Raw genomic sequence first — 72,089 nt, 5'->3', positions numbered from 1 at the left:
AAGTAGCATGCACCAGATTCATTAATAGTCGGTATTTTTTTTCCTAGGGACGAAAAACACAACGTCAAGAATTTCTCTTTATTTCGTACTGTGTAACTTTGCAAAGAACGAGTTGGAGAAATGCGTTCATTAATATTGTTACATACTCGTAGAAGTGCTTTTGCTTTTTGAAGACAGCTTATTGTAAATATTAAGATTTGTTGCCAAAATGCCAAACACGATATTTCGGAAATTGGTATATGATAAAATTTTGCATATTCCAAGAGTATTTCCTATTTCTTATTTGGTAGAGCAAGCGGTCACTAAATATAGATTAATAATTTATAGGCATATAATTATACCACAAATTATGAGTCATAGTCTCTTATAGCGATTACAAAACAAGAAGATTAAACTTGAATCACAACTATTGGTAAAGTAAAAAGAGGATATTATGCATAAAATTAAATTAGCTTAATTAAAATTGAAAGTTTGCACTGCGAACCACATTTATTATGGTAATTGTTAAAGTAAATGTTGCTTAAAATTGTCACTTCTTACCAAAATTAATTTCAAACATTAAGATTATAAGATAATTCAATAAATATGTAATACTTGTATAAATAACCCAAGAATCAAACCTCTTCTTCATCAAAAAAAGAAACACTTTAGTTACTTGTGCTTAGAAATGCGATGTGGAACATTTTTGTATCGTTCCTAACTTCGAAATGCATAAGTTTCTAAAGTATTATGATCTTAAAATTTTTCGATTTCCACGCAACAGTACGAAAATATGTAGAAAAATTATGAAAATGATGTGACGAAAAATAAAGTTTAGATTTACTGAAATGCGCATCTTGACTTGATATACAGTGCTTTCATTTCAAAACAAACCACCTTTAATAACTTCTTATATACAGGGGGACGTTTAATTTTATATTTGACAAAGTTCTGTCAATTAACCTCCAGCTAACGTCACTTTGAGATTTCAAATGGGAACCTCCATCGTGTGACGTATCATTGTAAATGGCATTAAAATGTCTATTCAACAGTACCAAAAAAAATTAAATTGGTTGACGTAGCTGTGAATAGTAATCAAAAATGTCTAGGAATAATGGATATTTTATCGACCTCAAACTTTTGTATTTGAAATGGCTTTGAAATCTTAAGTATGATACATCATTTTAAAAGGCATTCGATCTCTTATCTAACCAAACCAGAAAAAAAAACAAAAACGGTTGACGTATAAGCGAATAGTAGAAAATAATGTGTGGTAATATAACACATGTTATCAACTCAAACTTTGGTAGGTCAAATAATTGCCTCATAGTGTCACACATTATGTTAAACGGTAAATAACTTCGCCAAAAAAATTGATGCGCGTTGAAGCGATTTTCCAGTAAAAATGTATGATAATAAATAGTTGATTCCAAATATTTTTTAAGGTACAAAAATAATACTGCAATAACTAACATTTTTAATACGTTTAAAAACCAGTTGATTATTATACTCAGTTAAAAATTCAGAAATGAGAATAATTTAAAATCGTGTATACGCTAGCCGAAAAAATTAAAATTATTGTTCTTTATGGCGCTAAAGATCGGTGCGCTTATAGAACCGCCAGGGCATTTAATGACAGACATTCAGACAAGAATGTAGGCCATAAATATGTACTACAATTGGTAAGTATTAATTTTTTCGGTAAGGAAGTTTGAGAAGATGGGATCTGTTTGCAATAAAAAGTGTCGAAAGGGTTGTTAATGAAGCATGGCAAATTGAGGTATTGAGATAATTCAGTATGGATCCAACATTATCTATCCCCAAAGTCACAGAAATAATTAATATTTTAACAGGTTCTGTAGACAAAATTTCGAAAAAGTTTTATCCCTACAAAATTCCAATCCAACAACTAGGACGATTTTGATAGGAGAACTGATGTGTCAGTGAATTCACGAGGATCCCCATTTACTAAGGAACATCTGCTTTAGAGACAAGTCAACTTTTTTTCTAAATGGACTGGCGTAAGAAATGGTGGTAAACCGCCACAACTGTAGATACTGGGATAATGAAAATCCACATCTTTTTGGAGAGGATCATACTCAGTATACTGAAAAAATAATTAATGCTATCGAAATCATCGGGCCATTTTTCTAGAAGAACATTTAACTGAACAAATTTATTTAGACCTACTCGAAAATACAATATATCATATATATGTGGTGCAATTGAATGGCCCACACGGTCGTCGGGCTTAACACTACTAGATTATTTCTTTTGGGAGTAAAAGCAAAGTTTACAAAACCCCACCAGAAAATATTAATCATTTAAAGGATCGAATTTTTTGCGAATGTAGAGATATTATCAGACAGCCAATGTTTATGAGGAATTTCAAAACAGACTTCATTATTATCTCCCAAATAATGGAGCACATTTTGAGCACTTATGCATCGTAGGATGGTAGATTATATGCCCTTTAAAATGATGTATCACACTATAGAAAGTATGACGTCGATAAGATATTCAATATTACCAGAGATCTTAGCTCACTATTCGCTGGTACATCAACCGATTTAACTTCACTCATTTCATAGTACACTTTTTTAATAAAGCTTCTCTAAAGCATATATTAAAGTGAACCAGAACATTTTTCTTTATGAGATGTATCTGGAATATTGTACTTTATTCTGAATTCGCCCATATTTTCTATACAGGGTGTCCGAGACAAACAAAGTCCAACCTGAAAATCTTGAAAAATAAATTGTTTAGCCAAAAACGGCCGAACACGTCAAATTGAATGTTGAAGGGGATATTTATTGACAGAAATTGCGTTTCTCTGACGTCATTCTCTCACCCAGCCAGAGCCCCGATGTCAATTTTTTTAAATGGAAATAGGAGTCGAGTGATTCCTTGAATTGAAGGTAATTTCATTCTCTACGTAGACCTACATTTATTTTTTATTTTATTAATTCTTATTAAATTATTAACTTATTAATTTTTTTAAAATATCGAATATATTGAAAATGATCTCCGTTGACCTCCATACAAAAATACAATTCTTGTTCAAAACGTCTGCGCATATTAGAACATTTCGGGCGTTATTAACTGGCTTTTGTTATTAATTATATTTCTTAAACTCAGTTATTCTGAAATTAATGGCGTCCTGCAAAAGTTCCAAGTAATTTTCAGCATTAAGATTTGTATTAATAAAAAAAGGTCCATATTGTTGCACCTTGTTGGATCTCCCAGGATACCAGCCCATAAATTAAGTTTTTAAGGTCGCTGCGTATGTGTTTCTCGAAATAAATTAGGGTTGTGTCACTCTAGTATCGACAGTTATGTTTATTGACTTCACCACGTAAATAAAAGGAGAATTTGGCCGAAAAACAGACATTGTACAGCAAATTTCTCTTACGATTTAACCTAATCACTAACGTTCTTACCGAATTGTACACGACGAAAATATTTAGGATCAAAAACTTTTCTTTAAAAAAAAACTCCTTTATCTCTATTGAGCATTTTTCTGTCAGAAAATGTTTTAAATTTATTTTGTTACTAAAAAATACAAGAATACCACATCCTTATGCTCTGCAGACCCAGGTATTATTGTCGATGTACATATCCTAAGGACCTTTTATTCAAAGAAGCAGAGCTTTTGGACATTTTGAGAGTTTATTATACACAAAATATCTCTAAGGCAATATAGTAAAAAGGCACGTATTATATACAACACTGTTATAATACCAGAACATACACATAAACATTTAACAGAACTGTTCTGAAACTGACAACATTATTAGCTTAAAGTTTCCTTCTCTAAATCAGTCCATACATTCAGTTTGTTATACCAAAAAGAATTAAAAAGTTGAACTTTTTTTATATTTGAAATATGTAAAGTGGCTGTTGCATCAAGAATACACTAAACTTAAGTCATAGTTTTGGTTAATTCCCGATTTAGACAACAAATTCCTATTTACTACCCACAATTTAACACTACATACTCCTATTTTGATATACAAATCTTTAAAATTAACAACTTATTTTGTCATTCCATATCGACGTCTAATTTATTTTTATAATATTTATTGTGTCTTTCTATTATTTTTATTTTTGTTGTATATTTTCCTTTATTTCTGTTAGTATAATGCTTCTATTAAGTAGTCCTATAATTCCACCGACAAGGATTTACTTCAGTGGATATTTGCTGTTTAGAACACCCGATATATACTAAAATATAGTAAAACTAAACTTAATTTCAAGCTAAAAGATTTTACACTCAAATTTTATTTAAAGATCCTGTAGATTCTGGGAAAAAGTATAGGCCTCTAATATAATGTCCACCCTGTACATTATAACTAGCCGTAACATCAGTTTAACTATTCTTGTTAATACTATAGAAACTAACGCTAAATCAGATATAAGACCTAAAAGAAAAACAAACATCATGTTGCCTAATGAAATTTATAAAGAGTTTTTAGTAAGTCACTTAAAATGGGTCGCCCCGATGTCGAACCGTCGATAAATTAATGGTTTTCTCTACCATAACAAACATTACACTGCAGTTTATCAGCTATTAACTATAGACGGCGGTTATTGAATATTCTTATGAGGTGCCAACTCGATTAAGTCCAATACAAATTAAGTTATAATATTAACGTCGAGAATAATAATTATTAATAAACACAACAAAAAATTAATTTAATTTTTGATCGAACTGGTATGGATTGACGGGAGACCTACCGGCTTGGACTTCCTCGGTAATAATTAAATTGTTGCAACGATGCCTTTATTATAAATTGGTAGAAACATGAAAAAAAAATTAAGAAAACTTTTGACTAAATTAGGCAAATATTTTTTAAGTGAAATTGAGGAATATAATCTATTAGCTTATATAATGTTATAAATTTTTGCAATAAAAAGTTTTCCCAGGCCAAAGATCTTAAGGCCTATACCTCAAAGCAATGACACCTTAATTTATGCCTTTTGATCCCATCGAATCATTACGAATGTATCTCATCGATCTGACAATAAATCTAAATCGAAAATTTTGTGTTTTGATTCCGGGGTGATGATAAGTTCTTTAATCGGAGCATTTTGTATGGTAATGATGTAAGTCAAGAATTGTGGCAATTTGTACCGACTCGAGTGTTTATATAAATATTAATGAATAAGAGTTGTAAGCCGTAAAGAATGAGGCGAGCTCTTCTTGGAAGCTGTAAATCTATTATCGTTATCAATAGTTTAGTACTTTGCAATTTAACTCGGCAATTAAACTTCATTATCTGATTGTTAATATATTTTTTTGCTTTAAACGATCTTAGTTAATTATTTAGTTAATTTATTTAGAGTTATCACCAACAACATGACAAGTCTTATGTACATTCGAATTTTTATCTCATATTTTGCGTATACATTCATTGCTATAAAATGTACGAACTTCTGGATATGTAAAAATTACGTACATTAGATAAACACAAACAATTTAAGAGATAAGGTATAGAATTTTGTCGTTGAATATACAGATCGGAGAATCCATCGTTACGCATAGAGAGGTACTTAGCAAAATATGCCAACGCGCACACGTGCGTTTCAAGCGCTCTGCTATGTCATTGTTTTTCAGTCCGAGGCTAGAAAGCGTCCGACTTTAAGGGAGGGTAACTGTATTCCTTGCAATAAAAATTTGCAAAATATTACGCGAAAGTTCAGGCATTCCTCCAATATTTTTCTAATGCAGGCTCTACATACTGAGTATACAAACCACATATAATCATAATTTTAAAATGTTTATTATGCTGTTTATTGATTGCATAATGAAAAATAAAGCATTATTCTAATAAAAATAAAATATAAACTTTAATAAAAGTAGAAAACAGTAAACAGTGAACAAAAATAAAATTAAAACTCTTAAAAATTAACTTAACACAAATTAATCTTTCAAATAAAAGACTTAAACAGACTTCCTTCTTTGGCTAAACAATAAGCTAACCTATATTAAAAGCAATTTCATACTTACGAAAAGAGTGCCTGGTGAAATGGAATTGGCATATTTAACAATTTTCTCTTGTAAGTCCTCAAATTTTGTTTGCCTAAAATTTTGTTTGTACATGGTCTCCTTGAGATAACCCCAAAAATAAATGTCATTTGTGGACAAATCTAGATCTTGAGTCCATTTAATGATGCCAGTTCCTCCAATAAGACAGTTAGGAAAAGTATTTGTTAAACAAATTTAACTCAAGTTATTTTAATCTATTACAAAAAATGGCTCTATAATATTACCGCCCAAAATACCAAACATTAAATTTTTCAGGATACTGAGTACGGAATTCAAAACTTCTTTGCTCATTTTTCCGAGACTAGTTTCAAACAACGACAGGATTGTTTTTCCCATATAATGGAAATGATTCATCAGAAAATAGAATATTTCGTAAAAAATTTTGTTTTTCATTTGGTTTTTCCAACATAGTTTCACAATATTTCATTCTTCGCCACGTCAGACAGCGAAATGAAGCATGCCGATTGTTATTCTGTAAAAAATAAAACAGCAAATACCTGTTGAGAGGAGGCGGACTTGCCATTATTATTATTTATTATGCCTTTATCTTTAATTCCTCAACTTGTATGCATTTGTGTATTAGGTATAGAATGTTATAGAATACCAAATAAAAAGGTCATGAAAATATTTTTTGAAGAATTTCCAAAATTTTTTAAATTTTGAAAAAACACAATTTTTTTACTCGCTACGTCAGATTATAAAATTTTTATCTGACTCGCGTTGATTGTCTACGTTTTAATTGTTTCCAAGATAAACAAGAAAACTTATTAAAATGTCATGAAACGCGATCCCATATAAAAACCCATGGAAAAATTTTAACTTGCTCAGAAATTTCTACATAATTTTTTCCGATGGAGACTAATAATTTCAAGGGAATATTGACAGTCAAAACAAGTTACTTGCTTGTTCATAAGAACAAGTCGAGAAAATTTAAACTACCAGAATTTACAATAAATTAATATAAGTTGAGAGCCAAACTATAATAAACTATATAAATGAGAATTTTAAACTGAAAGTAAGTAGAACATTTAAAACCAATAAAAATTAAACTTTTAATTTTCACTCATTATCTCAGAAACAAAAGAAGGTACCTCATTTTTTTTGCGGTATTAAGAGTTTGGCACAGGTTTGTGAAAACTGAAAGATTCTATTGTTACTAATAAAAAATACTCTGAGATTATAGTCAAAATGGGACACAGTGTACTTTATACCAGTAAACTGCGTGCATAATTCGTTTTTATTATATTTTTATATTTATCCAGATGCACAATCGTCTACCTTTTTTGCAAGGCTTTGAAATCACACTTGCTGGAAAAAGCATTCTAAAGTAAACCACTTATTTATTTAATCACTTTACTAAACGTTATAAATATTCCTTTATTTAAGTTTTTGACTCTTTCCTATTACTATTTACTACAACTATGTGCTATAAATATATTTTGTACTTTGTTGTAAAAAGATTTATGGAATGTATTTATGCTTATTTTATTTATTTTTTATTACTCTACTAGCTTTGTCTACAAAATTGATAAAAATTTTGTTTGATAATAAAGCAAATTATTATTATCACATAATTTTTTTTGTGTTAATTTAGTTAGAAGTCTAAAATAAACTCTTTTTTTTTGCTACCGTGCCTAACGTACTGACTTTACAGACTTTCCAGGGTCTATTGTTAAAATACATAGTGGAATAGGAAGACCGGCGAAAATAAAACACGCTTGTCATAGCTTCTGATGATTAACAACGACTGTTTATTCAACCAAATAGTAGAAACTACAAAACTCGCTAAGCCGACGTTGTCACTTTGCTTTAGAAATATATATAGGCATTAATAATAGAGGGCGTTATATTTAAATATTTTGAACTTATCTTTAGACCCTCACTAGTTAAAAATATTTAACAAACAATAGTCCGAAAACATTGAGAACTAACTACTAACATAATTTTGGTACTAAACCTAACAAAACTAAAAACTTGTAATGTTTGTTAGAACCCAAAGCTTTCGTCAAAACATCTGCGGGCATATCGTCCGTTTTAATATACTCAAGACTCACCAATCCATTCTGAATTACTTCCCTGACAAAATGGTGACGGACGTCAATATGTTTAGTCTTTTTATGGAACACCGGGTTTGAAGATAGCTTTAAGGCACTCTGACTATCGCTAAATAACATAACAGGATTAAAAGAATTTGTCAATTCACCTAACAAATTTCTCAAATTAATTGCCTCTTTTGAAGCCTCCGAGAGCGCCATATACTCGGCTTCTGTGCTTAACAAAGCAACAATCTTTTGCTTGATGCTTTCCCATCAAATTACAGAATTTGCATACACAAAACAAAAACCGGTATAGGACCTTCTGTCTACTATATTACTACCCCAATCGGCGTCTACATAGCCTACTAACTCTTTACAATCTTTCTGATATTTCAAACAATAATACTTTGTTTTCTGAAGATATCTAAGAAGTCTTTTAACACTTTGTCAATGAGTCTCATTAAAGCAATTATTGAACTGGCTTAAATAGCTAACACTATAGGAAATATCTGGCCTAGTCGTTATAGCTAAATACATAAGTCCGCCAATAACTTGACGGTATGGCACTGATAAAACACTATTATCACCCTTAATTAAATTTAAATTCTTCTCCATTGGAGTTTCAACCATCTTACAATCTTTCATTTAAAACTTTTGTAATAAAGAATCTATATAATAGGTCTGGTCTAATGTTATAACATTCTTTAAATTATCTATAGAAAAATTCATACCTCAAATTTGTTTAGCTTGTCCTAGATCTTTCAACTTAAATCTTGAAGCCAATTCTGCTTTTAATCCACTCATTTCAACATCATTATTCGAGAAAATAAAAAAATCATCCACGTAAAGTGCAATGACAGTCATAGAACCACTCTCTGACTTAATAAAAACACAAGGCTCAAATTTAGACTTACTGTAACCCAACTCGATAAAAACAATCTCAACCTTTTGCTACCAAACACGAGAGGATTTTTTAAGACCATATATCGCCTTATTTAACTTCAGAACTTTGTTTTCATGACCTGGCTCTACAAAACACTCCGGCTGCCCCATGAAAACTGTTTCACTTAGCTCACCATGTAAAAAGCCTGTTGTTATATCTAGGTGTACAATATCTAGACCTAAATTTACACTTAAACCTATTAACAATCTGAGGGTAGAGTGCCTGACTACAGGCGAAAAAGTCTCTGAGTAATCTACTCCTTCTCTCTGTGTAAACCGGCTACTAGACGTGCACGATATGTTTTTTTATTGTCACTATCAGATTTTAACTTAAAAACCCACTTACATTCGACAACTGGAAACTCACTTGACCGCTCCACCAACTCCCATGTCTCTTTTTCCTCCAAACATTTGATCTCCTCTTGCATCGCCGCTCTCCACTGATTACCATCAGGTCTAGACAGCATCTGCGACACTTCTGGTGTACAGACTGGGTATCCAGTTGTTGGACAGAAAAATACAACATAATCATCGTACTTCTTAGCTGACCTCTCTCTAGTTGATTTCCTTGGAGTTGCTGCCTCTAAGCTTCCATTATTGTCAAAACTTGTATCTGATAATTTAGGTACATAGTCTGCATCACTTGGGTTATCCTGAAAAACATAATTTTCAATACCGTACTCTACTGAACCATATTCACTACTGAAGGAATCACTCTCATCATTCTGCTCTGGAATGCTTTTCCTCCTATCCCCCACTGAAACTACAGTTTCCTTTGAGAACACTGGCTCCATGGATTTCATATCTTCATGAATTTGAACATCTCTGCTAGTTGTGACGTCATCTATTTTTGGATCATAAATTCTATACCCTTTAATATTCTCTGCATATCCAACCATGATACACATATTAGACTTTTTATCCAGCTTAAGTCTCTTTTCTTTCGGAACATGTACCATAACGCTGCTCCCAAAGATCTTAAAATATGACAAATCTGGCTTAGAACCATGCCACACTTCATAGGGTGTCTTTCCATCCAAACCACTTGAAATACATCGATTCCTGATGTAGCTAGCAGTATTTACCGCCTCTGCCCAAAACTTCTTACCTAAACCAGCGTCAAACATAAGGCACTTTGCCTTCTCCAGTAAACACCTGTTTAGCCTTTCTGCAAGACCGTTTTGTTCTGGTGTGTAAGCATTAGTAGTTTGGTGAATTATATAAATTTAGTGAAGAATAAAAATTATTACCACAGAATTCACCACCCTGGTCACTTCGAAAATTTTTTATCTTTTGGTCTAGCAGGTTAGCCATAGTCTTAAAAGTTTTAAAATTATTGAATACTTGACTCTTAGCATTTAGAAAATAAACAAAGGACATTCTACTATAATCATCGACAAACAACAAAAAATACCTTGCACCTCCAATTTAATTTACCTCCATTGGCCCGCAGCGGCACACGTCTACATGGATAACTTCCAATAGGCCACCGCTCTTCGAACCCTTATTTGGAAAAGGCAACCTTATTTGTTTTCCCTCACAACAAACAATGCAGTTACTCTTGACAATGGTACATACATTCCTTAGTGTTATACCCAACACACAGTTTCTCATCTTGTTTAAATCTTGACTATTAATGTGGCCTAGCCTTCAGTGCCACACTTCTGGATCACTACAGACAGTCAACAGTTCTAAATTACTTTCTGGGCTAAAACTTAGATTTAATTTATAAAGACCATTACATAAATCAGCTGTAGCTAACAACTTATTATTATTACTAAAAATAGAATAGCCACTATTACTAAAGGATACTCTGTTACCTTTTGAAATCAACTGACTTACTGATATGAGGTTGGTTGTCAAACCAGGAACACAAAGAACATCTTCAATGGTCACCTTACAAATCTCTCCCTTAACCTTGGTCTCAATATCTATATTCCCAATGCACTTGACCTTAAGTTTCTCTTCATTTGCAACCACAATGTCACTTAATTTGGTTTCTGCAATCCTGCATTTCTTAATCGGAGACATATCTCATTCGGAGACATATGTTTACTTGCTCCTGAGTCCAAGTAAAAATCATCCTTGCTGTATTTCCCGTTTTAAAATACCGCACTAAACGCATATCTTGACGAATTTGCTGAGGAAACATTCGAATTTGGACACTTCGGCATGCAATGACCGGGTTGTTTACATTTAAAACAAATAAGTTTGTTTTTATCCCTTCTGTCAAAATCATCTGGTCTGCCTGACGTTGATGCACCTGCGTTGACATTTTCGACCGGAACTGCTGCCACCTTTGTGAACCGGCCGCTTCACAAAGCTTCCGCCACTGTTGCCGGCCTTCACTGTAAAGGCTCCTTTTCTGTCACTGCCTTTCATACCTGCGCCATCGACATCCATGTCCATTAACTTGCGCTTAATGGAATCTGCACTGATAGAAATTCCCGCATGCTCTATCGCCATTAACATTGGTGCATACCTTTCTGGTAATCCGGCCAATAATAACGATCCGACCCATTCGTCGTCGATGCTAAACCCCGTCTTTCTGAGTTTCTGAGAAGTTTCAGTCACCTGGTTGATGTAACTTTCCATTGAATTACAACTTTCTAACCTCAATGATAGAAAGCCTCAATGATAGATGCCTAAGCAAACTAATTTTTCTTGTAAAACCTACATCAGCATAAAGTTTTCCTAACTTTTCCCAAACTTCCTGGCATGTTGTCGCACTCTTTATGTGCAAATATAAAGAAGGGTCTATAGTTAAAATCAATTTGGCTTTTGCTTTCGCAATGGTGACAGAATCCGTTTCTGTGTCATCCAAACATTTACCTAAACCTTCGAGTACAAAATAATTCTCCAGGGCAAAAGACCACTCTTCAAAGTTCTCGCGCCCGACAAGTTTTTGCACACTGCTAAGATAATTTATCGCCATCTTGGAACAAACACTGTGTTTTCGTTTTCGACTGACTGCTCGGTTTTCGCGACACGTTAAACTGACACTGAATAGACTAACTGAGTTTTAAGGCTCTAATCTATCCTAGGCACATGCCTGGGTCCATAACTGTTAAAATAAATAGTAGAATAGGAAGACCGGCGAAAATAAAACACGCTTGTCATGCTTGTCATAGCACTGCTTCATTGCGTCTACCGGATCCCATGTGAGTGCGGTGACTCATACATAGGTGAAACGAAGCGCCCCCTAGAAATCAGAGCGAAGGAACATCGCAGCTGGACCCAAAGAGGAGAGGTTTCCAAATCCGGAATAGCAGAGCACGCGTGGCATAATGGACGCAATATCCACTGGTCAGAAGCCAAGATTCTGCATAAGGAACAGCACTGGCGGAAGAGGAAGTTCGTAGAGGCAGCTTTCATTTCACAGAATCAGGGGATCTTCAGCCAGCCAAGCGTCGATATACCCAACATCTGGAAACCTCTACTCTCAGGACAGTGTAGGATCTAGAGAGAGGCGTGTCCTCCTCCCCCCCAACTCTTTTCACGATGACTTTCCTTTCCACATCGCTGCACACATCTAGTATATAAGCCTATAGAATAGTAGTTTGCTGTCAGTTTACACTTGATAACGGTTGGAGATACTTACCAACCGAAACGTCGTGTTACATTAAATAAATAAGACAATGCAAGTCCGACAAGATGTTTTCACTGTACCATTGTCTACCACCTTCAAAAACATATTTTAATATTTATTGTTTTATCTAAAGAAGACTCATAAAATTTTTAAAGGATTTCTATTATAGATGCATCAAACAAATGCATCTAACAAGCAAAAGGCGAGTTAGTCAATAATAAACGATATTCGTAACAAAAACCAATTTTCCTCAAGCATTAATAAAAGTGAATTATCTCGGAACTTAATGAATAGAACTTAAATGAATTCTATTGTTGTAGAGCTGAAAATCTGAGTAAAAACATAACCCAACCTTCTGATCCTCTTAGCCTTCTATTGAATTTTACAAGAGTTAAAAATTAATTTTGCTTCAGTCCCACAGACTTGACAGAACTAAAACAAGCCATATTGGGCATTAAAAACAAACACAGCTCAGAGGATGATAGCCTCTCTATAAAAATGTTTACAGGTTTGTCTGACCACATTTTGAATATTTTAGCCCAAGCAATTAGTATTGCTTAAGGTATTTTTTCTACATGTTTAATGTTTAAAAAATACCAGAATCCCTTAACACTTCCGAGAGTAGCGCTGTACCAACGACGTTATTTTTCAATTTTTGGAAGGATTTCATTCAGGCATTAATGGTGGTAGAGTGAACGCAGCAGCTTTCTGGGACCTTTCGAAAGCTTTTGACTGTGAAAATCATCAAATGTTAATGCAATAACTCCACCACTAGGGCTTTAGAGGGGTGTCGCATTCTTGGTTCGAGTCGTATTTGTGTGGCCGTTGCCAAAGAGTTTTAATTGGGTCTTCTACATCCGAAATATCAGAGAATCATTAGGGTGTTCCTCAGGGGTCAGTTTTGGGCCCCGTACTATGTTTACTTTTTATAAATGATATTAAATCCCTTGATGTAATTGTGAAGTTTACTTTACTCGCAGACGACACCACAATTTTATGGCTTTGCTCTGACCAAGTAAGCCTTAAAGAAGCTATTCTCACAGATCTTCAAAAGCTCAAGTCCTGGTGTGATTCCAACCTTCTATTGCTAAACTTCTCCAAAACAAATATTTTATTGTTCAAGTGTCAGGTGAAGCTCCCCAGTGTTCATAGTGTTTCTGTTGAATCTCAGCCTGAGATTCAACAGAAACACTATTCTTAGGAGTTATGGTGGATACTGAATTAAGTTTTAAATATCAAATTTTAAAGAAGATATCATATGGATGTTTCTCTGTTAGAATTGCAGCCATTGAGTTGGGATGTGTAATGGCAGAATCAGAGTACTATCCCTTAATAGACTCAAGGTTGAGATATGGTCTTTGTTTTTGGGAGTTTTCTAATCAGGGTTTCATGAAGTAACTTTTGGTGTTGCAGAAGAGAGCTATAAGATACATTTGTGGCACAGCAAGTAGGAAACACTGTAAGCCCTGGTTTAAAAACCAAGGCATTTATAACTCTATATGGATTAAGTGTTCTCAAAACCGCTATAATTATCCATAAATATCGACACGTTTCAGCCTAACAATGTCATTCATATGACTAGAAATGCCTCAAAACTACAATTAGCCATACCTTATCCAACATTGGTGAAATAGTCAATTGTTTCTGAGAGCATTAAGATCTACAATCATCTACCAAATAATTTGTCGGCTGTTCCTCCCCTTAAAATGTTTAGAAGTAAAGTTCAGTTAAAAGGAGATGGTAGACCCTATTATAGTTTAAATGAATTTTAGTGTGATAGTTTTTAATAATAATATAACATATTCTTATTATTCTTTATTCTAAGTTTTTAAACATTTTAATAAGTTCTATTTGCAATGGTGTGATAATATGTTATGTTCACAGTTTATATACTTATATTTATGTTTTTTATTATATATTATATTATTTTTGTTTAGTTATTTTATATCTTGTATTTATATCTGATGCATGTATGTATGTTAAGTATACTTTTATAATTTGTAAGTAGTGCTATTTTTGTAAAATGAAGCTTTTGAACTAGGATAATTTATATTGAATCATATATTGAATTAATTTATATTAAATCAATTTCCTATTTTGGCTTGCTGTGTTAATGGCTTTGCTGCTAAACTATCGCCTAATTACCTAGTTTAAAAGAAGTATTAAGATCAAGATATAGCTTATATGTAAATCTTTCAGAACTTTAGGGGAACAGATGTTAGAATTTCTACAATTTTGACAAAATCTTCAGTTAAAATATATTTTCTTGTTTTTGCCAATTTAAGGCAGAACCTGCATATTATATAGAAAGTATCTTCTTTTAGGTCTTTTTCACCGTTTGACTTTTTTTGCCTTTTTTTATGAATATTATTATCTATCTATACAGGGTGTTACTTAAAGGTATGTCATAATTTAAAAGGGACATTCTTGGACCGATTTTAAGTCAAAAAGTTCATATAAATATGGGTCCTAAAATGATTAGTTTTTAAGATACAGGGTGTTAAAGTTTTTTTTTTTCGTTTTTAATAAATTTTTCAAATACGGTTTAAAATATTGAACTGAATTTTGGCACAAGATATTATGGCATAAAAACACATTTTTTAGATGTTTACCTACTTTTTTTTAGCAACCAGTGGCGTAGCTATATGATGAATTTTTAATACAATTTTACAAAAAAAAAATACTACGCCATTGACTTACGAAAAAAATTATGATTTTATCTTAATTATCAATCAATTATAAACAAAAAATTCCTCAATGACTTTTGCTGTAAATCTTACCGTTTGTGTGTAATCGTTAATTAAAAAAACGTCTTTTATGCATAAAATGCATCTTTAAAAATTATGGAAATAAATCAAGTTAGCTTTCCAGAAAGCTCATTGCCAGAAATTGTTTTTATTGTTCCAAACATTATGACACTTGCGTTAATGATTATTGTTGACAGTTTATTTTTAGTACCCTTTGGATCTTAAAACGTGAATTGTACTAGTTAAAAAATTGTAGTTTATTCTAATTTGGAAATGACGCAAATGCATTTCCTTTATGGACTTGCCAATGGTAATGCTATGGAGGCGCGGCATTTGTATCAAGAAAGGTATCCTAATCACGCTGTCCCAGATAGAAGAATATTTATAAACATTCATCGTCGTCTGGCTGAATCTGGGAGTTTTAAGGCTAATTCTGCCGAGGGAAGGCCCCGTACAGTTAGGACACCGGCAGTTGAAGAGGCTGTCCTACATGCAGTCGAAGAGTATCCGACCACAAGTACACGAAAAATTGGTATGGTATTGAACATCTGCTACAAGACGGTATGGGAAATTTTAAGAGATTCTTTGTTATATCCTTTTCACATACAAAGGGTTCAGGCATCGCTTCTTAGAGATTATGAACCGCGTACGCAATTTTGTAAATGGTATCTCCAAAAAGGAACACAAAATCCTCAATTTGGTGCGAACATCTTGTTTACGGACGAAGCTAATTTCTTCAGAAATGCAATAATCATTTTCCATAACAATCATTACTGGGCTCAAGAAAACCCTCATGCGATTACAGAGACACATTTTCAGGAACAATTTTCAATAAACGTTTGGATCGGTATCGTATCCGATCATTTAATTGGACCATCTTTTTTACCAGGACGGCTTAACGGACAGAATGATTGTAATTTTCTCCAAAATGATTTGCCTTTGCTTCTCGAAGATGTTCCTCTTCAGTTACGGCAACAACTTTGGTTTATGCATGATGGTGCACCAGCCCACTTTAGCATATTGGCTCGTGAGCATTTAAATAGAGTCTACCGAAATAAATGGATAGGCCGTGGAGGACCACAGTTTTGGCCACCTAGATCACCTGACTTAAATAGCCTAGATTTTTTTTGTGGGGACACCTAAAAACATTGGTTTATCAGACACCAATTGTGACATTAGAAGAACTAAGAAATAGAATTATTGACGGATGTGAAACTATACGAAACACGCCTGGAATTTTCGAAAGAGTTCGTGATTCTATGAGAAGAAGAGCAGAAGCCTGCATAGAGGCAAGAGGTGGTCATTTCCAACATTTGTTGTAAATTATGTATGTATGTATGTTATTGTTGTTGCTTTTTGTTCACCAGCTTGTAAAAAATAGCTTGAAAATAAATATTTGAAAAATGTACCTAATAAAAACTGAAAATAAAATCAAACTTAACACAATCAAAAATAATCATTAATGTCAGTGTCATAATGTTTACATAATTTTTCAACTTGATTTATTTCCATAATTTCTAAAGCATTTTATGCATAAAAGACGTTTTTTTAAATAAAGATTACACCCAAACGGTAAGATTTATAGCAAAAGTCATGGAGGAATTTTTTGTTTATAATTGATTGATAATTAAGAAAAAATCATAATTTTTTTCGTAAGTCAATGGCGTAGTATTTTTTTTGTAAAATTGTATTAAAAATTCATCATAGCTACGCCGCTGGTTGCTAAAAAAAAGTAGGTGAACATCTAAAAAATGTGTTTTTATGCCATAATATCTTGTGCCAAAATTCAGTTCAATATTTTAAACCGTATTTGAAAAATTTATTAAAAACGAAAAAAAAAATAAAACTTTAGCACCCTGTATCTTAAAAACTAATCATTTTAGGACCCATGTTTATATGAACTTTTTGACTTAAAGTCGGTCCAGGAATATCCCTTTTAAATTATGACATACCTTTAAGTAATACCCTGTATATTAGGGCATATGTTTATTTTGAAAACTCTCATTGTTTACCCCTTCATTATTATAGGTTTCAAATTATAGGTTTAATTCTTTGTCGTGTAAAACCACTACAGTGTTCTGCTGCTTAGCGTTCAGAAATAGATTTTTTAAAACTATACAACACATGAGCTATGGAAAACAAAAATACGACTTTTCTTCTCGGCGTAGCAAACTAAACAGAACAAATTTGTATTAGCTACGGAAAGAAATTAAGAATGATTATAATGTCATATAAATGGTAAGTTTTTATCCTTGGCTTGGCTTTACCAACCGTTTAGCTGTTCTAGTTTTATTAGATTGCACAAAAGCTTTCGATTTTGTAAAGGAAAAAAAACCCTTAAATATAAGATGAAATTTCCGAGCGTTTAGAAGTAAAGTGTTTGCCACGAGGTAGGATATTGAGTCCACTGCTTTTTAAAATATACCTAGCGAAATTTTACTTACAACTAAAATATTGTTCCTATCACTTGTAGGCAGATGACACCCAGTTGCATCTTTCTTTTAATCCAAATAGAACAGACTTGGACCATATATTAAAAATACTATCCAGTCACTGTCTAAACAATTATATATGCTTAATGCTTTTAAATCAACTATCATGTTTTTTTGAAATAAAAATAAAATCTTAACTTTAAACAATAATATAATTCTAAAAATAAGGGGTGCAAACATTCCATCAATTGTCCAAAATTGTAAAAGTATGGGCTTTATAATAGATAGAGCTTTTCGTTTCAAGAGGCATATTTCTTTAATCCTAAAGAAGGCGTATTCGGCTCATAACATATGTCTAATATATTTAGACAAGCATTATCTGGGGCAAGAAACAAAAAAATTATTGTGTGAAATACACTGGTACTGTCGGAATGTAACTATTGCGATATCATGATTACGTGGGGCTTAGATTGCAATAACAAAGCTAGATTACAAAAACTTTGAAATGCTTGCATTCGTCTTATTTTTGGCATTTGTCGATGAAATCGTGTTTCTTTTAAGCTTAAAGAATTGACATGGTTAAATATACAAAATCAGAAAACTCTACATTCCTTAGTTTTTTATTTACAAATTTTAAAACATTGTTCTCATCATCAAAAAATCACATTTTGCACTGACGTGCATCACCTTAATTTATGATAAAGAGATATTCAAATTCCAAGGCATAATAAGGAATGATATAAATGATAATTTTCGTATAACAGTGTAAATGAAATAAACTCTGTTAAAATGAATCAATCTAACAAAAGATGCTTTCTGTGTCAACTTTTCGTGTGGAAATAATAAAAAAATGTATGAATGAATGAGTAACCGAACTTATATTCAACATGCTCAAGATGAAGGCCAGTACAGGGATCTTCGTACTTCTTCTTTTTAAGCATTATTAAATATCTTTGACGTCTCAGAAGAAAGTAAGCTTTGGAAACAAAACGAAAACAGGATTTTCTGTGGCCCAATAATGGTGATTTCTTCTACTGAAAATACAATTTTTTGTTACCATACAATTCTTTTTCTCTCATCAGACCAGATGATCTGGTTAGGAAAATCTTTATTGTCTTGACATTTTCTCGTATACCACTCGCAAAATGTTCGACGCCTCTCTGCATCACCATCGTTTTCTTTGTTTTTATTCGGAATGCACAGGTTGTTTAACTGCACCGTATTCTTTAAGATTGCGTTCTAACTTACGGAAGGTTTTTCTATTTGGCTGCCGTCTTTCCGAATATTTATTCAAACACAGCTGATCAGCGTTATAACAATTTCGATTTAAAATGTAACAAGCTAGAATATCAAACTTTTCTTCATTCAAAAACATTTATGAAAATAAATTAAAGTATGTAAAGTGTACAGTGAAATAATTATAATATAAAAAATAACAGTTTTCAAAGCCTACTTTCTTTTGAGACATCGAAAATATTTAATAATGCTTAAAAAAGGTCTACAACATGATTGAACTACAACTTGTGATAAACCGATGAAGTCGGATTTAAAAGCACTTTTAATATTTGATATCAAAAAACCAGGTCCGTGTTTGAGAAAAAAAAGTTGATGGTTTGAGGACGAAATATCATAACTAAAATTTAAGCATTTTAGCGTCTTATATCTTAAAGAGACAAAAGGTGGCTATGGGAAAGTGTCATTTATTTTAAAAATTCCTTTGTAATAAACTCAGCAGAAATTTTTTTCGAAAATTCGGTTTCCTCTCTTTATATCCCATGGTTACGGAGATCCCTATACCTCCTTATCTGGGGCACGTTGTATATTGAGGAAAAAGTGAGGATCTTCTCTCTAGGCATTTGTATATAACATATCTAGTACTTTGTGTGTATATATATTTAATGTTTATAGGTGACAATATATTTTTCTGAAAATCGATAAGAAATAATAACATTTTTGACAACATATTTGAAAGAAAAAGTCAATATTTCCTCCAACTTGATTGTTGCCTGGCAACCGAAAATAACAGTAAGGAAATATTCATTTCTGTACTGTAAGAAAATGTTATTTCCATACAGTAAACTTTAGAACATAAATGCGATCAGGTTTTTTCCTAAACAATTTTATTTTTAAAACTTTCAGCACAAACAAGGTTAACATTATATTTTAAAATGATTACTTATTATTTGTTATATTTACTGTTATTTGACAATTTGTACAAGTATTGAAAACTGGAAGAACTTGGGAACTAATAGCATTATTTTGTTGAATATTTTCCAAACTAATAATTTTATTTGTATGACAATAACTAATATTGGGCGTTACTGCAGTATTAGAAATATTAGATTTACTTTCTTGATTTTTTCTGCTGTTAAAATTTTATTTGCCACCTGTTCCTTATTAGTAAAAGACTCTTCTATATATCCTTCAGCGACGTTTGTTGATTTCCATCCACCCAGTCTCTTTAAACTAGTAATATCTCCACCAAAATCAACAAGCATTGTGGCAGAAGACCGACGAAAACAGTGGCCGGTATATTCTTTCGAGTTTGGCAAATTCAAATAACTGGTCACTATTTTAGGCATGTTTCTAAATTGGTGAATTCCTACTACTTGTCTACAACCTTTTTCATTTTGGTACTTAAAAAAAACCGAGTGGTATTCATGTCTCTTGGTCTTAAAGAGACATACTTGCGGTATAGATTAAAGTACATTTCGTTTACTATAAATGATCTTGAAGTATTGGTTTTTGAATCCGGTATGGTAACTAAAAGTTTAGATAGTAGGTCTTGTATATCTTGTACAGTCATTTTAACCAGCTCGTCCATTCTGCAAATTCCAAATATTACAGCTACCTACAACAATAAATAAGCATGTAAAGAATCCAAATATAATTTGAAGTTTTGTAAGTTACCTTAATCATTAAATATTCCTTATTTGGAGCTTTCTGAATAAATTTGTTTATTTCTTCTTTAGTTAAAATCTTGCATTTTTTTTACTTATAGGCATGTGCTTGCCGTTTCAGGAATGCCCGAAGTTTTGAATATTATATATATTATTAATAAACATATAATATTATTATTATTATTAAACATGGTAATATTATTATTAAACATGGTTGAAAATTACCGGCCTATCACAATAATAAATAACTTCTCCAAATGTTTTGAGCGCGCACTTCATTCTGCTTTATATCCTAAAGTGGGGAGTCTTATAAATACTCGACAACATAGATTCATGAAAGGTAGATCTACCACTACAAATTTGATTTCTCTTACAGAATATATCACCGAATCAATAAATGCAAACTCTCAAGTCGATGTTATTTATACAGACTTTTCAAAAGCATTTGACCGACTAGACCACAACATTCTCATTAATAATTTCGACCTATATTATGGATTTTCTTCTTCTTTGTCAAATCTTTTACAGTCCTATCTTACCGAGCGACCACAACACGTGGAATGTTTTGGTCGTAGTTCGGTGCAGATAGTTGCCACTTCCGGAGTCCCACAGGGCTCAATTCTGGGACCACTTCTTTTCAACTCATTCATTAATACAATATCTGACCAACTTGATGTTAATAGCCTGCTGTACGCAGATGACAATAAACTATATATTAGAATTGACTCTATTTTGGATTGTGAGCGGCTACAAAATAATTTAAGTCTTTTGAATACATGGTGTAAAAATAATAATCTACCCCTTAATGCGGCTAAATGTAATGTTGTCTCATTTGGCTTAAAGAAAAACTTCATTACTTACAACTATACCATAGATGATGTTATTCTGCCTAGATCAACTGAATTTAGAGATTTAGGGGTGATCTTTGACAGCTCTTTCTCTTTTCAACCGCATATTTTAGATATTGTCAAGCGCAGTTATAGAATGTTGGGATATATCATCAGGAACTCGCAAAATTTTAATAATGTTCTTAGTCTAAAAATTCTGTACTTTTCTTATGTCAGATCAATATTGGAATATGCATCCCAAGTTTGGTCACCATATTATACAAATCATATTCATGAACTTGAAAATATTCAACGAAAATTTCTCAAATATCTTTGGTACAAGAGTGACGGAGTGTACCCAGAAATTGGTTTCCCACATCAGCGTTTATTGGAAAGATTTTCGTTTGCTTTGCTGGAGGATCGGCGAAAATCCGCTGATTTGCAATTTTTATTTAAGTTGGTAAATAATATTATTGATTCACTAGATCTATTGCAGCAACTAAATTTTCATGTGCCTCGCATATCAGCAAGGAATACATCAACTTTTTACCTATCAAGACCTAGAACCAACATTTGTAAATTTTCTCCTCTGCGCAGAGCATGTAACATACATGACTCTGTTCTGGATCAGTGTGACATCTTTAATTGCAGTTTGTCGGAAATTAAAAGGGTACACTTTTCCTAGATGTTTTACCTTTAATTTACTTTGTCTATATTTCTTTTAATACCATTTGCTTGTAATTATTGATAATATTGTATTCTTTTTGATTTTCTTAAGATACCTATGTTTTGTAATTTATTGTTGTAATTTTCCCACTCATTAATTGGAATTTATTCTGTGGAGTGGTGTAAATAAATAAATAAATAAATAAATAAATATTATAATATTATATATATTAATATATATCCACATCATGTCTAATTGTAAGGGTTGCCTTCAGCATTGAATAATTGGCCCATAAAGTTAAAGATTTCATCTTGGAACCAAGCTCCAAGAAGTATGCCATTACAACATTTTCCGAGAAAGAAGTTACATTTTTATTCGTACGGTCCATGAAGTGGTTGTATGCATAGTTATACATAGTATGCATAGTCCATGAAGCGGTTGTATGCATAGTTATACTTATTTCTAGATTTTACTGGTAACAATTCCAATGATGCAGCATTCACTGCCTCCGTGAGTTCTGGGGGGGTTCCAGAAATGGAACAGTTATCATCACTCATCATTTTACACGTTCCTTTGGCTTTTTAAAACGTTAAAAAATTAACACTTTGGAAAGACGCCACAAATAAACTTTTCACTCGTCAAGTTTGACAATTTAAAATTATGTACTTCGTTTCCGTAGTTACGAAACAATGTTTCATGGCTTCCTTTATTTAAGGAAAAAATAATAATGTCGATTTGAAATTTTTAACACGATTAGTAATAATTTACTGTAATTTTAATGATTCCCGATTTTCGGAAAAATAGTATGTAGACCTCCTAGGAAAAGCCACATTCCCGGACTCCGTATTGCCAGTCGAGGCGCAAGCCGAGATAATTTTTACGATCGCCCGGGAATGTTAAGCTTTTCCTACTAGGTATAGAATATACTATTAATGTAAGTATATTTAGGCGATAGTTTGGGTTTTTTTTATTTTTTTTTTAAGACAATAGTGAAAGAATTTTTCTTTTGCCATTATGTGAAAACCTGAATTTGTTGACCTTTTATTTGCTTAAATATTTTGCATCTTTTTTGATGTTTGGCAAACAAACTATTTTTTATTATAGTTATGATTATTATCTATCTATCTATCTATTATTATTCTTTTAACAACGAACAACAGTGAAAATATTTCTTTCCACTCTTCTAGCAATTTCTGGAAGCTGTCTCGTTTACTTACTTTCTTGCTTATCTTAATTTCATAAGATTTATTAAAAAAATTACGGAAGCTATTCACAATACAGGGATAATTTCATTACTATCGATAGCATAGATCAGTCATGAAAAGTAAATAAAAAATATCTTTAAAGAATGGTCATGCCGAGAAAATATCGTATTTACAATCTTTATATCTTAGTTATTTTTAGTAAGTTTGCTTTATTTTAATAATTACGCTATTATTGCCAATTATTTTATTAATAGCCATTCCATTTAATAAAATAACGTTCATAAACTAGTCAATCTTCGTAATCTCGGGATTGAAAATTGCAAAAATTAATCCTTTTAATTTTGTACTTTGTAGCCCTTTTACAAATTTAAGTCTAGTCAATGGAAACAGTACATACAATACAAATTTAAATCTACTAATGGGAACAGTGTGTTCAGTCTGAGATTCGGCAGCTTGTAAACTGGTCTTTAAGCTGGTGACTTACGGACCACACACAGTTATTGCTGTCATTCTTGTTATATGTCAGATCAGTGCAGTTCTAGTTCGCGTCAGCAGTCAGCGTCGTTCAGCCTAAAAAAAATCGAAAACCTCAATTTGTTGAAAAACTAAAATCTCAATTGTTAATTAGTTTTCAGTTTTATGTAGTATTCTTCTTAGTTACCCATTTTATATTAGATTTGGTTTAATTTCTTACCTTAGATTTTTAGCATAACCTTTAGGAAATACAGAGTTACTGCCTGCAATTGTGTTAATGGTTTATAGGCCCATAATATTGTTTGTTTTCTTTGGTATTGGTAGTTTTAAGAAGTTTAAACTATGGGGGTTTTATGACCTCAGCTTAAAGTAGTTAACAACATACCCTGTAAAAGAATATCATTATGCAGTCACCTAGGACGAAAAGATGCAGGCTTTGCCTAGAAAATTGCACCCAATATATTGAAATATTTAAAGATGACTTTCCGAAGATGATTTACCTGTTGACTAGAATTAAGGTATGTAAATATATATTAAGAAGTAGCAAATTAAATAGCTATATTAAACACACTTTTAGTCTGGATATTGGTTCCCCATTTTCTTACAAGGTTATAAAAATAATGTAAATATTGATGCTTTACAAAAAAGCCATGCTGAAGCAAACTTCCTTACTTACCCTACCTTGGTTTTATTTACATGATTGTTGCATATTGAATGAATGATAGAATACAATTGAATTTAAATGTTGGATATATATAAAAAGGAACCTGTGAAAGACAATTATTGCAGAATAAACTAAAATGCAAAATCCACAGTGTCACAGTACAATAAAAAAATTATATATGTATATAAAACACTATGAAACAATGTATGATGGTAATTGAGGAATGAATTTTAGTTTTTTTTTTGGTACATTTAGTTGTTTAGTTATGAACCTTGCCTTAAGAAAGCATTTGATAGAGTGAGTCAGAATTTTAAAATCTTTAATCAGACTTCTAAGTATCTTCATCTATTCATTCATTTTCAGAACTACAACATATACAGGGTGTTACAAAATTTGGTACAGATATTTTAAGAGCATATTGTTTGCAACTAAGTTGCTTGTGCGACTGGCAGAGAATTATGACTACTCCCAATCCCTTAGAATCCTTTCACAAAATGTTATGTGAGAACTTCAATAATGCATTTCCAGTTAGGACATTAAGGAAAAAATCTAGAAAGAATTGGATTACTATGGGAATAAAGGCAAGATATCTCACATCACTGCACAATATTCGCAAATTTTTTATAAATAACAACAGTTTTGTTAATTATTTTAACACATATAGAGCTTATAGAGGAATTATTAAGAAAGCTAATAATAATTATCTCAAAAAAAAATTCATTCTCTTTCTTACCTGTTGATCTTGTAGAACTGAAATCAACTTTAAGAGGAATTGAAAAAAATAAATCTTCTGGTTACAATGGAATAACTGGTCAGCACTTCTTAAATATTTCTGATGTGGCATTAGATACTTTGGTAAATGCCATAAACCAATCTTTTTCTACAGGCACCTTTCAGAATGTCTTAAGGTAGCAGGAGTTATTCCCTTGCATAAGGGTGGTGATCCTGAAACTCCCTCTAATTACAGACCCATCAGCATTGCTTTCAACCCTGTCCAAAGGCATGGTATAGTATCTGATGCAAAAAAATATAATTCTGAGTGAGCAGTTTGGGTTTCAGGAGAACAAAGAAATATCAGAGGTCATTTTTTAATTTTTAGAGTCTTTATATCTGGGACTCAACAATGGGGAGCTTGCTGCAGGGGTATTCTGTGATCTGACCAAGGCATTTGGTTGTGTTGACAATGGAGTGCTGCTGTGGAAGCTTGAGCGGTACAAATTTAGAGGGCTGTTTCATCCTTGGTTTGCTTCATATTTAGGGGATAGTCACAGACTGTAACTGTAAATGGTGCATTGTCAAGGGAGCAATTTGTCACACATGGTGTCCTCAGGGATCAGTTTCGGTCCCATTTTGTTTTTACTGTACATGAATGACATGGCAAGTCTAAATAGGTAAATTTACTCAATTAGCAGATGCAACAGTGCTGTGGCATGATCTTAGTGCTAATCAGAGCAAATCTAAATGAAAGAATACATAGGAACATTGCTGTGATAAAAACTGGTGTGACTGTAACTCTAAATATTGGCAATAATTTGAGTGGAAATAAATTTTTGGGAATAGACATAGACAATAAATTAAAATTTGAAAGCCATATTAGGCTACTAAGCAATAAACTAGCGTCAAATTGTTATGCTCTTAAGGTGGTGTCCTAGGACATTGAGTTTAGTGTTGCCAAAAATACTTATTTTGCATTAATTTAATCAAATCTTAGGTATGGATTATGTTTCTGGGGTGCATGTTGTGACCAACTTTTCAAAAGTGTTTTTGTGTTGCAAAAAAGGGCTATCAAATACATTTGCAAAATTGGTGCGAGGGATTCATGCAAAGAACTTTTCATTTCATAAAAAATCTGCCTTTTTTATTTATTTTGGAATCCATTTGTCTGTATTCACCAAAAATATAGAAACCACAGCAATGTAAGAAGAAGACCAATGACGTAATTTTACTGATACCTGACAGTACATCAAAAAATCTTCTATTTTCGATGGTAAAAAGCTGTATAATGATCTTCCTGCAGTAATCAAAGAGATTTATAATAAAAAGCTCTTTCGAAAAAGTGTAAAAGGATTGCTTGTTGCAAAAAGCTACTATGAAATAGGAGACTTTTTAGCAGAGAGATTTTAAATGTGTCCTTTTTTAACATGTTTTAATGTTAAAGTTTTAATATTTTATCGATGTAGATGTAAATTTGAGTTTGAATTTTAATATTGTAATTTGTTTATTTGTATTATATGTTAAATCTAGTTTTGTTGTATTCTTACTATATTATGGTTTGTTAATTTTTTTGTTTGCCAACAAGATTTCTTATGACAATAAAGATTATATTGATTGATTGATTGATTTTTAGGACACACGTTTATAGAAACAAAAAGTCTTATTTTGACTCAAACAATACGCTCCTAAAATATTTGCACCCAATTTTCTAACACCCTGTTCTTACTATATATACTTTTGGGTAAGCTTGGGGGCTTGGAAGTTCCTGGGCCTCTGCAATGAATTGGTAGCTATCTGTCCGATCCTGTTTAAAAAGTGAAGATTTGGGAGTTGATCACATATCGAGCCATGCTATAAAGCTTCTTGGTTTTGTTAAACGCATACTTGCGGATTTTAATAGTGTACAATGCTTTAAATCTGTAAACTGTTCCATTGTATGATCCTATGGGTCTTTGGTCTGGTCTCCAAGCTATGAGGTCTATAAAAGCAGAATTGAAAGGGTTCAAACATATTTTTTACATCTTGTTGCTTTAAAGCTTGATTCTCTGTTGAATTTTATAAATGAGCACATGAAGTTATTAACATTAACAACTAGGAAGATAGAACTTACGGAAGATTCATACATATAAATGTTTTTGACAGCAGGTAAAAATAATCCTGCTTCATAAAGCATTTTATAGTTTGGAGGATAACTTCACAGAGCATTTTTGAACTTAGTTGTGTTTTGATATACACTATGTGCTGTCTATTGTTTGAGTTTTAATGTAAGTACTGCTTAAGCAATAATAATGGACATATTTTAGATTTTAATTTCTTACTGGTATATTTGTGTTGTGCTGTTAATTTTTTTTAATTTTTTACACCTTGGTGTTTTAGACGAATAAAGCATTATTTGATTGGATTTGATTTGATTTAGGCGTATTTAGTTAGATCTCGCTCTGTTCTATAACATTGTAAATTCTTTGACTGACACGGCGGAGCTTTTAGGTGTTGTTGAAGTCTCTGTACCTCAAAGGGTGCTTTGCGTTCACTCTCTTTCTAATGAGTGACATTTCAGAACAAACTATGCATTTAATTCATTCCATTAAGAAAAGTTCCAAGTAAAAACCATAATTTATCATCGACTTTCTTAATATCTTTGACCTAAACTTAAAATTTTGTGAAGTATGCTAAAACTGAAAAATATTCTTGTAAAATATCTTGTTATATAGGAGAATTTTTGCAATGCAATGTTTTGAAAGTGACATCATTTAGTAAAAACTTTTTTAAATTTTTCATTAAATTATTTAAATTGCTCAGGCACCACATAAAACACTATAGAAGTCAAATTAAATAATAGAATGGCCAAAAAATTATGATAAGTCAATAAGTTAAGATCAGAGTTGATTAAACATATTACAAAAAGATCAACAGTTAAGCTAGTATAAAAAAACTTTGACTTTGGTATGAAACTGTGAAGTATCATTCGACAGCCTGTGCTATTTAGTGTTTTCAGCTTCTAGTCTCATGCTGGTATATGTGAAAACCAATTGAGTTATTCATGCAACTTGTGGGCATTTTTTGATTACCAATATATGAACAATAATGACATTGACAAAGCCAAAAAAAATCAATAAACCAGCAGAAAAAAATTAAACTAATAGATAAAAAGTATTCTATATCTATCCATCCTAATCCTATCTACAAATAGCAGTCATAAATCAGTTACAACCCTTATTAGTCCAGGATCCAGAGTCAAAGTATACTTTATTGTTATCAACACACTGAAACATTGTTAACAAAGCTAAAGAATCAAAATATAGCATAAAATAAAATCATAACAATATCTTATAGGTACCTTAAAATCAGATAAAATACAGATGGAAGCAGTAAACTCTGCCTTGTTCTTGACTGGATACCTAGGACTAATACTGTGTACTTATCCCAGTTTTTAAACAACAGGAATGCAACTGCTAATATGTAAATCCCAATTAGTGTAAGAATTGTTTTTCTTTTAAATAAAGGGTGAATCAGAGAAATCACAAGATTTGCATTAAATTATTTATTTTCATAGACATAACAGTCATGTATTAAAACTTCTATCGTCTTATAATAAACTAAATATAATACGATGTAAAGAATACAAAATACATCAAAAATTCTAAAAGTAAGATCACTTACAGAATGCAGATATGGCCTCATTTACAGTACAAAAAAACATATTCACATTTTTACTTCTTATTTAGGATGGCAAGTGGTTGAAAAGTTTGAAGGATGGAATTCCTGCTTCATTCTGAATTTGTCTTAATGGGGCTATCGAGATATAAACTTGCTCAGTTCATCTCAATTCTAGACATTACATTACTGAAGACATTACAGGAGGAGTGTAATTAATGTCTTCAGCAATTGTTTAAATCCTTTCAGAACCACAAACATGGTTCGACTAATTCTGTTCTGGCAAACAAGAACTTTGCAAACTACCAGTAGTTTCCCCAAGCCATCAGCCCATAACTTAATATTGATTAAATTGATGTATAATAAAACATTTTGAATATATTCCTATCAACAAATTTCCTAAACGGTAGTACGTCAACATTTCTGCAATACAGTTTAGAGTACACAGTCTGAATCTGGTTGTCTATAGAGAGGTGCTCATTGATTGTAATGCCTAGAAACTTGGAGGAATCTTTATGAACCAGACTTGTGTGTTTATATGTATTCATGCAGTAAACTAACATCCTTCTAGGAATAAACATTGGAAACTTAGTTTTTGTATTACTCAAGCAAGGACTGTTTCTATTATACCAATCAATCAATGTACTGTATAAAGCACATTTCTAAAAATCAAATACAAAATTGGACCAGGTCTGCTATTTTGTGGGACTCCAACTATTACCTCTATCCATTCAGAAAAAGTTAAGCTAGTGCAGTGCTCTCAATAATTTTTACAGCCTGAAATCTCTTTGTTAAATTTAGTCTTGCAAATGTATTTAATTGCACATCTGGACATATGTTTATAAGATTATTTTTTAAGTAAGTAAGCCTGCAAGTGAATTTTTTTACTATAATAGTAACACACTGTGTATCATAATTATAATCATCAGATAACGGTCTAGCTATAAATATAGTTCGGGAATTTGGAAAAACTAACAACAACGAATGCCATATTCCAGATTTTGGAGAGTATTTATTCGGGTAAAATATTGGTGAGGTAATTGCGGCGGCTTTTTGTGTCAAAAAATATTGACTGTGTCAATCAACATATTCTCTTAAGCAAGTTTCATCACTATGGGTTCAGGTTGCAGCACTTCCTTGATTTGAATATTTGTCTAGTGGCTGTCAAAGGGTTTGGTTTATTGGATCACAAAGATCAGCAATATTTTTGGATGAATCAGGTGTACTTCAGGGATTAATTTTATGTTGAGTTTTATATTTTTTTTTAGAAAAGACATTGCTTCATTAAACATCACAGGGAAATATACTTTGTGTGCAGATGATACCACAATTTTATGGCACAATTCAGATCATGAAAAGTCTATTAGAATATATTCTTTTAGATCTTGATGGGAGGCTTATATCCTGTGTGTTATTCCAATCTCCTGAATGTGCCTAAATATGTCAAAAACAAATATATATATAAATATATATATGTATAACTAATAATATATATATAACTTGGTATTTATATATATATATTATATCAATTAAATGTAATGTTGGAGTATTTAATGTATCTGGTCTTCCCATTGAGCCTCACTGTTAGACATTGCATCGAGTTCAATTCAATCAAAATTCTCATTATATCATAATGTTTCAAAAACAGATATCATTTGGATGTTGGCAGTTCATGTCAAGATTAATATTTGCGCTAACAGAGTTAAGGTTATGATATGGTATTTGTTTTTGGGGGTTGTATAACCAAAACTTACTTCCAACCAAAACTTCAAGTCAATTTTTATATTAAAAAACGTGGAAATACCATTGGACCAATTTAAAAATAATATCCGTTAATCCATATTATAATGCGCTGTTAATTGGAATAACTTAGGTGTTATAAGTTAATTGTTATTATTTTTCTATTGTAAATCTGGTTTTGAGTAATTATGGTTTTTCTTTGTCGGCTTGTATTTTTTGTAAAGAATTTGATCATTTGTGTTTAAAGATTATCTGGTGCCAAATGTAATGCCATTTGTTATGATATCAGAGCACTCAATGTGGAAACAAATATACAGGGTGGTCCATTCGAAAATTCATTTTTCGTTGCGCCGTAGATCGGGCTTATGTAGTGGGAGAAATGCGACAGTGGAACCGTCGTATAGCTCATATTTGGGCATTTAGTAACGATGCCGCAGTACACGGGGGAGCAGCGTGCTTTTTGCGTTCGGGCGTATTATAAGAATAATCATGATACGTAGTTCGTCAAATTTTCGGTCGACATTTTAGACTGCATGACATTAATGAGGCTCCCAGTTGAAATGTAATTAAGCAGTGGGTTAGAAGATTTGAGAGAACTGGTTCAATACAGAAAACTCGAGCTCAAGGTCGACCAAGGACTACACGAACCATCCAAAATGATCAACGGGTGACTGAATCGGTACGAGCTACACCAACAATGTCGACTCGCAAACGGTCTTCAACTCTAATGATTCCGAGGACGAGTCTGCAACGAATGTTACATCTCGATTTGAAACTACACCCTTATAAGATCCAGCTAGTCCAAGAATTAAAAGCTTCGGACCTGGAAGCAAGAATGACTTTTGCAAATGTAATGTTGGATACTTTTCAAGCCTTTGAGAATACGCTCTTCTCCGATGAAGCTCACTTTCATCTAAATGGATTTGTGAATAGACAAAACTGTCGTTATTGGAGTTCCGAATCGCGCGTGAAACATCAAAAATCACTTTATTCTCCGAAAGTTACTGTTTGGGCTGCAATTGCTAAGTGGGGAATTATTGGACCTTTCTTCCAAATCGAGGCTGAGCCATTACTGTAAATTCGGAACGCTACACAGGAATGTTAAGAAATTTTTTAGCCCCATATTTGCAAAACTCGCACCAATATAATATAAATACGTGGTTTAAGCAAGATGGAAGCCACCTACCATACTTGCAACTTGAGTATTGAAGTGGTAAGAGAAATGTTGCCCGCAGAAGACTGATTTCATGCAGAGGCGATATTTCAAGTTTTTTATATCAATTTTCATTCCTCGAAGTCCGGACCTTACTCCAGCTGATTTTTTCTTATGGGGACACCTTAAGAGTAAAGTGTATTGTAATAATCCTACAACTATACCTCAACTTAAGGACAATATCCGACAGGAAATTGGATTAATCTCACAAGAAATCCTTACTAAGGTATTCCAAAATTTCCGTACACGATTGGAGGTGTGCCGTCATTGCAGAGGACATCATTTGGACGATTTAATTTTTTAAACATGAATTCCCATCTACTCTCTATATATTACAGTCAATAAATAATACCAAAACATTGTCGTTATTTTTTACTGAATTTCTTAAAAATGAATTTTCCTATGGGCCACCCTGTATAATAATATTTTTGCATGTAAATAAGTTTAAAACTAAAAATACATTGCTTCTTTTTAAAAATATTAATGATTAATAGTTTAAGTAAATTTTAAATTCATTGAAGATAAAGGCTCATATACTTTTTTTGTGTCAATATATTTCACTCTCTAATTTGAATTTGAAATAAATAAATGAATAAAAATTGAAATGAATTTAAAAATAATTATGCTATCCAATGTGATAAAACTTTGAAATGGAATAATAATAAATATTAAATAATTATTTTCAGGTCTCTCATAGGGATGATTTTCCAAAAGTCTCTTGTATGCCATGTGCATTGGAGGTTAAAAATGCAGTTTATGCAAGGAAGAAAATTATCTTGTCACATAAAAAATTGGTAGCAGAAGCAGAAACAAACTCTCACAATATTGATGATACAGATCACACTAGTGACTTTAATGCCCCAGTAGAACCAAATGATAACCATAGTGTTTTTGATCCATTAAACACTGAGATATCACTTAAATTAATTCCTAAGACTGCTAGGGTTGTAATAGTAGAAGACGAAAATGTTGAGACCATGCAACCTGTTACAGAAGTATTTCTGCCAGAAATTCCTATTGATAATAATGCTGACAATGCAACTACTACATTGGAGATTGCAGGTGATTTAAAAGAAGAACAACCAGAAATTATTGATATTACAGAAATCAGTAACCTATTAAATCTGAATAACAAGGCAGATTTTGAAGAAAAAGTCAAGAATGAAAACGCCGAAGACATTGAAGTAAGAAGATACTTTTTTTTATATTGTTTCAAATGTTTATATATTTTACTTTTAGAAGTCAAATGATAAAGGGTTAAAAATAAAGTTTATAAATAAAAAGCAATTGATGACAGAATTAGTAAAAAGTGGGAAATCTTGTAAATATTGTGGAAAAACTTTCCATAGGAGTAGTCTAAGGAGACATGAACTAAGGCATGAACAACTAGGAAATCAGGCTGCTACTTTGCAAAGTAGTAGTAATAAAAGGGTAAGTTGAAATAATTAAAATAGCATTGACTAGTTATTAGTCTATAGTATTAACGCAAATAGTATTGAAACTATTATATTAAATGCATCATTGCAATGTAAAAAATATATTTACCAAAATGGTTTATTTATTTATTTATTGTTTTCCTTTTGGTCATTTTATAAGACATTGGGTTCATCAATTTTTCAAAAAACAACAAGATTTTATTTTAGACTAATTATCACTAAATATCTTGATAACAAACAAAAGAAGAGTGGGTCAATAATAAATGATACTCATAAGAAAAGCCAATTTACATCGAGCATTAATGAGTGTAAATTATCTTCGGACTGAATTCTATTGTTCTATAGCTGAAAATCTTACTAAAAATATCATTCACTTTCTCATTCTCTTGGGCTTCTGTCAAATTTGTGCAAGGTTTAAAAATGTATTTTTCTTCAATCCCACAGATTTGACAGCTCCAATAAATGCAGCTGTGGGTATGATACTCATCTCTCTACTTTCTAATTTAAACAATATATTAATTATTCTTCAATTTGGGTTCCGAGAGTATTGCAGTACAAACGACACTATTTTTCAGTTTTTGGAAGGACTATATTCAGGCATTAATAATGTAGGAGTATAGGCAGCAGCTTTTTGTGATCTTTTAAAAGGTTTTGGCTGTCAATTATCGCATACTTGGTTCGAATCGTATTTGCTTGGCCGTTGCCAAAGGGTTTTAATGTTGTTTTCTACATCTGAAATATTAGAGAATCATTAGGGTGTTCCTCAGGGGTCAGTTTTAGGCCCCGTACTATTTTTCTTTTTAATAAATGATATTACATCTCTCAATATAATTAGGAGGTTCAACTTATTTGCAGACGACACCACAATTTTATGGCATTACTTTGACCAACTAAATGTTATAGAAGATATTCTCATAGATCTTTAAAAGCTCAAGTGCTGGTATGATTCCAACTCTATTACTAAGTTTCTTCAAAACAAATGTTTTATCATAAATGAAACACGACATGATCTTCGCATAAATCTTTTTAATGGCTACTAGTTTAGAGTCTCCTAGTTACACTTCATTATCAAGCGTCCTAAAGCTACAATAAGATCTGTATAAATACAGGCTTATGTATTATTATTAACAATTAAGTAAAATAAAATGAAATTTAACAATTTTAATAAAATATTGGTTACTTAAAATTATTATTTATGTTATTGTTGATTGCTTCTAACAGCATCAAGACCACACGTAGTATTTTAACTTGTTACATGTTATTGGTCAGTTCAGTTTTGTTTAAAGTTTGCTCCGGAGTTTTTGTATGTAAGTACTGAAAACTTTAGAATCAGTCTACTATACTTTGATAGAGACAAAGGAGGAGATATGGTCTTTGTTTTATATTAACAAGTATTAGCCTAATAATATCACTTATATCACTCGAAATGCTTCTAAATTGCTAAACCTCATTCATCATTGGTAAAAAGGTCCATTGTTTACGAGAGCATCAACATCCATCTAGATTTGCAACCACCTACCAAATGATTTGTGTGCCGTACCTTCCCTCAAAATATTTAGAATTAAAATTAAAGTATTGCTAGCTGGTAGACCCTATTATACTCTGAATGAATTTTTATTGTTTAAGTTTTAATATGATTATAAAAAATTTATTATTTTTTTATAATGTTAGATTTTTTCTAATTATTTTGTATTTTTCATTTTATTAAAATTGAAACGTAACATTATTAGATTTAATGACTTTAGAACATTATGTTAAAGATATTATTTCAGATTTAATAAATACCGTTTTTCCTACTGGCGATTTCCTTAAGAGTTAAAAAAATAAAGGCACTCCAATTTTTAAATATTAATATAAATAAACTAACAAAAAAAATTATTCTCTTATACCATGTAAGTATATATAAAAGTAGAAGTTCTAATCTAACACATAAAACAAAAATGAATATCTATAATAACTTTATCTTATCACATATAAGATATGTTGTGGTACATAATAATGTTCCCTGTTATACCTGTATGTGGTACATAATAATGTTCAAGTAATACAAAATAAGGTGCTTAAAATAAGGTTTAACTATGATAGAACTACTTCTACTCATACAGAGTATGATTAGTATGAGTCCTACATAAACATTGTATAATTATTTAGGAGCTTTTAGCCTAGCACTTGTTTCTTGAACAATGTAAATTAATGTATAAATCCTAACGACTAACTTTTAATTTGTAAGAAGTTTCCCACAAATATACTGCACATTAAAATCGCATTTTAAGGGTTTCCCTTTAAGAGCAACCACATATTTCATTTCCTCCACACATTTGGTTAACATCATTATCATGAATTTTAATGCAATTAAAGTCAAAACGCCAACCCTTCTCATAGAATGAGACAAGAAATGAGATTTCCCAATATTAGCCACCAACAAATTATAATCAAATCCTTTTATCAACTTTATCAAAAACTCTGAGACTTATACTTACAAAAGATGGTTTTGAATTTTTACAAGATTTAGACAAGGAGGTTGAACAACTTGTAAATAAATAAAACTACATGTATACTCTTATGAATTAATAGAGTAGTCCACCACCATATACTACAATATAGTTGTGCAGTCTGTAATCAAATAAAGTAGACTTTCACTTTAAACTAGTAGAGTTTTAGTAAAGTACTAACCAAGCATAAATAAAAAATATATTTATTTCTATTTGTGGCAACTAATATGGAAAGTTGGTAAAAGAAAGACAAAAAATAATAATGTGCACATATAGCATGCGGTAACAAATAAAAAAAATAATAAGCTTTAGAAAAAGTTATTTTAACTAAATAATCCTCAACAATTTTACCCACTTAAAGAGGAAAATAAATTTTAAAAAAAGTATAAGAATATTAAAAAAGATCTGTATATAAATAATAATAGGTATTATGCCTAAGAAATTCTTATTAAATATCGATAAAACGTAAAAAAATCATAAAAAAATGTTATAAAAAGAAACAATATAGGCTAATATTAAATTTGGCAAATAAATAATAAAAAATATATTTTCAGAAGTAAAATGTAATATATCAGAGATGCCACTTTTTGGCAAACCATTTAGAAAGAAAAAGAATTCTTAAAAAAGTACTTTTATGCTTTCGAATTTCGTATTATCATTATTTCTTTTTTAGATTACGCGGTCTTCAAATGGTCAACGGCCGCAAAATACCGAACTACGAAAGCCTAAACCAGAGCAGAATTTGAAAACTTGTCATTTATGTGGAAAAACGTATCATAAAAGTAGCTTGTCCAGGCATATTAGAGATACCCATCATACAAGTGCTGCAGATGCCAAATCATTTGTGCTTGATGAAGCTGTGGATGCTTTGCTCGGACAGCAGCGTAAAAAGTCTTCAAGAATTTACAAGCAAGAAGAAAGCAGCAAGAATGGATTCGACTTTGATCAATATTTATCCAAATATAACGCCCACAAAAAACTACAGGAAACTTTGAAGATTGACATAGATCAAGCTAAAGGTAATAATTATAGCTTTTGAAGAGAAGATAATTATAGCGTTCGCACCTTAGAACATTGAAAGACTAGAATTAGTACACTACAACTTTGTTTGCGTTCAACATGTGCACAGGGGCAAGGGGGGTGTTTTGTTCACAAACATATTCATTGATTCTCTGTCGTCAAGTTTACACAGATTTTCAAAAGAGGCAATTTTCAGCTATATATCAACGCATAGAATAATGTTAATTTAACTTATTGGTGTTAGATTTTAGATTAAAAATAAAAAGTAGAAATAGATATATTTTATTCTAACCACAAAAATAACATCTTCAAAGCAAAAAAAATATTATCTTTTATTTTCTAAAAAGTGAATGGTGGAATGGCAATATCACAAGCAAAAACTGATGTCATCTTATCAAACAGCTTTGTGTTTACATTCGGCATTTGTGAAGTTGTGCGTTTTTTTTTTAGTTTTTGGTTAAAAAAGGTCTGATTTTATGGTTTCTGTGAACTGTTACTAAAAACTTGTGCGGTTTATGCTGGCATAGGCAAAAGGCGATTCAAGCCCGATCTTTTCAAAAGTAAATACTGATACTGTCATAACATCATAATACTATCATCATGAACGTAGAAGAATAAAAACTTCTTAAGAAATCTATAATAATTATAAAATATTAAGGTGACAAATTTTAATGATATCATAAAGTTATTTTTTGCGATTTCTACATAAGCATTTAGCATCATTGCATCAGAGATGTTGCAAGCAAACAAATTGCCCATAGTTCCACGGCAATGCTAATTCTAGCCTTTCAATCTTCTAAAGTTCACACCTATGGAGAACCATTTGAATTTACTTATTGGCTCTGTTAATATTAACTACCCTGAACAGCTGTCGAGGCTGGCTTTCACTTTAATCAGAACAGAATTGGTTGCCAACTTTACGTCCGGTAATTACTTTACAGTTTAATAAATTTTAAGGTAACCAGATCGAATATCGAAAAACGATATAGGTGTGAGCGGAACATATGTATGTAAGAGGGCTAAATTTCAGACAAATCATTTTATGTAAGGGTAATTAAATGTTACTTTTTTTAATTTCCTGGCATTGCCTTCCACTCTTGAAACAAAAAGATTTATGTTCAAGTAGTTTTTGGCTGGCGCCACATACAAAATGAGGTTAAGTTTGTTTTGTTTTTTTTTTGTTGGCGTTTATCTAATTATTTACTTTGCAATTCGTTGAATTATAATTAAAATTTAGAAATCGGGGTTGTTGTAAGATTTATTAAGGAAGAAATTAATTTGAACAAACCTGATTGTGACTTTTTATGGATTAAAAGTTGTTTATTTAGGAAATTTTGATGTTTGCTATTCATGAAAAACTGGCCAAGGATCATATGGATTTATAGGAAAGATACAGACTTACTATGTGTGAACTTTAATGCTGTTATTGATTCTGACTTCAGAATGCCGAAGTGTAGAAATTGACAGATAATAAATTAATCACACTCATTTAGGTAGAGGAACTAATAAAAAAAGAAGTTAAAAAAATAGTATATGATGCTCAAATTTTAATTGGGAATTAAGTATAAGGCCCCTCAAATGCGGCTTCACATACACAAATTTAAGAGGCTTATTATTGACAGATATATTTTTTAAATGTTGATCTTTTTGGTTGATCCTTTTAAGTTGCATGTTGCTATGAGAAATTCACTGAATTCAATAATTCATTCACGAACCTTGTTGTCGTCTACGATTATGCCTGTCTTAGATTAGTTTATTACTTTAACTTTTTTTAAGCAGATTACTCATTTGCCTTTGTAGTAAACTATGGTACAATTTTACCATCTTTTGAGACACCTGTCTCGTGATAATAAAGCTTATCTTGCCTATATTTTGATATGTAGATTTAAAAGCCGAAAGCAGATTTCAGTTATACTTTTGTTGGCCGTTTATTATTATGTTTGTAAAAACTAGAGACCAAGAATTATTTTTTTAATTACGGTTTTTCTTTGCTAGTTTTCTTTTTCACTATTAAAATTTTACATTTTTTTTACTTTCCTTCTGTTCATTTACCATGAAAATATTTATTTGATATTGTCGATTAACAGAATCAAGACGTATTCCAAATTGATCATTATGAACCTTCATTACGTGCATTCGTTTATATTGTTTGGTAACAAACCTCAAAATATACAAGGGATATTCAGTAAATGAATTATTTATGTATTTTTTTTTGCAAATTTAACAACTATTTTAAAATATATATTTAAAAAAGTTTTTATATTTTAGGAATTCTTGTCACCATATAATTAAACCAACTGTAATTATAATATTTTATGCAGACTTGTCAAACATATGCTGCGGTACATATAGCAAAACTGAGCAGGTTCTCACAAATAAGTTAAATACCAGTGTATAACAATGGATAAACATATCAGTAACGTGACAAAAAAACCTAAGATATTTTTTAAAGGATATTATAAGGCTAGTGTTTTCAACGTTACATATTTGGTTGTAGTACAAAAGTAAATAAATACTTATGTTAAAGCTTTATTTAATTTATAGTCCCAAGAAATTTTAATTCGTTCCTCTGGCTTTATAATGCTTTAATCAACGGGCATAGGTTACCAGCATTACCATTTTATTCCAGTATGACCTGCAGTATTGTTTTTACTATAGCCAAATTAAATTAAGGACAAGTTGGTTCTTCCTTGTTTATTTATCTTTTTAATTATCTGTTTCTATTTAACTTTAAGGTATTCACTTTTCTGAAGTAAACTGACAGGTTCATTTAAAACTAAATTTCTCCGGAAAGAACTTAACATTGATACAAAGTTTTTATGCGAATCCGGTGTTTTTTTCCAAAAGGTAAACAAGCGAAAACCCTATTAATTACAATAAATTTTTTAAATCCTAGTAGGAAATAGTTTGACATCCAAACCAAAGCAAACCCAAAACCTTCCAAACACCTGTCTATTACCGTCAGTCGCCGTAATACTTTCTTTGGGGATAACTAAATAATAATGGATTAATATTTTTTTAGGAATAGAAGAATTCATCAAAAATCATAATGCTCCAAAAGATGCTGAACATGAAACCAATTTTTTGGACTATGTCGACAAAAACACAAACGAGGTGCATAAGGCAGTAGAACCAGCCTCTTCCGACTACCCAGGCGATCCAAAAACTAAATCTTGTAAAATTTGTAACATAACTTTTGCTCATAGAAACCAATATCAAAACCACATTTCGAAGCATAAAGTAAAAATGTGCGACGTTTGTAATAAAGAGGTACCTACTTTCACAACCATATTTCTAAAACATTTAAAAATTATTTATTTTGTTTAGGTCAGAACTTGCTACATGAAAAGGCACATGATGGCGCATGAAACAGAACCCACCGCATGCGAGGAATGTAATATCACGTACAAAAATAAGTTAAGTTTTCACATGCATAACGTGTTGTACCATGAAAATAGGTACTCCTGTGTATGCGAGGATTGCGGATTGTCTTTTAAAACTAGGTCCAAATTAATGATTCATAAGAGAAAAGTCCATATAAAAGAAAAGAATGTAAAGTGTGAAACATGCGGAAAACTCTTCTTTTCAAGAGGTAAGTATTTTTCTTTCATTTTCACTGCTTTCCGAAAAATAAAAGAAAAAATAAAACAAAAGATATGTATAAGTATGTGAAGTTTCGAAGAGTTAAAGTTGTTTACGTAAGTTTTTAGAATGTGGGTACTTTAGTGCGAGTGCTAGCGATACGGTCTTCTATTTCATCGCAGATTTTGATAAAAACAATGTAAATAGAAAGGTACTTAGGAGGAGGGGGATATAGAACCGCAATGCCGGACGGCAAAATCCTGTGCCAAAATACAAATTAAAAATTATTAGCAAATAATTTTTTTTTAGAAAGTTATGTTATAATAGATTTTAAAAAAATTGTCCCAAATACGTGTCCGATGAGGTTTTGTTTGACTTTTAACCACGTATCATAGTCAATGAAGACAATTATTTACTCTTTTACAACCATTTGCTGAACGTTGTAGTCATTTCAAGCGTAATTGCCTAAAGTAACGCAATAATTGTACTTTTTTATTATTGTTAACTGATCAGTTCTACTATTGTGAAATTTCGTCTTTTATGTCAGTTGTTTTCGAAAAGAAATCAGACCGTGGTCACTGTAAGTCAAGAAATCAGAATTTTTTATTATGATTTAATTTTTAATTCTCGCGTAATAGAATTACTTACTTAACATAGAGAGATGGAGAATATACTCATTACACGCTGTAAAAAATGAGCTTGGATATAAAAAAACATATTTAGCGAATTCAACGTCCTCCAAAAAAAGACATATGGTCTTCTACAAAAAAGAAAAAAAACAAAAAGAATAATTTACGCCGAAAATGTGAACTACATTAAGAAATTAAAATAACTCTATACACAATTTGTGGAATCACACTATTGCCGAATCAGGTGACAACTTCTTACTAATGCCATATGCTGTCTTTAATTTACTTCTCATTCAGGGTTTTCACCATCTTCGTAATTTAATTACTACTTAATTGGCTTATAAATAAACACAATGGTTGCATGTTATTCATTGAAGAACAAAGTTTATTCATATACATGATGAATATATTAGGCCACTAAAAATTAAACTAAAGGCTATCTATGGTAATCTACTCCTATAATACTACGAGAGTTGTACATAAAATGTAATGCTCTTTATCTTACATAATCTTATCTATTCTATCTATTATCTGTAATCTTATCTATATATTTGATTTTGATAAATTCAAGGCACATGTCGCTAAACGCGAAAACTTATCAAATAAACAAGAATAACACTAATGATTATCTGATAATGAGAGTTCCAATGATTTGAATACTTTAATCCTAGTCATCCGAATTTTCTTTGTCCTCGTTATCTTTAATGTCTTCTTCCTCAGTTTCTGTCGTTACAACTAGAATACCTTCTATCGATAAGGGTGTTGGTTCCCCTTTGAACCAACGCGGCCGGAAATTTCTGTCGTGTTTTTCTCAGACATTTTCTTAGTAGAATTAAAAAGAGTACATTTAATGAGAGTTGGAGAGTGCCATATTATATACAAACTCACGTTCAAGTTTTTTTTTACAGTGATTTGTAACATGGGGGTATTGAGCTACAATCAAAATCCTTGACGTTGCTTGTTACAAAAGCTCATCCGAGGAACGACACGTATTTGACACATGAATTTCTCCGTTCAGCAGGTTTAATCTTGTTCCCTACAGTTAGTTACTGTTTAGGTTGACAAGTTTGTTTCACTATTGGCTTCTTTTGTCTGCACCTGAAGAGTATATATATAGGTTATTATAAATCACGGGACGGTTTTTTTTTCAGCAGTGTATTGACTCTTTATGGAAAATAAATTACTTTTCAATTTAAAAATGAAGAGCAGAGGGGAAAATGATCTAAGTCACTGTTGGAAACTTTTAAGAGAAATAATGAACAATTTTTTTTTCTTAGGTAGATGATTTATTAACGTTGAGAAAAACTAACACAAGTATTATTAATAACATTTTAAGAAAGGCTAAAAATAAGTAAATTAAATGCTTTTTTGATAAATTAAATCAAAGTAACACGAAATATACTGCATCTCAAATTGACACGATCGTATTTTTTTGTTATCTTCTCATTCCCAGCATAAAAATTTAGCCAGCTAAATGACTGCCTTGTGAATTATATATTTATTAGCATCCACATAATACGAGTATAATACCACCCCCATCCGTCATCTCTTAGCCAAGGTGGAACTAATCTGAAAAATTTTAAATGGAATATTGGGTCCAGTTATGTCTTGGTTAAAAGGTCTTTCGATTCACTTTACGGCTATACCTAGTTTAAAGTATTCTACTTCAGCGGTTCTCAAACTATTGACTGTTTTAATATTTATTTAGGGAAATGTAAGAACTAGAAAAGTAAAAAATATTCTTGAAAAACCTGTATTAAATCGCAATTCTTTTTCAAACTATTAATTGAAAATGGCCACCGTTAATCTCCATGCAATAATACAGATTTTGTTCAAGTCGACGTTTAGGAGGGAAAAAACAGGAATGTCAAAATACAACCAAAAGATAAATAATAATGTCACTTAGAGGTCAGTTCAACTTCAACAGAGTGAAATCGGGTTGTTGATTTTTAGTTTATCGTGTTAAACAAAGTAATAGTCAAAATGGTATCATAATGGAGTTAAAATGCATTTCGAACATCGGAACATTTCAATGAACGTGAATAAAACAGAAACGTGCAAAGAAAGTATGTCATAGAACTAATTACAAAATTTAGGGAAACAGGATCGCTGACCAGTAAAAAAATGAATGCTGAGAAACCGGTAAGGAACGAAGCTGTAAAGGTTGCGGTCTTGGGACATGTTAATATGGATTTTACACTAAGCACTCGACAGCTTCTGTCTCTGGGATCAATCGGGGTGTACAAGGGATTCTAAAAACTCATGATTTCCATCCCTACAAAAAAAGCTGGTAGGTATATAAAATAAATGAAGACGATGAGGGTCGGCGCTTGGAGTTTTGTGAAATAACTAGTGAAAGAGCATTAATTAATCCCAATTATGTGTTTAACATTGGTTTATCACATGAATTTTTGTTTTTCTTACGACTTTCTAACGGCACTGTAAACCGTGATTGCTGTTATTCGTGGGACCACGACACATTTATCACGCACAATACTCAGCATTCTTAAAAATGAAACGTTTGGTCTGGCATTTATGGCGATCATATTATTGGACCATTTTTTATACCCGATAATCTTGATGGGGATATGTACCTCAGGTTATTACAAGAAGCTATCGATCCGGATAACTCCTGATATGCTACGAATTGTGCGACGTTGATTTAAACAAAATCTGTATTATTGCATGGAGGTTAACGGTGGCCACTTTCAGCATTTATTGGACTAGTGTTAGTATGAATTGTATGTATGATTAATTGTTTGAAAAAGAATTGCGATTATTTTCCAAAAAACTGTATTAAATGTTAAAATAATCAATAGTTTAAGAACAGCTGAAGTCAAATTCTTTAAACTAGGTATAGCTGTAAAGAGAATCGAAAGGCCTTTTCAACAAGATATAACTTGACCCACTATTCCATCTAAAATCTTTGAGGTTAGTTCCATCCTGGCTAAGGGATGGCAGATGGGGGTGGTATTATACTATGAAAATGTTTCCCCCTGGTAATCTAAATTGACGTGTTGGAGCGTTTTCTTTTTAAAATCTTTACGAACCCGACATGGTCGTCGTTTCGTTTTCATTTAGCCATCCTTTATAATTTTATGTAATAACCTATCTTCAAATAAATTGAGCTTCTGCCTCTGTTCTCACTCAATTTTTGAAAACAACGATTTTTACAGGTAAAGGATTTGCCTCTTCAATTACAGCATTATGCAAGGTGTACAGAACTTATTATATGATTATTTTACATGATACATCTCAGTTTTTATCAAAAGTATATTTAGAGTTTTGAGTAATCTATTATTCTAAATTCCAAGTTTTATTAAAATTAGTCGAGTCAAAACATTAACCGCAAGCGATTTTTTGGATTATAACAAGATTTTTTAAATAAATTATGAATTGGTAATAAGAAAATAACCCAACATATTGAATATATCAACATATTCAAATTATCAAGAAAAATTCGAACACATAGAGGTTCTTTCTTAACAGCATTCTAAAATTCGCATTCGATATTTTACGATTCCTGGTTAATAATTTTAATTTGAATAAAGAAAACTTAATCTCTGGATACGATTTTATTATGGAACACGTTTAGTCGGTCTAAGTTTGATAAATATTACTTTGTATTTTATTTATTTAAAAATAATGCATGTTCCTAGGATGAACGTAATAACTCTAAGACTATACCAAATAAATTGTCAATTTCTTTTAGTCCGTTTAAGAATAATCAGGCCGCATAACGTATCCTTTTTAAGTTTTTGTTCGTATAAAGGCGTGTACGTGAGTTAAGAGTAGGTAATTTCCTTCAGTGTGGTTTCACCACATCTCTCTCCTCTACTTATTTCAAAAAGAAGGAAAATAAAATTATACTAAATTCTGCTACAATTTTTAAATCGTGAGTTGCAGATACTGCATTTAAATGATTACTGATTAATGCTAAAACTAAAACCAAATTACTCTAAGTAAAAATAACACAATAGTTGTTTTCCTTTCTTGTAAATTTAGCCTTTTTGAAATGTCTTTCACATTTTGTAATGTGAACAAGACGAGATCTATGTTTACCAAAAACTAATTAAAAAACATGAAGGTCAACTTCAGCAGACTAAAATTAGCAGTCGACACCGGCAAGAAGCGATCATTGTTACCTTTAAAATCGTGTTTAATAAAAATACTCGGTGCAGGGAAAAAATGGGGAAAAATTGTATTGTAGTTTTTAAGGCTTTCTAACCAAATGTTACTACCGAGTAGTTATTTTTAATTACTAGTTCATTAAATATGTTGCTTAATAACGCCGAATTTGCTTTAAAATCCAAATTTCTTGACGATATAAAAGTGACCTTCCCTTCGTTCTTCTCTGTACCCTTCAAATGTAAAGAAATTGCGGTTGTTCCAAAAATATGATTAATTATTACAACTCTTATTTTTTTAATTTTTAGTTCACCTCAAGAACCATATTAAAATGAAACACCTAAAAATAAGATCGCATATGTGTCAGTTTTGCGGCAAAGGTTATTCCTCGAAGTTCGCCCTAACCACACATCTGCGACAGCACACCAATGAAGCACCACATAAATGCACCTTTTGCGGTGACAGTTTTAGACAAAAAGTATCTTTAAGAAACCATTTAAAGAGCAAACACAAAATCAAGGAAGAAGAAAACTGTTTTTGTGATAAGTGTGGAAAAGGATTCACCACCCTCGGGGCCGTTGAAGTACACTCGCGGGTTCATGAGGGAATTAAGTGTCCCCATTGTACGGATACTTTCGCAGATTTTTCATATTTACAGCAACACGTCGCGTCGCAACATCCGGAAGAATCAAAAATAGATGTAGGAGATGAATATGATGAATCAGAAGAGGAGTACTAAGTACTAAGAATTCTTTATATGCTTGTATTATTTGTAATTCAGTTATTATTAAAGAGTTGTCTGTGAGTACTGTATTTTTAAACTTTATAGGATCGTGAGTCTGAAAACAATATCTTTAAGTCAATTTAAATATACGAATACTTACATCATCTTGTTGATCATTATCAACTTGGCCATGGCCAACTATTTAGGAGACAACTTGTACATTAGTTTACCGACTAGATATTTATTTTATCAAATTTGTTAATTCAGTTTTGTTTCATAATGTGGGGCGGTTGATTAAGAATCGGAAATTGAGGTATATATGCATTATACACAGATCATGTTATTAAAGCAAGCACAATTACTTTAAAAATTCATAAAAATAATTATTTAAGGTGCTACCATTATATATATATTTTTAGTTATTCAGTTATTCATTTTAAATTTTATAACAACTATGATTTTTGGCAGTATTGTTTTTTTAGCCTATTATAGTTATGGTCAGACAAAAATGCTTATAAATCACAGGCTCCAGGTTAATTTAAATGTTAAAGAGAACATAATTTTTATATATTTTAGAACAAGAAATAAATTGCTAAACTATTTGCATATATTTGATTTTTTTATTTGAAATTTGGCTACTGTGCCAATCGGCAAAAGTCTACCTTTTTAAGATATGGTAAGCGCGGTATTACTGCTTCTGTCTAAATCTGGAATATTTTTAATGGATCGGTCTATACGGTGCTGCTCTTAATTGTCTCCCCTCCCCTCGTATATTTTTTGAATGAGTGTAGATAAAAATTTGAAATTAGAAAAAATACAAACATATTACAGCTGAACAGGTGTAGTACAGAAAATAAAAATGCGAAATATTAGATTTTGAACGGCTGCCATTTTGCTATGGGTAGACGTAATGACTTTATATTCTATAATATTCTAGGACCATAAAGCATTCAGTGTGACCTTTCAAACGATGTATCGCATGACCCCTCTTTGTAATTAATTTTATTGACTTCAAAATGACGGCGGGACGCCCAAAGTTTTGCAAAATGAGCTAGGGACCAAAACGTATTATTTAGGTTGCTAATGATTTGTGTCAAATTTCAAATTTTTATATAAACACATTCAAAAGATTATTATTAAAGTATAATTTTTAAATAATACTTTTCCTATGAGCATGCGCCCTAAAATTTAACTCTCCAAGCTACAGCCATCCCAATAGTTATTCAGACTTTTAGTTTTATGGACAGTCTGCTTATTTCTTACTTCAAAAATAAATTAACACTAATGCCAGGGGGTGAATGAGGGTTACCTACAGTTAACCATTACATAATAATAAAATGTCCAATTCAATAGAGTTAGTCATTACATCGCTACATTCTTTGATACAGCTAACCGCTTTCGAGGAAATCGCTAATACATGGAAAAGAATATTTATGTTATATTTTTGAATAAACTTATTAAATTATAAAATCGATATACTGTAATAACTGAAGTTATATCAAGTGATATCGTGTGATATCTGAAGTTATACCAAGATGAAGATAAACAAGTGGTTATTGCAAATAGTATAATAAATTGTTTTACAAAGTATAAAAAAAAATTAACCTGACCCAGAGAGAATAAAGGAGAGTGTCCGAATGCGTACTCGAAGAAAGCCATTGTATTAGATCACAGCGGTCAGCGATCTAGTATTTTCTTACGACAATTACAATGGTGGTTTCTATCGATAAAACATAAATACATTGGTATCTTAAAAAAGGCGAATTATTTAATTTATCCGATTATTTAAAATTATTTCCAGCTTGTCAATTTGCCTGCAAAGTTCTTTTTAAAGAAAAACGTTAATAAAATGATACAGAATTCCAAACTGTTTAATTCATCAGTTTTTTTAAAGAATAATTATTTTGCCTATGCCTTGACTGAACACGGCAGTGTAAAAATCCAGGTGTAAAGAAAAAAACCTGAAATATTTTCATCATCAGTGTACAGGGTAGCCAACTAAGAATGGGACGTACTGTATCTCGGAACGTACTCATTGCAGAGGCTTGCGGTAAAAATATTATTTTTAAAGCGGTCAAGAGAACAACCTTGAAAATATTTTTAAGTTTCTAAAATGACCGCTAGAGGGCGTGGGCATGGTTGTATGTGAGTGTTCGATTAGGTTTAAGTTGCCGATGGTAACCAGGTTGGATGCATCGTAAATGAAGTAACATCGTGCATTGCAAGCTTTAAATATTGTGAATGGTTATAGACTTAGTATTGTTATAAACAAATCGCGCTGGCAAATTGCCTCGTAGCAGAGTCATAAAAAAAATCAACAATCAAAAACAGTCTGAAACTTTTTTGTTCGACGGTTTTTCCTGTATCTCTAAAGATAAAGTGGTGTGGGGGTATTCACAGGTTTCTGTAAAAAACACCCTGTATCTTAGAAATGGCTTAGTCGACTTTAACACCATTGTGACTGAATGGCTCTTTAAAAAGAGCCATTTGTGGCCAAAGGGCATTTTTTGAACATTCCGACAGAAATGATAAATTTTCTCCAATTGTCTAAATCTCTGAAGAAAATAAATATTTAATCAAAACATAAATATACCTTAAATTGTCAATAGTTTCGCTTACTTTTATATAATTTTTGTCGTAATATTGTGTTTTACGTACGATGAAGCTGTGGATTTGCTTGCGGTTTATTTTGAATGTCTTTAGAATGCCTCAGTAGCAAAAAGAGTTTACGCGGCTCGATATCCAAATCGGCGTCTTTGCGTTGCCGATTAGTGGCTAACTTACGAGCGAATGGTAGTTTTTGGCCTACATTTCAACGGCACTATCAGAGTTGAAAATATTTTGAAAGACACAATATACTGACTTATTTGAATGAAGAGGGGTTTGCAAGAATCTCTTTACTTAGCAGAACACAGGTATCTAATTGCTTTTTTTTTGAATAACAAAGACAATGTTAAGTAGCCCCTTATTGGTTAAACCCCAAAAAGGCAAGCCATACCGAATATGAGATTCAATAAGTGAAAAGTACACTGAACGTGCAACCACCCCTCCCAGCTCTTGTTTTGCCATTCTTACTGCAAAACATCCAGAAGATAATTTCCCAGCTAAATGTAAAATATGATCTTCAAACCGAAGGCGACCATCAATGGTAATTCCTAGGAAGTTGCAGCACTCTTTATTCTGCAAGAGGGAATTTTCGTCAAACATCAGACCCTGGACATCGCACTTAAACCCCATAATAGACGTCTTTCTTACATTAAACACGAGCCTGTTGGAAGCACACCACCCTGATAAAATCTGAAGGTCTTCAAGGATACAAGTCTTAATATAATCGGAATTTTTATGGCTCCATAGTATGGTGGTATCATCAGCAAACTGAACCACCTTGCCCTGCAGTTTCAATGAACTCAAGTCATCCAGATACAGTAAAAATAACAGTGGTCCCAACACTGAACCCTGGGGAACTAGAAGCAGACAAACGCCCAGACACTGTAACCTTCTGAGTACGATTTGATAGATAGGACTCAAGCCATCGCAACGCTACGCCCCTAAAACCATATTTATCGAGCTTAGATAACAGTATTCCATGATCCACACAGTCAAATGCTTTGGATAGATCACAAAACACTTCCGCCGATGACTCTCCAGAATTCAAGGACGCTCTCCAAAAAGCTAAAAACAGCATCATGAGTCCCTTTACCGGCTTGAAATCCAAACTGATTTGCAGACAAAATGCCATTATGGTGTAAAAAGGACAAAATTCTGCTTTTTGCAAGTTTTTCAACTATCTTAGAGAGGGTAGACAAAATAGAAATGGGACGGAAATTACAAGGCTGATCCAAATCTCCACCCTTATGAAGAGGGATAACCACTGCCTCTTTTAAACATGAAGGAAAAATGCCAATATGTAAAGAATTGTTTATGGCAGAAACTAAAGCATTTAAGGCTGAATCAGGCAAAAAGAGTAACAACCTCGAAGATATCCCATCAGCTCCAGATGATTTATGGTTTTTTAGGCGTTTGATTTCATTTTTTACTTCGGTAAGATCGACAGGATGAAAGAAAAATGAATGTTCAACCGACACTTGTTGAAGATAGTGTAAGGGATCAATGTTACTACGAATGCCCTTGAGCAAGATATATTAGGTATATCACAATAACAGTCGTTTAAAATGTCAGGTCTTAACTCCGGTTCAGATAGTTTTCTATGGCAATGTCTAAAATCATTAATAATCGACCAACACTCTCTTTGCCTATTTGATGACATATTTAAGCGATCCCTATAATAATTAGATTTTGCTGCTTTAATTGTCTTTCTGTACAGACTACGGTATTTCTGATGATATACAAGGATATTTTCATTTGTGGTATATTTGCACAATTTAGTCAAAAAACTGAGGTTTTTAGCTGAAATTCTACGGCCTCTTGTTTTCGTTTCTTAGTTTTAAGCCTCATTTTAGGAAAGCACTGATTGATCTTATCACACAGAACTTAAAAAAATAAAGTAAGTAAGTCAGAAGCCGTTTCAAGTGCATTCCAATTGCTGTAGCAGCAGAAAAAGCATTGAAATTTCTCCTGCTGAAAATTCTTCCCATATAATGAGATGAAGATAATACAGTATTATATGGCATTTTAGCAAGAATAGCTTCATGGTCGGAAATACCAGATGGAAGTACTGTGCATAAAACGTCATCAAAATTTGTACAGAAATAGTCAATTGTAGTTGCAGATGAAGAAGTTATTCGTGTGGGAGAAAGAACGTGCATTTTCAAGTCGTAAGAATTTAAAATACTTAAAAGAGAAGTACGTGGCAAGGTTTCATCAGTGTAGTTGATATAAAAGTCACCAGCCAATATAATCTTAAAGTGTGGGGACAACTGGGATAAAAGAGAATCAAGTTTGTCCAGAAACATAGCAATATCTCCTGTAGGTGGCCTATAAACACAAAGAATATATAAATTAAAACGCTTACAAAAAGAAAGAGAGAATTCAAAAACATTCTCTAACAGAAGATTATCATACTTATCAATATTACAAAAAATCGTTTCTAAACAGTGAATTTTTATTCAACATTCTTTGGATCGATGAATCCACATAGCGACGATCGGTAGAGTCAATCTGCACAATATGCATTATTGTTCTGCAGAAAATCCGCATTGGTTGCGTGAAGTTCAGCACCAAGGGCGTTGGAGGTTAAATGTGTGGTGTGGTATACTGGGAGGCAGAATTATTGGGCCATACTTTTTCGAACAGTCCCTAAATGGCAGCGTCTGTCCTAATTTTTTGACTACTCAATTGCCGTTGTTGCTGGAAGATGTGTTATTGGAATTGCAGCAAAACATTAGTTAACAACAGTTAGATAGTGGCCCGGCACATTTTGCTATTGCTGTGCGAGAGCACATTACTGCAGTATAACTATCATTCTTTATAACGTTCTTTGTGGGCGACCCTTTATGTTTTAATTTGTCACCGATATATAGATTTTCAACAATCCTTTATTTTTATATAAGACGTTTTTTGATAACTCCTGTATATTTTGAAATAATCGACCGTTCGGGTAATTTTTTCTAACACTGTATAGATACCAAGTAAAAAAACAAATACCATGTGGGAGCACGCAGGATATAGAATGTCAAATCCCAAGTCGAATTTCTTCAGAGCAACCGAATAGATGCGCTTTGATGCCGTTGTGCATAGGGTTTCCATACGTTCGGATTTACCCGAACTGGTTTGGGTTTTTATGGCCGGCGCGCACCATTATGGAGTTTATGAGTCGTAGCTTAGCTTACATTTGATTTAGGAGCCAAAAATTTTTGGGATTCACCGAACGCTATTGTTGTTTGTTTTTCTCTAGTTTTGTGTTTGCGACTATAAGTGAGTGTAATTATAATGCCAAAGAGAAAGTGTCTGGTGACAGACGACTTGCTTAAAGCATTTCCTTCTTTTAAAAGGATCAAATCGTCAGATTCATCAGATATATGTAATATATGCAATTCCATCATTAGCATTGCCCATAAACGGAAAAAGGATCTCGAAAATCACTCAAAAACTGAAAAACATCAAGCAAATTTGAAGAGCCAAGCAAGTTTTAGTAATATAAAACTTGGTTTACAAGCTTTTTATGCATCTTGTTATTCTTGTTTATGCCTGAATTTTATTTTAAGGTACATCTAGACTGGATACTTTTATAAAAACTACCAATAAAGAACAAGAAAAACTGGTGCAAGCAGCAGAGGCTACATTAGCCTACCACACAGCGAAACATCATCAATCCTATTTATCAATGGATTGTACAATGAAGGTAATTTTTCTTTTAAATATGGTGAAATAATTGATGTATTTAATCTTTTTTTTTCATAGGAAAATATATGCTGATTCAATTGGACAATCAATTACTTGTGGACACACTAAAGTTGAAGACATCATTAATGGAGGACTTGGCCCAGCATCACTGGAACAAATGACGTATCAATTACATGACCTACCATTTATTGGAATATCAACAGATGCAAGCAACCACAATTCCATTAAAATGTTTCCAATTTTATTTCAATATTTTGATTTAAAAAATGGTGGTATGCAAATTAAATTAGCTGACATTTGTAGTACTGAGAATGAAAAATCTGAAAGTATTACAGATATTCTGTTTTAGGGAAATTTGATATTTCACAAAAATGTATATCATTTTCTGGTGATAATTGTAATACCAACTTTGGTGGTGTCAACAGGGCTGGTCATAATAATATTTTTCAGAGATTAAAATCCATATTAAATAAAAACATAGTTGGTATTGGATGTCCAGCGCATATCATAAATAATACGGTCCAAACAAGTTGTGATATTTTGCCAATTGATATCGAAAGTATCATTTTAAAGCTTTTCAATCATTTTAATATTTACACTGTAAGGGTTGCTACTCTAAAAGAATTTTGTGATTTTGTAGATACCAGTTACAGTCAACTACTATATCATTCAAAAACAAGGTGGCTATCATTGTTTTCAGCAATAGAAAGAGTCCTTAAAATGTTTGAAGCTTTAAAATCATATTTTCTGTCTGAAAACAGCCCGCCTATTATGTTAAAATCATTTTTTGAAAATTCGTTTTCAGAGGCCTATTTGTATTTTGTTCATTCTCTAATGACAGTGTTTTATCAAAATATTGAGCGCATAGAACGCGCTGATAACTCAGTAATCGAAATATTGATAATTCTTGAAAATATAGTAAACAACTTCAATAATAGATTAACAAGCAAATTTATTCCACCTTAAGTTCGGGACTTATGTGAAATATTCAAAAAGAATATGTTTTGCGTGTGAAAGAGCTATTAAATATATAGAAAATTGGATTAAGCCATTTGAACAATTTAAGTGCTTTAAGTGGATGAATTTGCTAAACCTGGAGGCAAATGATTGGGAAATTGATATTTTGCCATGCCCAAGTTTTTTATTAGAAAAGGGCATTGAAATCGATGCTGTGAAATTTTTTGATCAATGGAATTTGCTTAAAAAAGCATTTAAATTTAGTTCTGATCAGCAAACTCTAGCCAGCGATAAAAAATGGTTTTTATATTTTAAGAATTGCGTCTCATCTGAAGTTTTTTCAGAATTATTAAAATTATGCCATTATTTTTTTGCAATTACCGCACACAATGCAAATGTAGAGCGAATATTTTCTCTAGTTACGGCGCAATGGACTAAAGAAGGGAATAGACTTACGTTGGAATCAATTAAAGGCATCATATTTACCATATTTAATTTCAACATGACTTGCGTTGATTTTTATAACTATTTATTATTACCAGAAAATATTTCCATTTTAAACAAAATTAAAAAATCTGAGAAATATTAGCTTTTGAAATAATAATAATAATAATTATTCTTATATGATGTATGAGTTTTAGGTTTTAGGCGTTACATAAAAGTAAATACATATTAATTAATAGGTTATTAATGCTAATAGAATATGTATTAATGTTTTTTTTTTAATAAAAAAAATTACACAAATATTTCTATGAAACTTTATTTAACATTTCTATAATGCATACACTCTTTTGACATTATTTGCTGAAAAGTCCGGATTTTCGGATTTATATGTCCTGGGTCTCAAAATGCCTATATGGAAACCCTAGTTGTGCATCGTCACAATCCTTCCGCATGACGTTGGCAGTTTAGCCGATGCGGACAAGATCTTTGGAAAAATGTTAAAAACTTTAAATAGTAAATGCAGAAGTAAGAAAATATAGTTATAAAATCCAAGAATAACTTTAAAGATCCTTGACCGTTTTTATTAATATTCTTTTTCTATTTTTTATGATTGTACAACATTGAACTTTAAAGTAAAATAGCTTACCGTCCAGCTAAAAAAATTGTGTCTAAATTTCTTTCGTAGCTGCAGATAGCCAAAGAAAAGTTAAATACGGCCGGGTAAATGATAATTCCACAAAGTGTGTTTGGAATACGCCATGTTCAAGAAGAAACTAATTTTAAAACACTCCATGGCAGCAGTTCAGAACTTCTACAATATCATTCAAAACCACCAAATTTCTTAAGAAAAAATATACAAATTCAACCAGATCAAATCAGGTTCATTTGTTACTAAAACTATTATAAAAAAAAATATTCATTTTATTTTGTTTACATTTCCAGTCGATATATAACGACACGCGTCTGATGGCAGCAAAATCATGTGCAATTTTTTGCTCAATCTCAGTTCAAGTAAGAATAAAACTGTACATTCACAAATTTTCTAGGTAGCGACACACCGTCTCAAATTGGCAATTTTAAAAATCAGTAACGATGGAAATACATCGAGTTAAATGAAAGGCTCCTGACGTGAATCTTCTATTATAGCTTAATATCTTTTTTAATGGTACGACTTTATGAGATGACATAAAAGAACTTGAAATAACAAAATAATTAATATAGTCATTTATTTTTATTAAAAAAAAATTTAATTCCAAAAACATTTAATATAAAAACGGTACAAATGGTATTAAATAAACACATTATTCTATTTCTGTTTTGCACAAATTTGATATTTCAATTAAACACCTTCATGCCGCTCTTTCTTGGCTGAAACGAAAATAATTAATGAATTGAAAATTACTTAAAAAAGATACTAAAATTCCACACCGACCTGTAATGGAACCTCTGGAACTTCCATTAAATCCAATTCAAGTTTAATGTCTTTTATATGAGAACAATTTCTCATATGTTTTTCCAAATTGTATTTCAAAAATATTTTATTGCAATAGCAACACGCTACATCTTCGGGTTTTTTTCTAAATTTAACTTTTACCCCAGAACCAGTTTGCTCTGGAAAATGTTCCTAAAAAAACTGTTTTTGACAAGCAGATTTATCATTTACCGCTTCTTACCTGAACAGTTGAACTTAAGTCAACCTTTCGTTTTTTCTCAAAACTCTTTTGCTCTTCGTAGGTTTGCTGAACATAAGTGGTACCGTTGTTTTGTTCGTCTAAAATAAAAAAAATCATTTTAGATACAAAATTACATCCTTAAACAATTTATCTCGAACCCATCTCTAAAGATAACTTGATATGATTTGAATGGTGACAAATTTTGAAGCAAATTTGTTGTCAAATCAACTCCCTACATAGGAAAGAAAGAAAGAAAATGTGCTATATTACGTAAGACAACAAAATCTTGTGTACAAGCATCCTAAAAACTAAAAAAATCCAAATTCACTTTAAATTTCAAATTTCAAACAAACATAACATCTAAAACACTTTACCATAAAATTTACACACATTACCAAAATTAATTATAACAAAACAGATTGAAAAAAAAAATTATAAAAAAATATTACACAAGTAAAGCCGTCAATAAAACAGAATTTAGAGGAAGTAAATTAAATTATTTAATAGGAAACAAAACTAAAACACTAAAATGATGTCAGAGCACAGGTCAAAAGGTATCATTAAAAAAATCGTCAAGGCTGTAATATGCCCTGGATAATAAAAGTGATTTTAATTTCTTTTTGAATTTCTTAACTTCTAAAATTTGTCTGATACATAGAGGAACATGGTTGTAAATTTTTTTGCTAAGGTATATAAGTGAGTTCTTGGTGAGGGAGGATGTAGGGATTGGTAAGGGAAAATCGTTAACCTGGCAAGTCATATGACCAAGAGAGGGAGGTTTAGGACATTTATGAATAAGAGTAGCTGTTTCTAAGAGAAAAAAAGAGTTAGGATTTTTTGAGATATAAAGAGAGGTTTACAAGAATCTCTTAACCCAGCGGAACATAGGTATCTAACTGCCTTTTTTTGAATCACAAAAAGTATGTTTAATAATCCCTTGTTGCTTAAACCCCAAAAAGGCAAGCCATAACGAAGATGGGACTCAATAAGAAAAAAGTACACTGAACGTGCAACTACCCCTCCCAGCTCATGCCCCTCCATTCCTACTGCAAAGCATCCAGAGGATAATTTTGATGCAAGATTTAGGATATGATCTTCGAAGCGAAGGCGACCATCAATGGTAATACCAAGGAACTTACAGCTTTCTTTGTTTTGCAAGGGGGAGTTTTCACTAAACATAAGGCCCTGAACGTCACACTTAAATCCCATAATAAAGGTTTTGCCCACATTAAATACAATCCTGTTTGCAGCACATCACTCCGATAAAATCTTAAGATCCTTAAAAACCTGGGCTCCAACACTATCAGAATCTCTATGATTCCATAAAATGGTGGTATCATCAGCAAACTGAACCACTTTGTCCTGCAGTTGTAATGAACCCAAATCATTTATATAGAGCAAAAATAATAGTGGTCCTAACACTGAACCCTGAGGTACTCCATTTTTAAGAGATCTGGAATCGGATAAACATCCAGATACTGTAACTCTTTGGGTACGATTAGACAGATAAGATTCCAGCCATTGCAATGCCACACCTCTAAAGCCATAATTATTGAGCTTAGACAGCAGTATTCCATGATCTACACAATCAAATGCCTTGGATAAATCGCAAAACACTGCCGCCGCGGACTCTCCAGAATTTAAGGACACATAAACACTCTCCAAAAAGCCGAAAACAGCGCCCCAGAATGAGTCCCTTTTCCCGTTTGAAATCCAAACTGATTTGCAGATAAAATGCTCTATTAGATAAATCAACTATCTTGGAGAGGGTAGATAATATAGAAATTGGACGGAAATTACAAGGCTCACTCAAATCTCCACCCTTATAAAGAGGGATAACCACTGCCTCTTTCAAACAGGTCAAGTCAGGCAAAAGGAGTAATAATTTTGATGATATCCCATCAGCTCCAGCTGATTTATGGTTTTTTAAGCTTTTAATTGCATCTCTAACGTCAGTAAGGCTAACAGGATAAAAGAAAAAAGAATTTTGAACTGACACTTGTTGAATATAATGCAAAGGATCAATATTAGTATTTACATCCTTACATGAGGAATATTACAGTAATAATCATTTAAACTATTTGGTCTTACTTCTGGTTCTGAAACTTTCTTGTGAGAATGCCTGAAGTCATTTATAATTGACCAACACTCTCTCTGCCTATTTGAGGACACATTTAAGCGGTCACTATAATATTTAACCTTTGCTGCTTTTATCGTCTTTCTGTATAGACTACGAACACTGATTGATCTTGTCACATAGCACATGAAATAACAAAGTAAATGGGTCAGGAGCCATTTCAACTGCATTCCAATTAACCAAAGCTGTAGTAGAAGAAAAAACATTGAAATTTGCTCTGCTGAAAATTCTTCCTATATAATGAGATGAAGGAAATACAGTGTTGCATGGAATCCTAGCGAGAATGGCTTCATGGTCAGAAATACCACATGAGAGTACTCTACATGACACATCATTTAAATTTGTACACAACTAATCAATAATAGTTGCAGATGAGGATGTTATACGTGTGGGTGAAAGAACATGCATCTTCAAGTCATAAGATTCCAATACACTTAAAAAGGATGTATGATATGATGGCAAGCTTACATCAGTGAAGTTAATATTAAAGTCACCAGCCAATATAACTATGGAGCGTAGAGACAATTGGGATAATAAAGAATCAAGTTTGTCCAGGAACATACCAATATCTCCTGTGGGTGGTCTATAAACACAAAGAACATATAAATTAAATCGCTTACAAAAACAAAGGGAGAATTCAAAAACCTTCTCCAACAGAAAGTTATCATACTTATTAATTTTACAGAAAAAAGCTTCAATTGTTTGTTTAACTAAAATAGCTGTTCCTCCATGTATGGAGTTAGGACATTATTCTTGTTTTTATTATCTATTCCCTAATTTGTTTTCCCCTCTAATTTGAACAATATTACAACGTAGTAAAATTACATATTTGACAGATGTTCTTAATCTGATTGATCAATTCGAATAAATCATATTTTGTACTAATTCATGCAATAAAATTCCTTTTCATTAAAAAATAACGGATGTGTACCGGGTGTACAACTAAGAGAGGTCGCCGGCCATATCTCAGTAATTAGTCATCGCACAGCGTAGGAAAAAAAATATTTTTCATAAAAGCGGCTAAGAGAAATTGCTGGAAATTATTTACAGGTTCGTACGATGATCGCTGGAGAGCGTAATACGACATTGAAATAGAAAAAATTGGTTTTATTGAAAATATCCAAAGTGAATCCTAGAGAAGAATAATGCTATTTTAAAGTATGGTAAAATCTAAATATTTTTTATTTCAAACTTTTTTTTCTAATCTGTCAAATAATAGGTGGGGGAAGGGTTGAATGTTTATATCTAAAATTGTTGATAACTTTTGATCGGCCTAACGAATTTTAACGAGCTTGCTTTTCTTTTCAATCCGTCGCTGCGTTGGCATTATTGCGTCACGGGTAAGTAGTATCACAGAGTCTTTACCTGTTTAGCTACTAGGCTAAGAAATACTAGAAGTATTCGCGGCAATAAATTATCGATTATAAGGAAGGCGAGGGCGCCTAAAAGGCAAACGTTATAAATCTCAATAAGCATCCGAAATATTTCTAAGGAGTTGGAAATATCCCACGGTACAGTATCTATTTTTATTTGTTACAACACTTATAAGCATCCTAATATCTTATATTTATTGTTTTTTACTTATCACGTGGTTCTCCACCAGGAGATTTTCAAAAGAGACTTTGATAACAGACTTAATTTTTGGCATTGTCTCTTGAGCATGGTTAGAGAAGATCCCCGATTTATCTCAAAGATAGGGACGGACGAGGCATCATTTAGTAGCGATGGTGGTGTAAACCTATATAATCTGCATTATTGGAGAGAACAAAAACCCCGTTGGATGGATCCGCGAGATTCAACACCAAGAGAGATGGGCTGTAAATGTCTGGTGCGGCATTATTATCATTATAATTAAATCAAACACTTTCTAATAATGTTTATTTAAATTTTTTGCAAAATGATCTTCCGGGGTTACGGGGAGATGTTCATTTGGAAACAAGAGAACAAATAATTTGCCAACATGATAGTTGCCCTGCACCTTTTGCAGTTCAAGTTCGTCAGTAGTTAACCAGGCAGTATTGTTTGTGGATTCCTATCCACAAACAATAGAGGAAGTAATTTCTTTGGCCTGCTCGATCCCCAGATCCGACTCTCCTAAATCTTTATCTGTGGGAAAGGATTAAAGATTTATTTTTTGCCACCCCACCTACAACACAGAACGACATGCAGGTCCGGCAGGTCCAAATACGCAATGCAATAAATTCCTTACCCACAGCAGAAATCCAGACGGCGGTTCTGTCAATGACACCACGACTTCGACTGTGTATTAAAAATTAAGAAAAACAGTTTGAGCATCTAGGACACTATTAAAAATATAAAACAATTTATTTATTACAAAAATTTGAGTTCTGGAGTTTTATTTTTATTGTTTTAAAACATTTTAATTAATAGTTCTCTATTTTATTAGCCTAAATGAAAAAAATTACATCGTTGTATTTAATATTTGCCAGAAAATCTCTTAAAAAGTCCAAATTAAAACAAATCGCCCTCTAGCGCTCAACAAAACAACTAAGTCGGCTAAGTAATTATACCACATAAAAGCCTAAATATTAACCTTTAAAACAAGAGCAAGCTCATTACAATTCGTTAGGCCAATCAAAAGTTATCAACAATTTTAGATATAAATATTCAACCCTTTCCCCACCTATTATTTGACAGACTAGAAAAAAAAGTTTGAAATAAAAAATGTTTAGAATTTATCATACTTTAAAATGGCATCATTCTTCTTCTATTCATCTATCAATCTTCACTTTGAATATTTTCAATAAAAACAATTTTTTCTATTTCAATGTCGTATTACGCCCTCTAGCAGTCATCGTACGAACTTGTAAATAATTTCCAGCGATTTCTCTTTGCCGCTTTTATGAGAAAAATGTTTTCCCTACGCTGCGCAATGACTAGTTACTAATATATGGCTGGCGACCTCTTTTAGTTGTACACCCGGTACATTTAATTTGGAATTAACCATTTTAGTACAATTTTTAAAATACTTTATTGCATTGCATTCATACACACTGAGCTCATTTAATTCAAACAATATGGAATAAAAAAAGGATAGCAAATAACAATACACGAGCAAAACCCGTATTTTCAGCTTATTTTACCTAATAAAATGGTGTCAGATAAGAAAATCTAATAGTTAATATAAAAAAAATTCAACAGCAAAAGTTGCAAACTGTAAATAAACACTTCATTTTGATGACAAAAACATTAATATTATTTATTGCACATTATTCAGATAATATAAGGAAAAGGCTTAATAAAACATGTTTATTCCAAGAAACCTTTTTGATATGGTGAACCGTTATCCTTCAACAATGCTGATATGAGTGTACCTCACATATTTTGTTGTTATGTGTTACTTATTTTAATAGACATGACAAAACGCCTGAAAATGTAAGTAATTTCAATATTTATATTCCTAATAAAACGGAATGGAAAATTCTTTGGATGTCTTACCGATTTTAAATGCTCATGTATAAAAAAAACTTTGTTGTATTAATCAGGCAACTATATCATTATATTCAACAAGTAATTATAACTAATATGGCTTAAGAATAAATAAATTCAAGATCACCAGCAAGAGAGAAACTGGTATTTTTTTTTATTTACCCAAAAGTTAACTTCATAACGTGAAATTAAACATTTGGATATGGTTAATTTAGTGTAAAGATGAACTTAACCGTCAATATTTTGTCAAATATTGTTACTTACCTTCTTTAAAAATCGCTTCATTATTCTGTTCTGGTTCGACTGATATTATAATCTGTTCATATTCACCATCCTCTATTCTACTGATCATCTCAAAACAGTTACCATCAGTGCTACCTTCAAATAAGGTAAAATTACTGTCTTGTTCTGGAATATAATTAAGTTTTCCTTGTTGATAATTATAATTTTCAGATCTGCCTTCAGGTATGGATACATTTGCTGCAGCTTCATAATCTTCAGTTAGAGGTGCTAAAGGAGGTGGCGATCCATATCTTAAAGTATCCAATGGAGGCCTTTGATTTTCCTGACTTATTTTGTAATTCATATCTTTATTTAATTGAGGATTTATTTCTGTAAGAAGGGCTTTATAGGATCTAAGTATTTTCTTACGCACAAGCATTGCTTGTTTAACTTCCAGAGCGCATGAGATGCATGATATGTTTGGCATTCTGTCATCAGGCCATACCTTGAATAAAATAATGTAATTTAATATCATATTGTTTAAAACCAAAATACAATTTTTGAACAACATACAAGATCAAATAAAAGATTGCCTTAATTTTATTCAAATAAAATTAATCTATAAATACTATAATACATTATAGGAAGCACCCCCAGCACTCAAAAACTGGCTATTTCCATGATATAATTACTGCAAAACAAATCTTGAGAGTAGAAATACTAATAAGCCTCAAGTTACATCTCAAGTTTCTGCAAGCTTTAAAAAGGATGCAAGCTTTAAAAATTTTGTGTATTATTCAAATAATGCACAAAAACAAAATTACAAAATAATGATGTTCATAATGGATGAATAATATAAAACGCATTATTTGAAGTGCCAATGAAGTATGAAATCTGTCAAAATATAGTATTGAATTTTCTATTCTTAGTTTAATTTTCAAGCACAATTTTATGGAAATAATACATTCACAATCATCCTGTAGCCTTACTTTAAGACTGGCGTTGAAGTTGGTGTTCATTTGTATTTTACTTATAGTTAATCGCAGAACATATTTTAGGAAAATTAAGTGGCGCTAATGAGGTTTCTCTATATTTCTCAAATTTATATATGCACTAAATTATTTAACACTTCAGCCACCAAAACTATATTCATATAGCCTAGCTCCCACAGATTAATTGTCTAATGAATCCAGAATTCTGGTCACAAAATGTCATAGTGACAAACTTTAATTTTAGAGGCAAAAATAAATCAAAACCATCAAAATGCTAAGAATTGTCCAAAATATCCAGTAATAGATACCAAAATATAAAGCTCTAATTCTATTATCAATATTAAGGTAGTATAATATTGATAATAAAATATAATGTAAATATAAAATAATATGTTATTGCACTGCATAACTATGATATATGGCTGTTTTCAGAGACATAATTGCTGATAGATGGTATGGCTAGGTTTAGATATGTACCGGGTGGCCAACTAAGAATGGACGTCGGCGATATCTCAGGCCCTAATAGTCGAAGCGCCTTGAAAAAAAAAAATTTGTAATAAAAGTGGCCAAAAAAATGCTGGATATTATTTTGAAGTTCATTGGTCGACCGCTAGAGGGCGCCACAGCTTCTTTAAATCTTAAAATTGCATTTTTGCCAAAAAACCTGCTATAACGTACACCTCAAAATATTATATTAATATTCTAGAAAGATTTCCTCACAAAAAATTTTTTACAAAAATTTCTGTCAGTTGTCAAATAAAGTGGTGGGGGGCGTTTTTAAGTCTATTTTTTCAACCAAAAAAAATTTTCAAATTACTTTTCCTAAAATCCGCTAGAGGGCGTTTTGTGACTAACCCTTTCTGACGGATTATTTCAAAAAACTTAAATTCAACTATATATATTTTTTTACGTCATTAAAAGCGGAGAAGAAAACCAAAGAAACTGGTGAAAATGGCACTTCGATATCATTTCTTAATCAAAAGTTATAAAAAAAAAGTGTCCATTCGAAAATAAACATGACAAAAATGGCGATAAACTCCTATTTGCTTAGACAAACTGAATAAACTCCTTTTATATAAGTATTTTTTTAAACAAACAAACTCATAGTACTCTTTTAGAAAATCCGACATACAGGATTGATCGTTATACGTTTATTTATACAGGGTGTTAACTAAACCAAGTTGACCAAATGGGCCTATTTTGGGAAAACTGTGCATAGGAAAGTTGAGTTAGTAGGCTATGGAAACAAAAGTGGCAGGTAACCATCGAAGCAAAAAATGTAAATATTTCAGTTAAATGTCATTTTAGCGTCTCTTCTTGCGATTGTTAAAGCGTTTTTAAGTCTCGCTAATAACATCCAATAGTTTTCTTGTTAGTTCGCCGTATTGTGAACTTTGTTTTTCCAGTTTTCCGTGTTGTTCCAGTTTTTCGTTTTGTGCCAGTTGTTCGTACTGTTCCAGTTTTTCCTGTTTTGTTCCAGTTTTTTGTGTTTTGTTCAAGTTTTTTGTTCCTTAACTTTTTATCTCTGTTTTTCGTATTGCTTTGTTTAACAATGCTTTACACAAACGAAGAGGCGTTTGACATAATAGGTACTTATTTTGAATGTATGAGAAATGCCCCAGTTGCTGCAAGGGTGTATGCGCATCAGTATCCTGATAGACGCCATCCTACTGCAAAAGTTTTTCTTCAGATCATACATCGTTTGCGAACGACTGAAAACGTTCGGCTGCCCGTGTTTCGAAGACAACGCAGGGGACGCACCGAAGACAACATAATAAATGTTTTAGCCTACGTCGAGTTTAATCCTCACTTAAGTACTAGAACAATAGCGCACGACCTGGAAGTAAATCGAACTACTGTTCAGAATATTAATAAGGAGTACAGGTAAGCGATCTTTTGGATATTAATCTTCACTATACGCGATGAGACTTGAATTTTCCTAAGGAGAGTTCATTTTTTGATGATGATGCTTTAAATGTAAAATTAATTAATTTTTACACGAAAAGCACCACATTGGTCTATTCTGTTGAATCAGCAGTCATCATCTTGTTCCAGGTTTCATCCATATCATTTAGTCCTGCATCAAGAATTAAGTGCACAACATTTTGACTGAAGGCTAGACCATTGTCACTGGCTTTTGGGTATGATTGCAGAGGATCCTCAGGTGCTTTCAAACATATTGTGAACAGATGAGGCTACATTTCACAGCAATGGAGGCGTGAATCTCCACAATATTCATTACTGGTCACCAACGAATCCGTACTGGATGCGAGAAGTCCAGCATCAAGGCCGTTGGTCTTTAAATTGTTGGGCAGGAATATTTTTTTTTGACAACAAAAAAGGATTGCATTTTTTTAACAACGCACTAAATGGTGCAAATTATTTGCAGTTTTTAAGGGAGGAATTGCCAATTTTATTAGACAAAATATGATTGGCCGGATTAGAGATTGCATGCAGACTCTCTCATTTGCTGAAGTAGAGACTGCAGTTTTGCCTACCGAACAAAATATGTTTCAGTGCATAGAAAATGATGGAATGCATTTTGAACATTTGGGGAGGCACTAAATAAATTATGTGTATAACATATTATTTATTGTACCACCTAAGATTTCTTAAAATTGTATGTAGAATTTAAATATCAAATAACATATTATAGAGTGTTCTATTTAAAATAAGCAAGTTTTCATCTACATCCGGTATCATCAAAATTGTTACAAGTGTCAAATTATTTTATTGTTGTATCTTTAATTAACTTTTCTATGGTATGATATGGTGCCAAATTTTCAAAACTTTCCTATAGAACAACTATAAACCGTATGCACAGTTTTCCCAAAATAGGCCAATTTGGTCAACTTTATTTAGTTAACACCCTGTATAAATAAACGTATAACGATCAATTCTATATCTCGGATTTTCTAAAACACTACTGAGTTTGTTTCTTTTTAAAAATACTTAGTTAATACGAGTTTATTCAGCTTGTCTAAGCAAATAGTAATTTATGGCCATTTTTATCACTTTTATTTTCGAATGGACAAGTTAAGTTTAAGTTTAGTTTAACAAGTGATATCGAAGTGCCGTTTTCACCAGTTTCTTTGGTTTTCTTCCCCGCTTTTAATGACGTAAAAAAATATATATAGTTGCATTTGAGTTTTTTTGAAATAATCCGTCAGAAAGGGTTAGTCACAAGTCAACGCCCTCTAGCGGATTTTAGGAAAAGTAATTTGAAATTTTTTTTTGGTTGAAAAAATAAGGCAACAATAGACTTAAAAAAAATATGTTTAAAAAAAATTGGTCCAGTCATAGCTGATTTTCAGCTGTTTTCATTATTCAAGCTAAAAACGCCCTCCAACACTTTATTTGACAACTGACAGAAATTTTTGTAGAAACTTTTTTGTGAGGAAATCTTCCTAGAATATCAATATAATATTTTGAGGTGTACGTTATTGGAGGTTTTTTGGCAAAAATGCAATTTTCAGATTTAAAGAAGCTGTGGCGCCCTGTAGCGGTTGACCAATGAACTTCAAAATAATTTCCAGCATTTTTTTTTTGCCACTTTTATTACAAAATTTTTTTTTTTCAAGGCGCTAGGACTATTAGGGCCTGAGATATCGCCGACGTCCATTCTTAGTTGGCCACCCGGTACAATGTATTTAGATGTTATAGGTCTCATAAAACAGGTGAATATGAACAAGATGATGAGGTATTGATAGAAGCCAATAAATGTTTTATGAATCTCTTGAAGTTAATTCAATAGATTTCATGCCAACCTTTGGCATGAAAAGTTTACATATAATATATATGTATTCTATTTTCAGATGAATCTTCTTTTTCATTACATGGTACACAATCCAACAATACCTTGAGTTGCTGAAAAACCAAGTTCCCCCTGCTTTAGACCTGGGATCAGTCTATTTTCACCAAGACTGTTCTCGTCATAATGTGATTATGTTAAAAGGATTTTTAACAATTACTTGTCCTAGCTGCCTTATTATTGGTACTGGGTACATTAAATGGTCCACATCCTAAATCTCCAGATTTACCCCAAATGACTTTTATTTTTGCGGTTATCTTAGGGGTACCATTTACAAACGTGAATTTAGTAGGCCAACAAATGTTGAGAAGTTGCAAAAGAAGATTGTTGAATCTGCCAATTCCATTTCACCAGAAACTCTTTTGGAAGTACAAAATGGCTTTTATGTTAACTTATTGTGTAGCCAAAGAATGAGGTCTGCTTAAGCCATCCAATTTGAAGCGTTAATTTTTGTTGAGTTTATTGTTATTTCAATTTTATTTTTGTATCATGTTTAAATTTTTCTACTTTTATCAGATGTGATATTTGATTTTTATTGAAATTTTGATTAAGCAATACACATCATAATATAATGTGTAAAGATTATTATTCTATGTATGTTGTATGTTGAAGATCTCTCGGCAGCTGGTGTCTCACCCCTGGGTGGCCTCTTGTCGTGTGGGAGTGTATGATGAGTGGATTGTCGTGTGTTACCGCCTTTAAGAGGTATTGCCTATTAAGTTTTGTTATGTTATCTTCCAGTAATTCTCTGTCCAAGTCCCTGTACAGAGTGGTATTCCTGACAAACCAGGGGGCTCCCATGATGATGACAGCTGCTGAGTGGAGTGTCTTGACAGTACAAAAACAGAAATTTTGAGGGGGAGTTTAAGGACTTTCAAAAAGTTTATAGAGCTGCTATACAGGAGGCAAAAATAAAAGCCATTGATAAATTCATCTCATCAGCTTCTAATCCAACTAAGGCCGTATGGCAAGTTGTTAATAGTAGTGTAGGTACGTCAAAAACGAAAAAATCTCATGAAAGTACTTTAACGGCTGACGATTTCAATAATTTCTTTTCACGTATTGCCCATGATACTGTTAGAGACATTCCACTGTCGCAGGGTGACCTAATCCAAAGTCTCTCTGTTCTGGGTATGCCAGAGAATGTGTTCTCTTTCTCTCCTGTATCATTCGTAGAAGTAAGAGAGATTATTGATGGCTTAAAAAATAAGACTAGTCAAGACATCTATGGGCTAAATGTCAAATTAATTAAGTCTGTTAAAAACATTATCATAGCTCCAGTAACAAAACTAATAAACAGATGCTTCAGGGAGAACACTTTTCCAGGTGTGCTCGGATCAGCCAGGGTAATACATATTTTTAAAAAGGGTGATCCTGATAGGCCCGAGAACTACCGTCCTATCTCCTTGCTGCCCATAATCTTAAAAATCTTTGAAAAATGTATTGCTGCTCAACTTGTTAAACTTTTTGAGGGTAACAATCTTTTCGCATCCAGCCAGTTTGGTTTCAGGAAGGGTAAAAGTACCACTATGGCCATTTTAGACTTAGTTGATTACTTGTTAAATGCTTTTAATAACTTGCAATATGGCAGTGTCTTGTTCTGTGATCTGAGCAAGGCATTCGACTGTGTTCCCCATAACATATTACGTAACATAAAACGTAGACGATTTCGACGATTTCGAAACGGATGTCTGTTGGTTTCAGTGCTCAGACAATTTGAGTTTTGTATCTGTGAAAATTGAAATCTTTATGCAATATTCGAAGTAAAGAAATCTTACATTATGTTTAATACCTGAGCTCGCTTTCGGGTTGAACATTTTGAACTGTGCTCTACAGATTCGCTAACGCGACATCACAAAATATCAATGTTGTCAAAACTTGCGTCTCCCAAGAACCACCATATATTGTATATTTTATTATAATTTTCAGTTTTAATCTTAATCTTCTTTTAATATTTTTAAAAAGTATGTTATCTCCATTGATGTGGTACAAATGTCTTAAAAATGATTTTTTTACCTGTATAAAATGTGATACATATTTCAAACTAGTAAATTTTAGTTCAATTTATTTTAAACTAATGATTTTCACTTTTAATTAATAATTCAAATCAAATAAAAATGTTTGATTGCAAAATTGTTTTAAACAAAGCTAAAAAAATATGTATAAATTAAAGAGGTCACATTAAAAGTGTCCTGTCTTAATAAACATAACACAACTTACAAATAATAGTACTAAAGTAGTCATAATTTTTTTTTAAAACATAATTAATATAGAAAACAATCGAAAAAACAATATAAAAAACTACAAAAGCCTTGCAGTCATACATCAACAACAAAATACCTAAACTAAAATGTAACATACCCACATCAAAGCAGTAAAAATTTGAATAGAATATGTACCTATATTTCAAGGGTATTAGTATTAAAATTAGTCATTATAACATTCCTGAATGTCATAAAAGGCTCTTGCGAAGTAACCTTTTGACTTCTCTCTTAAATACTTTTTTCTCATATATCTTTCTGATTTTACTTGAAAAAAGAGTCAGAGACATTCTGGGAAATGGGAATAATAGCTTATAGGTTTGTCTGGTGGTATATGTATGTCGGCTATATGTATTTTTCTAAGAATATTAAGATAAGGATTTGTATTGATTAGTAATAGGCTTGGTATTAAGTTACTGTCACCGATCGGCGGTACGGCCGTCCATTAATTATTTTTATGAGTCTGGGTTCATGTTGATTTTTAGTGAAGTTTATTTAGAAATAAAATAAAGGACATGACTCAATATCTTTTAAGAGATATCGAGAGATTGGAAGGAAGCCCGGAAATGAATGCTTGGAGAAGCATAAAGGAAAAGAAAAGGCAGTCTTTTGAGAGAACTGATGATAGATAGACCGGCTTCGGATCACTAGTTCTTTTATTTTATTCGCGATGGTACTTTATACTGACTTAATTAAGTGTGTGTTTTCATGAATTACGAGTTTTACTTATAACGGACATGTCCGCCGAAAATAATAATACTGACTCTTCTACATGTAGATGAATTTTGACTCCTATACTTCTTATGAATTAAGGACACAGTCTTCAATATAAATAAAGATGGCAGGTCAGAATTTTATTTGCAATAAAAGGTGGTTTACATTAGTCTGTTCATGGTTTTGCTTTACTTGTGTATATAATAGCTCTTTTTTGCATGATAAATACTGTATACTGCATTAAATGTAATGGACTGAACCCTTTTGGTCAAATAAGATTCAAACCAGCATAGTGGCCTGCCCTGAATACCATCAATTCTCAGCTTATGCAAGCAATATTCTGTGATTCACAGTCAAAGTCTTTTGTTAAGTCACAGTATACCGCTGCTGCAGCCTGCCGATCATTATTATTATGAAGTTTCTCTAAAAAACCAAATATAGCATTTCTATTTAACTTTTTTTCTTGAACCAATTTGTACAGGCTTCTATAAGTTGACTTTTTACCCGTTTTTCAACCATGTTGGCTAAAGTTGGCAACAATGCAACAGGCCTGAAATTTGAAGGACTACCCTCATCCCCACCCTTATACAGGGGAATAATATTTGGAATTTTCCAACAGCTAGGAAACTGGCCTGAAGCAAAAGAGAGCTTTATAGCATCTCTAATCAAGGTCTTTCAAATATCCTCTTTACAACTCAAAAGAGGGCAGTTAGATTCCTCAAAGAAGATCTTTCAGAACACACTTTGTGGAACAGAAGATCATGACCCTGACTTCTCTCTTCATTTTGGAAACATCTTCCAACAACTTAATTTACCCTTACTGATTCCTAATAGTACTTTGGTGAAAAGGTCATTAATATATGAGGGAAGAAAGATCGAAAGTCGAAAAGATGTCAAAAGAGAGCTTTATAGCATCTCTAATCAAGGTCTTTCAAATATCCTCTTTACAACTCAAAAGAGGGCAGTTAGATTCCTCAAAGAAGATCCTTCAGAACACACTTTGTGGAACAGAAGATCATGACCCTTACTTCTCTCTTCATTTTGGAAACATCTTCCAACAACTTAATTTACCCTTACCGATTCCTAATAGTACTTTGGTGAAAAGGTCATTAATATATGAGGGAAGAAAGATCGAAAGTCGAAAGAAGTCGATTGGTTTAAAAGCAACTAATTCATTAAGGACTTTTAGAGGATTGCTAAAGAAGTCACTTTTACGCAAACCTTATTATAACTTGAAAGAGTTCTACCGGGACATCCTTGAGGATATTGTATAGTTTTTTGGTTCCTTTCTTAGTGAATAAGGCTAAAGTTTTATTTATGTGTTTTCTAATTAGTTTTATAGTTTATGATATACCTACTAGTTTTAATACCTTTTATTGCTTATACTTTAAGTTTTACCAGATTTTGATATTTTATTCTATTTTACTATTTCATAATTGGATTTATAATTTAAATGTTTTATGACTACTTTGTATATTTTATAAATTATTTTCTTTCATTTTGTTAAGCTATATTTTGGGTATAAGTACATACACGCTTTGTTAACAAAAATGTATAATTTTTAAACAATAAAGCACTTCTTGACTTTGACTAGAATTTTAATTGCATTTTCAGGCAATTTATATAAAGTATTTTAGATGAAATACTATCCCATCCTGGATCTTTTTTATTGTCTAACTCTAAAATAAGATTTTTTATTTCATACTAATCAGTGGGAAAAAGGCAGAAAGTATGTCATCTAAATATTCCTTAAAATTAATATTACTTTTAATTTGACCTGATAAATGGGAGGGTTTTTAAAGGAGAGCATTTGTAAAAATGTTTAGGAAGGATTCTCCAAATTTAACAGAGTACTCTAGTCTGCCAAGACAGCAAGTTATGAAGACCTCTCATAATTTCTCTTACAAAATATGCCAAATAATCTACCCCATCCTCTCCTTTTTTCTCTGAACTAAAAATGAACTATCAAAATTATGACTTACTTTTAGCCTAGTAAGGTTATATATCATCTTGGGGAAGTCATCTTTAAAAATCTCAATAGAGTTTGAGCACTTTTCCAAACATAATCTGCATCTTTGCATTTCTTGGGGTGGAACTTGTGGAGAGTGATTCCTTTGAGGAACTGATTTTTTCATTATGTTCAATCAGAAAAGTTCTTAAAAAATACTATAACGATAAGAAGTATGTTATTCATACAAATTAACAGAGGTCTAACAAGTTAAGCAAAAAACACCACCAATAGATTAACAAACGGATATACACAATATACAAGGCTCAACAGTCAACATTAATCAGCAATCAGCTGATCGGAATTGGCTATAGAATATGTATTATGTCAAAGTTACAAAGGTGTTAATAAGGCTGTGTTTACATGCAATCCTCTTACGACGCAAATTCTTGACTCTTCTTGGTTGAAATACTGACGTGTGATTGGTAATTGTAAATCAATTAATCAATAGAAGCGATTTACTAAGCTGGCGTCCGATACGTATACGACGTTCTATACGTATTTTGATATTGTCCAATAACTTTGTTAATTTTAGTTTTATTAAAATCCTTTCATAGATGGAAAGTTTACCGACGTTTACCCTTTTTCACAAATCATCGGTTCGGGGAGAAGGTTCGCTCCTTGGCCGCAATAGTCGACAGATTAGTGTCTCTAGTTTTGCACATAATTAATGTTGTTTTGAGCACAGAAGTTTTCTTTGATATACTTAAAAATGCCATAATAGCCATACACAAACAGAATGTGAAAAGAACTTCTAAGGTTATCGATTAACGGTTTGATAATTATCGTCCAATTGCTCTAATAAGTATAAACATAATCTACTGCATAAAAATGAATATGCCTTTAGGGACAACTCCAACACTGAAGAAGCATATTGTAGACTAACAAAAGAAATCTGAATGATTTGGCTAAAGGAAAAAGTTATTGGTATGTTCCTGAATCTTAAGCTTTTAAAACTGTCAAATATGAAAGTTAGAGGAATACCTAATGACCTAGTAAAATTTCGAGACTAATTTCATCTAAAAATAACATAAAATACTAAAATTTCATAAGAAATTGAGGCTATAATATAGCAATATATAACTATGGGATCAAACTTCTAGGGGTTGTTCAGTGCAACAGTAGAATCCATTTGAGTATAGGAACCCATGTCCGGAAATGTGTCACTACGCCACTACGGCCCTAAGACGCGTTTAAATTTAGAAAAAATATTAATTACCTAAATAGGATCTGATGCATTTATTTTTAACTTTTGTATATGATACTATCACAAC

At 32.0% G+C, this 72,089-nt stretch overlaps 2 protein-coding genes and 1 long non-coding RNA gene across 5 annotated transcripts; 2 read left to right on the top strand and 1 right to left on the bottom strand.

Moving 5' to 3' along the window:
• The first annotated feature begins 23,900 nt into the window (after positions 1 to 23,900).
• On the top strand, positions 23,901 to 45,924 carry LOC126735391 (zinc finger protein 91-like). Its single transcript, XM_050439360.1, has 7 exons — positions 23,901 to 24,365; positions 32,519 to 33,016; positions 33,072 to 33,263; positions 36,434 to 36,779; positions 39,803 to 40,050; positions 40,108 to 40,372; positions 45,428 to 45,924. The coding sequence occupies exons 1-7, from the start codon at positions 24,252 to 24,254 to the stop codon at positions 45,856 to 45,858; spliced, it is 2,094 nt and encodes a 697-aa protein (XP_050295317.1). The 5' UTR covers positions 23,901 to 24,251; the 3' UTR covers positions 45,859 to 45,924.
• An 8,832-nt stretch (positions 45,925 to 54,756) lies between these two features.
• LOC126735423 (uncharacterized) lies at positions 54,757 to 71,113 on the bottom strand. The gene is made up of 5 exons (XM_050439401.1): positions 70,790 to 71,113; positions 61,072 to 61,534; positions 55,221 to 55,318; positions 54,980 to 55,171; positions 54,757 to 54,915 (listed from the first exon to the last, which is right to left on the bottom strand). Exons 1-5 carry the CDS (start codon positions 70,940 to 70,942, stop codon positions 54,883 to 54,885), a joined length of 939 nt encoding a protein of 312 aa, XP_050295358.1. The 5' UTR covers positions 70,943 to 71,113; the 3' UTR covers positions 54,757 to 54,882.
• LOC126735424 (uncharacterized) lies at positions 60,621 to 65,086 on the top strand. Of its 3 annotated transcripts, none has more exons than XR_007660400.1 (4): positions 60,621 to 60,753; positions 63,140 to 63,300; positions 63,712 to 63,905; positions 64,077 to 65,086. It is a non-coding gene; the product is annotated as an uncharacterized LOC126735424 (long non-coding RNA). The 3 variants fall into 3 exon arrangements; XR_007660401.1 differs by having other exon boundaries at positions 60,654 to 60,753; positions 63,185 to 63,300; XR_007660399.1 differs by lacking the exon at positions 60,621 to 60,753 and having other exon boundaries at positions 62,889 to 63,300.
• Positions 71,114 to 72,089: the final 976 nt, after the last annotated feature.

The sequence above is a fragment of the Anthonomus grandis genome, chromosome 4 (genome assembly GCF_022605725.1).
Source record: "Anthonomus grandis grandis chromosome 4, icAntGran1.3, whole genome shotgun sequence".
NCBI lineage: Eukaryota > Metazoa > Arthropoda > Insecta > Coleoptera > Curculionidae > Anthonomus > Anthonomus grandis.
Note: the sequence above shows the minus strand (reverse complement) of the source record. Positions and strands in the feature narration are given on the sequence as shown.

Bases quoted from the DNA above. Each gene is read 5' to 3' on its own strand.
- LOC126735391 (XM_050439360.1), top strand. From the start codon at position 24,252: ATGCAGTCACCTAGGACGAAAAGATGCAGGCTTTGCCTAGAAAATTGC. The intron at 33,017-33,071 runs GTAAGAAGATAC...TTTTACTTTTAG, and splicing joins AAAACGCCGAAGACATTGAA to AAGTCAAATGATAAAGGGTT. The intron at 40,051-40,107 runs GTACCTACTTTC...TATTTTGTTTAG, and splicing joins GCGACGTTTGTAATAAAGAG to GTCAGAACTTGCTACATGAA.
- LOC126735423 (XM_050439401.1), bottom strand. From the start codon at position 70,942: ATGAAAAAATCAGTTCCTCAAAGGAATCACTCTCCACAAGTTCCACCC. The intron at 55,319-61,071 runs GTAAGTAACAAT...TTTTTATTTTAG, and splicing joins TGAAGCGATTTTTAAAGAAG to ACGAACAAAACAACGGTACC. The intron at 55,172-55,220 runs GTAAGAAGCGGT...CAGTTTTTTTAG, and splicing joins ACTTAAGTTCAACTGTTCAG to GAACATTTTCCAGAGCAAAC.